Below are 69,597 nucleotides of genomic sequence, written 5' to 3'. Positions count from 1 at the left end.
GAAATGAAGGAGTGGAATGTTGGAATGTTATGCACGGCTAAGGATATAGGAAAGGTTTAAATGTCCTAAAACTAAAGGGAACAAGGTTCCAACACTTTGGTCTTCAATTAGGTCTTCAATTTCGTTCAACACTTTGGCTCCAAGCATAAGCTATCCATCCTTAGCCCAAAAGTGCTCCAAAAGTCTCCAAAATGCATCTTTTTGCTCCTTTAGCCCTTTGGACCTACAAACACACGAAAATAGCTTAAAATACTAAAATTACTAAAGAAACATAACGTAAATGCACGAGAACAAGCCATTTAAGTCGCATAAATATGCTCCTATCAAATTCCCCCACACTTAGCTTTTGCTAGTCCTCGAGCAAAACAAAACAAAAGAAACCAAAAACAAAACAAAACAAACAAAACACAACCTACACCTTCCAACAAACGTCTCAGGGATTTCCAATGCACATGACATGCTAAAAATCATCATTCCCATAGATTTTAGTCATCTTCACACTTAAGTACATTCTTAATCATAGTCACCACATACTAATTCACAATTAAGCATTTAAAACCATGTTTTGAATGTAGTAACATGCCTTAGAGAATTCCCTCAATTCCTTACTAGATGTACTCTCGTTTTTCACACAGATTTTCTGACTACACACCCTACACTAGTTATATGTGAGAGATTGATGTAAACATGAAAGACTAGTATCTCACATATGTTATAACAAAGAAAGCATTTTCTGGATTTACGATAATGGCACGAATATTATCTCATGAATGGAATGCTACTACTTAGAATGAGAACCAGTGATTCCATAAGCTCATATTAATTCCAAACTCCACATTATTGAACACATAACGATCAAGATAGAAGCATAAGGGTTGAAACGGGGCTAAAGGTGTTTGGCTAACAATGAAAGGTGAAGGAAAAACAAACATTCTTAAAGCAATAGTGAGCAAAGTATTGAATTAGGCACTTAGAATTCCCCTTTGAATGAAAACTCAACTTTTGAACAAAGAGGGAGAACAAGCTCTCTTTTTTTCTGTCTTTCTTCCTTTTCTTTTCTGTTTTTCTTTTTTTTTTTCATATGTTTTTTCACAATTTTTTTCTTTTCTTTTGACTCTCAAAACATACATATAAACGTAAGAACAAACTTTTACTCCCCCACACTCATTTTCTTGCATAATGTAACTCAAAAGGAATTCATTTAAGTCATGCTCACTATACTTCAAGAACAAGGGTATAGGAAAGTCCTACTCTAGGCTAGTTAAGGGGTGATGTGGTTAGCAAAGAAAATAGGCTAAACGAGGCTCAACGGGGTTAAAACTAATATATACGAAATATGGGAAGTAAGGCTATTTGGCTATGGTGGCAACTACACAACTTCATCTTGATATATGTTATGCAATTCAACGTCATGCTTTGAATGAAACGGATATAAGTTCTAGCATTTAGTTCTATCATGATACAATTGCATTCTAAGTAGCAACCAAGCAAGGAATAATGAGATCATGCAACAACTTTAGAAAACAAAGAATCACAGAATATAACTCTCCAAAGAAGGTAATGGCTCGAGTCTCACAGGGTTGTAGCGTTTGTTTGAGTTCCTTCCTTCAAGCATGTTACAAAAACGAATTTTTCTTTTATGATTGCATGTGAAGTCATACATTATAACCATAACCAAGCATATACCAAGAGTAGATCAAACTTTTCTCTATGTTTATAACTCTTTTTAACCGTCATGCAATTACAAACCAAATCCTTATCATTGTGTTGGAAGGTACCCTAAGACACAAACACACAAAAACAACTCAAAACACTCTTTTTAGGCTTTTCAAAACATGTTTTTCAAATTTTTATGTGATTTTCGGAGTTATAAAACAACAAATACTAAAACACTCTAAAACAACTTAAAAACACCTTAAAACAGCAAGGAACAACAATTGAAGTTATGGGTGATAAAATCCCACGAATTTGCATTAACAACATTAGTTACCAATACCCCCGCACTTAAATCAAACATTGTCCTCAATGTTTTAAGCATAGATTCACACAAAGCATAAGTAAACACACAAAAAGCACTAAAACATACTAAACATGGCAGAATGTAACTAACAAAGAGAAGAGTTTAGGGACGCAAATCTGGTTATGGAGTGTAAATTCCCTCTTCTCCTTGGTGATTGCATGGGTTGATCTTGATGATTCCACAGGCTCATTCTTGAACTAGTTTCCTCCCATCGTTGATTTTCCTTTGCGCTACTCTTGAACTGGGCAGCATGATTCTTTTGTTCTCCCCCGAAGGTCTGAGCTTACCCCTGCTATCTGTTTCTTTGTTCAATCTTTGCAGGAGTGGTCCCTTCTCTGGAAGTGTATCAACCGTTGAAGATGACTACTCGAGAGCAACGCTAGGTAAACAACCAGGAATAAAGTCCAGGCAGTCGGATCTAGATCGGAAGACTGACTCCAAGTGCCGGCTGATTGCTTCTTTCACTTTGCCATGCGAGTAAGAACAAGGACAAAGAAAAGGACAGGGAAAGAGCATGATATGAGATACTTTTACTTTTGACCTTGATGATATGAGATACCTTTGCTTTTGAAGAAGCGGTGAATGAATCAGCACATGCTTCAATCCGCCGTTTCCTCCTGGGTCATCTGTACTCCAGGCATCTGGTATCATCTTTGGGGAAGAAGAAAAAAATGAGTGATTCGAAAGGCTTTGCTGGGAGTGCGCCCTCAGAGGTGAGGAAGAGTTGGGCATTTTCTTCAGGTCTGCCTTGCCATAAAAGATGAAGGTCGATATATATAGAGATAATAGCAAGTGGTGGTACTGTTCTTTTACCCTTGTCGATAAACGTTTTGATCCCGCAAATCCGGCTTTTTGAAATAGTGGCGCCTCTTCGATTTCTGAACGACGCCCCTTCGCTTTCTGAACGACACGTAGTAGTGCGGATGCGGCTCTTTTGACAAAGCTGCACGCGTTTTCTGAAAAGCAGAGAAAGCGTCGCCGAACTTTGCGCTTGTCGGCTAAAGATGTGTAGTTGCGATGATGGCCTCCACGTGTTTTCGACTTTGTCAGATATCTTTTGACAAAGTTGAACGCGTTTTCTGAAAAGCCGCGAACGCGTCGTCGAACTTCACGCAGGAAAATCCAGATTTTTGAATCGGTGGTCGCGACGCCTTGGCTTTTTATAGAGGTATCGATCACCCCAACATACACACTCTGAAGAATTCCCATTCTTGAAAATCTACTCCGGCCCTTTGAGAATTAACTCCATCCACCCCTTCTCTCTGAACACCTTTGAAAAATGACTAACTCATCGAACCTTTGCTTAGATTTGAGTCTCAGCAGCGATCCGGTTACGCCCCGTCAAGGTAATGTATGGCGCCCTTCTTTTTTATCTTCTAACGGTCCTCTTACAGGTGAAGACTCCATGATGACGGATGCAACAACAGCTACGATAGTAGCTAGAAACCTCCTCACTCCTAAGGATAGTAAGCTGCTTTCAGGACGGTCCGATGAGTTGGCCGTTCAAGAGTCCCTCGCTCTCAGCGTTCAGTGTGCAGGCTCTGTGTCCAACATGGGCCAACGCCTACTTGCTCGCTCCCGTCAGGTTGAATCGTTGATGGCAGAGGTGGAAAGTCTCAAGCAAGAGATCAAGCAGCTGAAGTATGAGAATAGAAGTTTGCACGTGCTTGCAAACAACTATTCGACGGGCATGAAGAGGAAGCTTGATGAGCTGCAAGAGTCTGAAGGTCGGATTCAAAGTGACCGTCAAAGGTTTTCGTCTTTCCTCAAGAGTCACCTTTTTCCTGGGTCTTCCAGCGTTTGGCCAAGTATTGAGGCCTCGAATGCTCTATCTTCGATGCCTCCAGCTCCGATGCCTTCCGCTCCGATGCCTTCCGCCCCGATGACTTCCGCTCCGATGCCTTCCGTCCCGATGACTTCCGCTCCGAGAGTTTTGCCACGTAGTGGGTCTTCACGTAATCAACCTTTGTGAAGGCTACATCTGCTTTATTATTATTATTATTATTATTATTATTATTATTTATTTATTTTTTTTTTTTTTTTAAGAAGCCCACGACATGAAATTTATCTTTGAATGGAAGGTGATACTTGAAATGCTCCGGTAATAGTTTAAATTCAAGATTGGGTGCCTGAATCATCAACAACATGTTAGTATAAAAGAAAATTGAAATTGGAGGAGGTGGCTTACTTATGTGCTCCAATAAGAACTCAAGGATAAACACATCTTCTTTGAATTTTTCAGGAACTTTGCCCTTGGAATTCATGAACCTGCAAGGAATAGGGATATTTGTTGGAACGGGGTTAGAAATAATGTAATTTGGAACAACCTTACCTGAATTAGATGGCGTAGGAGCAATAGGTGCCTCCGGCAAAGGTGTTTCCTCTTCCTCAATTTGCAATCTTTCATCTTCCTTGTGATTTGATTTTGATGATTGAGGGTCCGTTCCAACCTCCTTGCCACTTCTCAAGATGATTTCCTTGGCAGTTTCAAATCCTCCCTTCGGATTTGCAATGGTTGAACTAGGGAGTTCGCCTTGGTCTCGAAACTGTCCTACGAACTCCGCGATCTGCCCAATTTGCTTTTCCAAATGGTCCAACCTTTTGTCTTGATTTTGTCTCTCTTTGTTTTGAGGTTGGATTTCATTGCTTTGGGCAGGTTGTGGTGGCTGCATAGGCGTTGAATAGAACTCCTCATATGGTGGCTGCCAATATCCTTCTTGTTGAGCCTCATGGTCTTGATTTTGTAAGCCCTGCACCAAACAAATTAATTCATTAAGCTTTTGATTATAATCTATTGACGAACTTAAATTTGGTTGGGCATATTGAATATGAGGTTGTGGTGGCTGCATAGGCGTTGAATAGAACTCCTCATATGGCTGCCAATATCCTTCTTCTTGAACATGTTGAGGTTCCCACCACATAGAGTTTGAATGATCACTCCAATCTGAACTGTAAGTATTGGAAAACACGTTATTCCTTGATTGAAGATCAAATATATCAACGCTTTGCATTTGAGACCTTTCCATGAGCTGTGACAAAAGAGAAGCATTATCAAGTGCCATGTTGTGCTTCTCTAGTACTTGATTTCAACAAACAAAACACAAATCAAAAACTAAAATTAAAATACATAACAGAAACTAAAACTAAAACTAATAAGAAAACGAAAATAACAATCCAAAGGATTAGCAAAGTGGTGATGATAAGTAATGATATGTGGGAGTGTGGCTGAAATGAAGGAGTGGAATGTTGGAATGTTATGCACGGCTAAGGATACAGGAAAGGTTTAAATGTCCTAAAACTAAAGGGAACAAGGTTCCAACACTTTGGTCTTCAATTAGGTCTTCAATTTCGTTCAACACTTTGGCTCCAAGCATAAGCTATCCATCCTTAGCCCAAAAGTGCTCCAAAAGTCTCCAAAATGCATCTTTTTGCTCATTTAGCCCTTTGGACCTACAAACACACGAAAATAGCTTAAAGTACTAAAATTACTAAAGAAACATAACGTAAATGCACGAGAATAAGCCATTTAAGTCGCATGAATATGCTCCTATCAGGGGTGGATTGTGACATCCCACATCGCCCAGGGGAGTGATCCTTAAATGTATATTCCCATCCCTACCTAGCACGAGGCAGTGGATTGTGACGTCCCACATCGCCCAGGGGAGTGATCCTTAAATGTATATTCTCATCCCTACCTAGCACGAGGCCTTTTGGAAGCTCATTGGCTTCGGGTTTCGTAGGAACTCTGAAGTTAAGCGAGAAGAGGACTAGAGCAATCCCATGATGGGTGACCCACTGAGAAGTTGCTCGTGAGTTCCCAAAAACAAAACAGTGAGGGAATGGTAAGCCCAAAGCGGACAATATCGTGCTACGGTGGTGGAGCGGGGCCGGGAAGTGATCCGTCCCGGGGCGGGATGTGACATAAAACCTCTAATCTGAAAAATGATAAAGGTTGTGACATAGAAAAAAAGAGGGGGTATCGTTAGGGAGGAGGTTGGAGAATTGGGAGGAGAATAATTTTTCTTTTAATTTTTTATTTTGTTTCACTTTTAAATATTTTAAATCAAATAAATAATTTTATAAATAAGTTTATAAAAATTAATTAATTTTTTTTTTACAGAAATTAGATGAAAATGTCCTTAATTGGCTTACAGAGATAAACACAAGAACCAAATTGGCCAAATTGAAAAAACAAGGACTAAATTGACCCAATGACTAAAACACAGGGACCATTCTAACATTTAAGTCTATTTCTTATTGGTGACATATTATTTAGCTTATTTTTCTACTTGCAAATAATATATTTTATTGTAGAATTTTATAATTGGGATCATTCACTTTCATATTCTTTATTTGAAGATTACTCCCACAAAAGATCATTCGAATTGGAAATGATTTATCATTATAATGTATCAAATAATCATAGGCATTAACACATTAAAAACAAATCGTTCCTTTATTTGATACATTTGAATGACAACACGATCTTCGTTTCAAATGATTCTTTTGTAAGAATGGTCTTCAAACGAAGATTAAGAAATTAAATGGTTTCAATTATGAATTTTTTATGGTCAAAATAAGTTATTTATAAGTGGGAGAATGAGCTCATCTTTCCAAGGGGCAATGTCAGTATTATTCTTTCGGTATACAGAATACAAGGTGGTACATGGCATGTCATAGTACAAGTGGAGGGATATTAAAAAATATATTTACTCTCTGCTTATATTATAACACGTGATATACCAACTTGTATTATGGATATATAGAAAATATCTCCTCATAATATTACACACAATGCATATTATTTCATATATTACACTGCATTAATTTTCTTGTGTACATAAAAATTGTTTCCTTGTCGAACTATTTTTAATTTAAGGGTAATGCTAGAGAGACTAAATTTACAAATTAAATTATGTGTCATCAATAGGAATAAGCACATTTATCAACGTTTAAGTAATAAACCAATCATTAACTTCCATATCTTTTAGTTTCCAAAATTTTCCCTACAAATTTAATTTTCCTAACATTATCTTTAATTTAAACATTAAAATAGACATGCATAAGTTGTTAAATTGGGAATCTCAACCATTTATCCGCATGTTTAATTCCTATCTATTTTTTTTCTTTCCAAATAGCAATGATGGGAGAGAAAGAGGATTGAATTCATGACCACGTGTATAAGGATGAACTGTTATACCAACCAAGCTAAATATTGGGACATATAAAATCGAATTTAGTGGACCACGTATATGAATGCTCCTAATTAATTTGGGTATAAGTGAAATATCTTAGGTTCGATTATTGCTAAAAATGAATTTGAACTACTTTGTTGTTAGCCTATTGTGTTAAGCACATTCATTCTCCTTAATACAGATAATATTATTTTTTTAAAATAAAAATCATGTTCATAGTCTAATTGTTCATTAGTCTTTAATAAGCTATAGTGGGCATTTAGGATTTTCCTCTTTTAATCAGGACATGGCTTGGGATTTAGTCAGACACTCAACTAACATTACATTTTAAATTCTTTTAGCCATCATACCACATCACACTTTTCCATGGATACAGATTTAAAGTGTCCTTTGTATCATGATTTTTCTTTACTTTTAATTAGAGCTTTGATCTCCACCGATAATTTTCTTGTCATATAATGCCCACAATTGAATCATGATGCAAATGCTATTGGCTTGTAAAACACTTTAGTGTTGGTTTGAAAGTGATTTTAAAATAACTTATAATATTTGACATAACAAGTTAAAGTTACTTTAAATTGAGAAGAACATTTGAAGTACTTTCTAAAAGAACCGATTGTATGCTTCATTCAAAAAGCAGTTAAAGTGTTTTTTTTTTTGTTTTTTGTTTTTTTTTTTTTTGTTAAATTAGTTAAAGTGTCTTTACATGAAGCATTTGTTTTTTTTTTCCCCCTTAAAAATCTTGATGTAGACTAAATAGAAGTGCTTTTAAAGAGAAAATTGTAGCAATGGTTTCTCAATTTTAATTCAATTGGAGCAATGGTCCCTCAACTTATCAAAATGTACAGCTATGGTCTTTTTCGTCAACTTCATTAAAACTTCTGTCAAAATGAGTCACGTGCAATGCATGTGAGGCTGAATCAAGAGGCAAATATGAGAAACTAAATGAGAAAATTGTATAAATGGTCCCTCAACTTTAATCAAATAAGAGAAATGGTCTTTTAACTTTAACCTAATTGGAGCAACGGTCCCCCAACTTTAATCCGATTGTAACAATGATTCTTCTTATTTTACTCGTTTTTAAGAAAAGTTCTAACGGGATTGACGAAAATGACCATAACTGCACATTTTGTGGAGTTAAGGGACCAATGGTCATAAGTTTTTAGTTGAGGGATCATTACCCCAATTGGGTTAAAGTTGTGAGACCATTTAAAAAAATCAAGAACATCAAAAGTGTCTGGAGAATAAGGGATGGTTTGGGATTCTAGTGCTTTTTAAAAAAGCAGCTTTTTAAAAAAATCAGGAACATCAAATGTGTTTGGTAAAACAAAAAAGTGATTTTAAAAAAAATAAAAAACTATTGCCAATTAGAAAAGCAGAAGCATGGTGTATACCATGCTTATAAAAAAGTGCTTTGTTTTCAAATCATAGTAATCAATGCTCATTTAATGAAATTTTCAAATGACAAATATACCTTCACATATTTTACAAAATTACAATCATTACCCCTACAGTATTTTCTTTGACAATTATTATATCACATTATATACCATATTCTTTTTAGTCATTTAACATATTTACTGCAATTTATATAAAACTTTACCAAACACTCGGATATTATTTTTTTGTTTTTTGTTAAAAGCACTATTATAAAAAAAAGTTTACCAAACACTCAACAACTTCTCACAGCCTAGTAGAAACAGTTTTTCTAAAAAGTATAACAATACCAGTGACACACTCCGACCGAGATCAGGGCATGCTGGCTGTCACGTGGAAGTGACGTAACCATGTGCACAGTGCGGAAGCTAAGAATAATAATAAAAGTACGAATAAATAAAAACCAAGCTATACACAAGGTAAATAACATACACGTGCAAGCGTAAGTGTGAAAAACAAAGTTCAGAGCACGGAAGACCTAGTGCAATCCGGGAGAAACAAACACTGAATAAACACACCCAAAGGTGGTCCTACACTGGTGATAATCTGTCAGATATGCCGAATCCCTCGAGAGCCACCAACAGAGCAAACCAAACTAGAACTTGGAGGGGCGCAAAACAGAAAGTGTGAGTCGGCAAAAACAAAGCTTTTCAAAATCATTTCAATATTAAAAGTATTAACCCCTCGCAGTAAAACCTGTATAGTTTCCTAGAAAATAGAGTATGCACATATATATAAAACATGCTCAGAATTATGCCATGTCGAATGCCTCTAAACAAATGCAAGTACTCAGGTAATGTCAAATCAATGCCATATAATCTGTCAGCCGAAGTCACCTAACGTGACCTATACGGCTGAATCTAGAGCTCAAATCCCCAACTCACTAACTATACCTGCACACAAGTCGGAACCACCTAAAGTGGTCTGTACGACAAGATTGGGTGTAAATAAATATGCTCAAGTGCTACGATCACGTGAAAACTGGGAGAATAATCGCGGGTCACCTACGAGTTGGAACCACCTAAAGTGGTATATATGACAAGACTGTGCACCTAACATGGATCCAAGATGAGCGTGTGGTGCGAGAGGTGAACATCACGTGAAGGACTGTGCCCTACTCTGGGCGGGAGCACTAACATTGGAGGTGCAGGTTATGAGCTCTCTATGCATCTCAAATCACTATTAAATATAAACATAAACCATAAATTACCTGGTACTTACCAGTGCGTCCGCAACACCAACCATAAGTATATATACAACTAATAATGCATAAGTAAACGGGCAAACATAATGCATGACATATAAAACATATAAACGCTTCATTTCACTTTATGGGAAAAACACAAGTATATAGGTATATACGGAAAACCAAAAGCCCACTCAATGGTATGTAGAAGGGTCGTAACCCCCTTGCCTCGAGTGATTGCGCTCGTCCTCGGGATAGGTCTTACCTATATGCGAAACAACTATACAAACGTTAATTTTAAAGCACATAACCAACCTTACGAAATAACTTCTCATACAATGCTCAAATGGGGTGTACGAATACACCAACGTGATCTACTCAACCTCACGAACATCCCTATATTTTTAAAATAATTTTCTGAACCGCACGCGTCCTCACGCGCTGCCCACGCGCAGGCACGTGCCTGGCACACTGACGGCGTCAGTTAACGCCGTCAGGAATATTCCATTAAGTTTGACAGATTCCATTAACGCCGTTAGGAATATTTTGTCCAAACTAACGAAATATTTCGTCATCTTTTCCGGCCAAACTCCGGCGTCGTCGCCGTCGTCGGAAAACCGAGAAAATTTCCAAACTTCATAACTCACTCATTTTTCACCCAAATTTCATGAAATTGGTACCAAAATGAAGCTTACAACAAGAGGAACAAATCCTTACCACTTTCAAGCACTAAAACCAACGGAATCTCGCCGGGAAAATTCCACCAAATTTGGCCAAACCTGCAACTCACGATCCCGACGTCCAAAACCTTCAAACGAACCACCCCGAGCCTCCTAAGGACCTCACCAAGCTTCCTACTAACTTGAAATTCCCAAAAACACATGAATTTACGTGTGCATGAACAGTACCCCGAATTGAGTATCTCGGGTTCGACGTGAAAACGATGGTTCCCTTACCTGAAATGGGTATGGTGGTCCAAAAATAGCCAGCCAAATTCCAAAAATGACTACACAACGAAACAAACATACTAGGGGCAAAACCATCATTTCACCCTTACCGTACGAAAATCCGAGAAAGGCTGTCACAACCTACCCACCTTAAAAAAATTTCGTCTCAAAATTCATAAAAACTACTAGCAATCAAAGAACAACCGAGGATACAAATCTCTCATCCGATCTTCAGTTTCCCAAGTAGCCTCCTCCACGGTATGATTCATCCACAAAACTTTCACCAAATTCACTATCTTGTTCCTCAAAACCTTTTCCTTCCAATCCAGAATTGTCACTGGTTCTTCATCATAAGTCAAATCCAGATTAATTTCCAAGGGTTGAGGAGGTATCACATGAGACGGATTCGCAACATAATGTCGAAGCATAGACACGTGAAAAACGTTATGTACTTTAGCTAGCTCAGAAGGCAACTTCAGCCTGTAAGCCATCTCACCAACTTGTTTAGTGATCATGTACGGTCCGATATACCTGGGACTCATCTTACCTTTCTTTCCAAACCGTACAACGCCTCTCCACAATGAAAGCTTCAGAAACACCCAATCGCCAACCTCATACACTCTGTCAGTAGCATACCGATCCGCTAAGCTCTTTTGTCGATCCTAGGCCGCTTTCAGGTTAGACTTGATTACCTGAACATTTTGAGTAGTCTCCTCAACAATCTCCGGGCCCACCAAAACTCTTTCTCCGACCTCTGACCAACACAAGGGTGTGTGACAAGATCTACCATACAACACCTCAAATGATGCCATGCCGATACTCGAATGAAAGCTGTTGTTGTAGGCAAATTCCATTAAATCCAACCGCTGGTGCCAAGCATCGCCAAACTGCAACATCGAAGATCTCAACATATCCTCCAACGTTTGAATAGTTCTCTTTGATTGTTCGTCTGTCTGAGGATGATATGCCGTACTATAACTCTCGTACCCAAAGCTTCCTGAAAAACCACCCAAAATTTAGAAGTAAATTTGGGGTCACGATCCGAAACAATACTCACAGGAACACCATGTTACTTCATAATCTTCGAACTGAACAACTCCGCTAATCGGCCCAAAGAATACTTCTCCCTCACTGGAATGAAATGTGCTGACTTAGTAAGCTGATTAACAATCACCCAGATGCTGTCAAAACCATTATGCGTACGCGGAAGCTTGTACATAAAATCCATAGTAATGTTTTCCTATTTCCACTCTGGAACAGGAAGCGGCTGCAACAACCTAAAAGGCTTCTTCCTTTCAGCTTTAACTTGCTGGCAAACAGCACACCTACTAACATACTCAGCTATCTCCCTCTTCATACCCGGCCAATAATAAAATGGTCGAATGGTATGATACATTTTAGTAGCACCTGGATGCATAGCATAAGCCGAGATATGTGCTTCATCGAGAATTGCTTTCTTTAAATCCAAATTATTAGGCACAAACATCCTACCTTCCTACATAAGCATGCCATTCGATTCACGAACTCTGAGGTCTTTCCTTCTCCCTTGATCTCGAGCTTGGATTATTTCTTGAGTTTCTTCATCAGCTACCTGAGCTTCAAGCACACGATCAACTAAAATTGGCCTAACTTGAAAATTAGCAAGTAAAGCCACCTCTCGATCTTCTGCCTCTAGCCTCACTCCTGTGGATCTTAAGTCTGCCAGAAGAGGAACACGACTAGCATACAATGCATTAATACGGCCCTGAGACTTCCTGCTAAGTGCATCAGCTACCACATTTGCATGACCAGGGTGATAATCAGTCGTGCAATCATAATCACTAAGCAGTTCCAACCACCTCCGCTGACGAAGATTACGATCCCTCTGCGTGAAAAGATACTGAAGACTCTTATGATCTGTAAAGATCTTGCATTTCTCTCTATAAAGATAATGTCTCCACAACTTCAACGCAAAGATGATGGCCACTAACTCCAAATCATGTGTAGGGTAATTCAACTCATGAGGTTTCAATTGTCGTGAAGCATAAGCAATTACCCTACCATGCTGCATCAACACGCATCCCAGACCATTCAAGGAAGCATCACTATAGACCTCGAAATCACCACTATCGTATGGGAGTGCCAAAACAGGTGCATGAGTGAGACAATACTTCAACTGCTGGAAACTCTGCTCACACTTATCATCCCACTCAAATTTAACATCTTTCCTCGTTAACCTCGTCAGTGGTAAAGCAATCATAGAAAAATCCTTAACAAACCATCGATAATACCCTGCTAAACCAAGGAAACTTCTCACCTCAGTGACGGTTCGCGGTTGCTCCCACATCTCCACAGCTGCCACCTTATGAGGATCCACCAAGATACCTTGAGCTGAAATGACGTGCCCCAAAAATGCTACTTAATCTAACCAGAACTGGCACTTGCTAAACTTAGCATACATTTGGTGTTCCTTCAACCTTTTCAACACCAAAGTAAGATGTCGAACATGCTCCAATTTAGACTTAGAGTATACCAGAATATCGTCAATGAAGACAATAACAAATCTATCTAAATATGGCTGGAATACTTGGTTCATTAAATCCATAAAAGCAGTTGGTGCATTCATCAATCCAAAAGGCATAACCAGAAACTCGTAATGACCATAATGAGTCCTGAAAGCAATCTTAGGGACATCCTCCCTACTAATCTTCACCTGATAGTATCCAAACCTCAAGTCAATCTTGGAGAATATACAAGCGCCTCGAAGCTGATCAAACAAATCATCAATACGTGGTAATGGATAACGGTTCTTAATCGTTACCCGATTCAATTGCCAGTAATCAATACATAGCCTCAAGGTCTAGAAGAACTAGAACTGGTTCCACCCCACTTAAAGCTCTAGGTCTTACGAGGTCCAAGAGATGCCTAACCCTTGCCCTTGTCATCTTTCCTCTAGTTACCATCTTTTTCTTCCTCATCACTCTCACTGGGCATGTTCTCGGAATCCTCAATCCTCAATAGAATCTCATAGAACTCCTGGTAGGTGTCACAAGGGGTATTGGTCGTCATCGAACACCACTTCTTCTTAGTACACAAATGAAAACGACGGAGCATCTTTGCCAGATTGCCAGCAACATCCGAATGATAACGGGGACAAGTCAGTAAACCTCCGATAGTACTCGTTCACCGTCAACTCCCCCTGCCTCAACTCAGTGAATTCCTGCTTTTTGCGGTCTATATACTCAGGAGGCATAAACCTTCTCCTGAACAGCTCTTTGAACATCTTCCAATCAGTCATTTCCTCTGGGGACAAACGACGAACCTCTTGCTCCCACCAAGATGTCGAATCCTTACCCAAAAACCAAGATGTCGTCTCAACCCACTTCTTAACAAGGAGATTCCCTTGATTATGCAGAACACAAAAGGTCTTCTCAATATGTTCTAACCACTGCTCCGCTCCCTCAAAACCCTCGTGGCCCTCGAACTTATCGAGCTTCAGATTGTACATAGACTCCAGAGGAGTCTTCTAGGGAGGGCGGAGCGCCGACTAAATAGCAGTGGCTATAGCTTCCCCCAGCTGAGCTACATAGGGGAAACTAGGCTTAGCAGACTGACGTGGATCCTTACGAGGTGGCATAATTCTGACAGAAGACACCAAAACAATTAGAATACTTATAAAAGTACAGGACTACCAAACCTAGGCTCTGATACCAAACTGACACACCCCAACCGAGATCAGGGCATGCTGGCTGTCACATGGAAGTGACGTAACCATGTGCACAGTGCGGAAGCTAAGAATAATAATAAAAGTACGAATAAATAAAAACCAAGCTATACACAAGGTAAATAACATACACGTGCAAGCGTAAGTGTGAAAAACAAAGTTCAGAGCACGGAAGACCTAGTGCAGTCCGGGAGAAACAAACACTAAATAAACACACCCAAAGGTGGTTCTACATTGGTGATAATCTGTCAGATATGCCGAATCCCTCGAGAGCCACCAACAGAGCTAACCAAACTAGAACCTGGAGGGGCGCAAAACAGAAAGTGTGAGTCGGCAAAAACAAAGCTTTTCAAAATCATTTCAATATTAAAAGTACTAACCCCTTGTCGTAAAACCTGTATAGTTTCCCAGAAAATAGAGTATGCACATATATATAAAACATGCTCAGAAATATGCCATGTTGAATGCCTTTAAACAAAATGCAAGTACTCAGGTAATGTCAAATCAATGCTATATAATCTGTCAGCCGAAGTCACCTAACGTGACCTATACGGCTGAATCTAGAGCTCAAATCCCCAACTCACTTAATATACCTGCACACAAGTCGGAACCACCTAAGGTGGTCTGTACGACAAGACTGGTGTAAATAAATACGCTCAAGTGCTACGATCACGTGAAGACTGGGCGAATAATCGCGGGTCACCTACGAGTCGGAACCACCTAAAGTGGTCTGTACGACAGGATTGTGCACTTAACTTGGATCCAAGATGAGCGTGTGGTGCGGGAGGTGAACATCACGTGAAGGACTATGCCCTACTTTGGGCGGGAGCACTAACATTGGGGGTGCAGGTTATGAGCTCTCTATGCATCTCAAATCACTACTAAACATAAACATAAACCATAACTTACCTGGCACTTACCTATGCATCCGCAAAACCAATCATAAGTATATATGCAACTAATGATGCATAAGTAAACGGGCAAACATAATGCATGGCATATAAAACATATAAACGCTTCATTTCACTTTATGGGAAAAACACAAGTATATAGGTATATACGGAAAACCGAAAGCCCACTCACTGGTATGTAGAAGGGTCGTAACCCCTTTGCCTCGAGTGACTACGCTTGTCCTCGGGATAGGTCTCACCTATATGCGAAACAACTATAAAAACGTTAATTTTAAAACACATAACCAACATTACGAAATAAATTCTCATACAATGCTCAAATGGGGTGTATGAATACACCAACGTGATCTACTCAACCTCACGAACATCCCCATATTTTTAAAATAATTTTCTGACACCGCACGCGCCCCCATGCACCGGCCAAGGCACCACCACACGCGCTGCCCACGCGCAGGCACGTGCCTGGCACACTGACGGCGTCAATTAACGCCGTCAGGAATATTCTATTAAGTCTGACAGATTCCGTTAATGCCGTTAGGAATATTCCGGCCAAACTCCGGCGTCGTCGTCGTTGTCGGAAAACCGGGAAAATTTTCAAACTTCATAACTCACTCATTTTTCACCCAAATTTCACGAAATTGGTACCAAAATGAAGCTTACAACAAGAGGAACAAATCCTTACCACTTTCAAGCACTAAAACCAACAGAATCTCTTCAGGAAAACTCCACCAAATCCGACCAAACCTGCAACTCACGATCCCGACGTCCAAAACCTTCAAATGAACCACCCTGAGCCTCCTAAGGACCTCACTAAGCTTCCTACAAACTTGAAATTCCCAAAAACACATGAATTTACGTGTGCATGAACAGTACCCCGAATTGAGTATCTTGGGTTCGACGTGAAAACGATGGTTCCCTTACCTTAAATGGGTATGGTTGAACTCCTAAGAACCTCACGAGCACAAATATGTAATTTGATTCCTCAATCCATAATGTTTCCGATGGTTTTGGTGTTGTCCGTACGAAGAAGATAGGAAAGGGAGAGAGAGAGAAGGACTCGGGATAGGAAGAAGATGGGGATGAAAGTGTGTGGGTGCGTGTGTGGTCCAAAAACAGCTAGCCAAATTCCAAAAACGACCACACAACGAAACAAACATACTAGGGGCAAAACTGTCATTTCACCCCTACGATACGAAAAATCCTGGACGCGCTGTCACAACCAAGGTAGCCCTACGTGTATTTTAAAGAAGCATTTCCATTTGTATTCCTCTCCTCACATAATAATATAACATTATTAATTGAAAACAATAAGATGATATCACTCTGATTAATTATGAAATCCTTCACTAACGTGTGAATTTTCCAATTTTTAATGCTCCCAACGTAAAAGAGTTTGCAGGCAAATACAATTAGTAATGTGGAATGAAACATGTGAGTTTATATGACACATCAAATACTCACTCCAAAAGTAGCTTTCTATACTCCTCCGTTAACCACAAGCTATTTTGCGTGGTAAGTAAACGATTTCCATACTCTTGTTTCTTTACTTTTTGGATTTATTCAGTTTCATGACCAAAATAAATATGCGTGTTTAAGAAGAAAAAAAAAAACGTCTGATAAACATTTCCCTAGTTATAGAATACATTACATTTTGCAGTCTTTTGGTTTTGTTTAGTTACAGCGTAATGTTGTGGTCCATTTATTTTGAAAATTGGTAGACATAACTTTCAGATCACGCCAGTTACTTTTATTGTCCAATTGTGTTCCCTTCTGCTTGTAAATCGGAGCCAGCGCTACTTCTCTTAAAAGAGTATCCCCTTAATTGTTTTGTGCATAGAATCTCTTATGTGGCGGGTTGTGAAGTGATAAAATTTCTAGTTGTTAGGATTCAAGGTTTTTTTAGCTTTGGAGTATTGGTTGTGTTCATTTGTTGCTTCTCATACTCGTCACACCCCCAAATTTGCCAATATGAAAGATTGACCAAGTTGGCCTTGGTTTTTTTTCTTTTGATACTTTTTTTTTTTTTTTTGTCAAGGGAAATTTTATTACAAAAACCATACTTTACAACAAAGGCCCAACATACACTTTGAATACAACCAAAAAAGGCCTAAAAACTAAAGGAAAAAAGAAAAAAAGCCCAACAATAGAAAGGTTCAAAAACTACACAGCTTCCGCTAGAAGCTTCCACCACTATCTCCACCCTCTGAAACAGGTCTAACGGCCGATTCCCCTCCTCTGTCCAGTAACGCCTCTACAGATGTCACCTTCAACCACAAGTTGGTACAAGAGCACAACCATAAACAAGGGATAATCGGCAGCCAAGTGAGCAAAGCCGACTATCAGAATGAAGTTCGTGGATACCCACGAACGACTCTGTCGAAATCGACATATTACAAGGAGAAAGTGGTGTTGTACCACCCGAGTTGGATAACAAGCCTGTTAAAGAAATGGGAATGTCCAAAGGCAACATAAAGCTCACATGAACTCATTAAATATTCCCACTGTTTCAGATGCCTCTGGGAATGTCAAGTTTGAAAAAGCTACACAAGGAGGGCAGCTCCAATAGAGGAGTAAGAAGGAGATAAAGAGGGCTAATAATAAGATGGATGGAGAAGGAGATCATATACCGTATACCCTCCATCCAAGAAAGTATAGAATCTTAAGGAGAGCTCAAGAAAATGTAGTAATGATGCCTACACCATGTTGGAGGCCAGAACCTCTTTGTTTTGGGACTCCCTTGAGAGGGGGATACCCCCACCTCTGCTGGAAGATACACCTTATCAAATGCTAAGACAATTACTCAACTTTGACATAATAGTAGAGGAAGAGGTGTCCAAGTTAATATTGCCAAAACATGCATAGGCATGGATGAATGAGTTTGTATGTCAAATTGAAGGAAAGAAATGAGAAGTACCTGGACCCAGCAACTTCCACGTAAACATGACTTATGTTCTATCCACCATGTTTTGCGCTGACCTGGATCAACCTACCACATTGAAGGGTGATTACTTGGTAACAGAACCAATGATGGCACTTGTTAGTGTTGAAGAAGTTGGGAAAAGAGAGTCAGGCATGACAAGTTTGCCTGAACCTACAATGAGAGGGCCCGAAAGGATATATTAAGATAGAATGGTCTTCAGCAGCTCAAGTTTAGCCCTAGCCAACCATCTCAAACCTATATATGTGATTGTTGATTTGGATGGAGTACCCTTGAAAAGGGTATTAATTGATGGTAGCGCTGTGGTCAACGTCCTTCCATTTAAACAAATGAAGAAATTGGGTAGAAGTGATGAAGATCTTATTCCCATAAACCTGACAGTCTCCAGTTTCTCTAGAGCCATTACCATAACACATGGGATATTACCCTTAATAGTTGACTTGGGGTCCAAGCAAGTTATGTTAGCTTTCTTTGTGGTGAATAATAGTTCTACTTATGGAGAATTACTTGGTAGAGATTGGTTACGCCAAAGTCTGTCTGTGTCATCCACTCTACACCAACAAGTTGCTGTTTACCATGAGTCCAAAGGCGAAGAACCAAGATTTTGGGAGATGGTGGAGGCCGAGTCACGGCCATTTCTCCCCACAACCAATGTCGTAAAGGCAAACTTCTACAACCCCAGTGTTGGGATTTTGCAGTGCCTAGGAGCTGATGAGAACGGCCGCCCGACTAAGGTGACGGCCTAAAAGCTTCTAAAACAAGGATTGTCTCTCACTAGGGAGGAATGGGACAGACCTCACATTGTCCCAGCCCACCAACACTAATGATGAAAGACCAAGGGAGAAAGGACCAAGTAGTTGCAGTCAGATCCTTAATCAAAAGACTGTTGGTGTATGAAATAGAGAGAGAGAGAGAGAGAGAGAGAGAGAGAGAGAGAGAGAGAGAGAGAGAGAAAAGAAGAAGTGAGGGATAGTTTAACAAAAGAATAAGCAAAGTGGGAAAAGAGGTTTAAGCATCCATAACAGAAAAGAAGAAAAGATTTGTGGAGATGAGATAGAAGCAGCCATACACATGGCTGCATGTATATATGACTTGGACTGGCCAGATGATGTGCCCGAGGGCCCAGAATCAGTTCAATTTTTGTGCACCGAGCCTGACAAGCCAGCACCAGAGGTACAAGACCCCTTAGAAACCATTAATTTGGGAGTTGGGGAGGATCTGAGGCCTATACAACTCAGTGGCTTGTTGGAAGCTGAAGGTCGGGCAAAGATAGTGAGCCTTTTGCATGAGTTTAAAGATTGTTTTGCTTGGCATTACACTAAAATGCCAGGTTTAGTTTCCACCTGAGTAGAACATAGAATGCCTATTAAGGAGGGATATAAACCTATGAAGCAAGCTCCTAGAAGAATGTCGAAGGAGATAGAAGAAAAGGTCAAAGAAGAAATTGAGAGGCTAGTAAAGGCTAGATTTATTAGGCCAGCCAAGTATGTCGAGTAGTTAGCCAACAATGTACCCATATTAAAAGCTGTAATTAATGCAATTCGGTGTTGTGTTGATTATAGAAACATTAATGAAGCCACGCCTAAGGATGAATACCTCATGCATATGGCTAACCTATCCATAGATGTAGTTGCAAAACACAAAGTTCTATCTTTCATGGATGGGAATGCTATTTATAGTTAGATAAAAATGGTTAAAAAAGATATTCATAAAACAACCTTTAGGTGCCCAGGACATATATGAGCATATGAATATGTAGTCATGCCATTCGAGCTCAAAAATGCTGGTGCAACATATTAATGGGCGATGAATGTTATTTTTCACAATTTAATCAATCATAGCATGGAGGTTTACATTGATGACATTGTGGTCAAGTTTAAAACTGAAAAGCAACACTAGAATACCTCAGACAAGCCTTAGCCAGGATGGGGACCCATAAGTTGAAAATGAATCATAAGAAATGTGCTTTTAGAGTAAGATCAGGCAACTTTTTAGGATTCCTTGCTAGAAAGCCTTTGACAAAGTAAAGGCTTACTTGGCCTCTCCATCAATGTTCATGCCACCTCAGAGAGGGAAACCTTTAAAGCTTTATATTTCTACCTCTGAAAAGTCAATGGGAAGCCTACTAGCTTAGAACAATGAAGGGGGAAAGAACAAGCAATATACTATACTACCTCAGTAGAATCCTTACTAAGGTAGAAACAAGATATACCCTAGTGGAGAAGCTATGTTTAGCCTTATTTTTCACTGCTTGCAAGCTAAGGCATTACAAGTTGCCTTGCCACATCCATATCATTGCCTGAACTGATGTGATCAAGTACATGCTATCCAAACCAATGTTAACTGGGAGAATTGGGAAGTGGATCTTTGCACTTTAAGAGTTCAGTTTCCAATATGTGCTTCAAAGGGCAGTAAAGAGGCAAGCAGTTGCAGACTTCCTACCCGAACATTAAGGGCCCGAAGAAGAGCTTATCAACATCCCAGGAACTTTAGAAGCAGCTAATCTTTAGATCCCACCAAGTAAGGATCATTCGGGTAAGAAGGAATGGATTCAGCAAGAGGTAAAGAGAATAACCAGCCTCTAGATCACTCTTTGGAGGTTTTATTTTGATGGATCTTGTACTCAACATGTTGCTGGGGTTAGAATTGTCATCATTGATCCCAAGGGTGTTCAACACTGTTATTCATTCCTGCTAGATTATCAAGATACTACCAACAATCGGGTAGAGTATGAAGCACTGCTAATTGGCTTGGAAATCTTAGGGCAACTGAAGTCGAGGATTTGGTGGTTCAGAGTTAGTGATCAATCAGCTGAATGGAAATTACAAGTATAGACACATCACCATGGCTGGTTATTATTTGGCAGCTACTCAATTGTTGAGTTATTGAGGTACTGAGATTTTAGTCAATCATGCTGCCAGAGAATCAAATTCAATTGCCAATGAGATGGCACAAATTGCTTCTGGAGCACTAATCTAAGAAAGAAGGTTTGAAGTGGATGTAGAGGTACAACAAAGAAACCTCCCTTATATCTTTGAAAGAAGGTTCAACCTAGATATAATGACTAAAGAACCTGAGATAGAAGACTGCAGAACATCCATCATCCAGTACTTGAATGATCTTTATTTCCCCACAAATAAGAAGCTTAGGTAACAAGCAACTAAGTTTGTCATGTGGGACAAAACTTTGCGAAGAAAGACTCCAGATGGACTTCTATTCAAATGCTTGAGCCTAGAAGAGTCAATAAGAGTAATGGATGAAGTATATGAAGGCATTTATGGGGTACATCAAGCTAGAACTAAGATAAGGTGATTGCTAAGAAGATATGGCTTATGCCCGAGGTTGTGAAGAATGCCAAAGACATGGACTTATCCAACATGTGCCCTCAATACCCTAGAATCCAATAGCGAAACCTTGGCCTTTTAGAGGGTGGGCAATGGATTTCCCTGGGCAAATTTACCCAGCTTCTAGCAAAGGGCACACCTTCATAATTCTGGCAACAGACTATTTCACCAAATAGGTAAAAGCTTCAGCTGTAATAACCATCACATTAGTTGCTGCCAAAAAATTCATTGAAACCAAGATCTTACACAGATATGGGGTGCCCAAGATAATTGTTACAAATCGCGGGCCATCTTTTATCTCGAAAGAAATACAGGAATTTGCAAACAAGTTCAAGATAAAGATGATCCGGTCAAGTCCTTATTATCCCCGATCAAATGGTCAAGTAGAAGCCAACAACAAGATCTTGGTAAATATTATTAAGAGAATGGTGGCAGATAGTCTAGAAAAATGGCATGAGAAGTTGGGAGAGACTTTTTGGGTTTACAGAACCTCCAAGAGGGTAGGAACTAGAACTACTCCTTATGCCTTAACCTTCGAGCAAGATATTGTGTTTCCTATGGAAATCAATGTTAGTTCTATTAGGCTCAAAAACCAGTCTAGACTACACAGCGAGGAATACATTCAAGCTATGTGTTAAGGGGTTGAAGATTTGGATGTATCTCGAACTGAAGCCTTAAACAAGATTCAAGAAGGGAGGAGAGTTGTTGCCCGAGCTTATAATAAGAAAGTAAAGTTAAAAACTTTCAAGGAAAGAGAGTTAGTATGGAAGGCAATTCTACCCTTAGGAGCTCAAGTTAGAGGTTTTGGGAAATGGAGCCCTACTTGGGAAGGTCCTTTCATTATCAACCAAGTGTTAGATAAAGGTATTACTTGGTAGATTGAGAAAGAAATTTGCAAAGGCATCCAGTCAATGCTAAGTTTTTTTAAAAGATATCGCCTAACTCTATGGGATATTAAAGACTGCTATATTGAAGAGGTTTAAACCTTTTGAGGAAAGCTAAAGTGAGTTCATGCATTTACCACAGTTAAGCTTCAAAGAACAAAAAGACAAGTTGATATGAAGAAGGAAGTTATTTCATTTCATCAAGAATGGAAATTACAAAATTTTAGCTCAATAACTTTACATCTCTTGCCAGAGCAGCTATTCTAGAATGATATGTTTACATGATTATAAAAATCTTGCCAGGTTCCTTTAAGTGCATGTTAGTGTTAGGTAGTTAGGCTTTAAAGTCTTCAACTTCCTGGTTCACCTTTTTCACTTCTTCTATTTTCTTGTAAAGTTAACTTGCTAGGGTCATCTTCTCAGCCTTCAAAGTAGAAAGCTGATCCTCCAACTTTTGAATTTCAGACTCTACCACCACAATCCTATCTTCCATGGTTGATCCCTCCTTTACCAGTTGTTGAAGTGTGGCTGAAGTCCAAGTGTGTTTTTCTTTATAACACTTCACTCTGTTGGATGCCTGCTCTGCCCGTTGATGTTGATCCTCAGCGCTCGCAGGTTCTCAAAAAAATTAAGAAAGGACTCGTACTGGACCTTCTACATTAACTGAGCCTTGTAGAGCTCAATCAAAGCCTTCTCAGCATCTTAGAGAGCCTTGAGGCTGAAGAAAGCTGTGAAATCTCTCCTCATCCAATCCCTAAAGACTTGGCGCGCATTTTGGAGAAGTTGGGGTTCGGAGACCTTAACTTAGTCCTGATTTGCTCGAGCTCTCTAACAAGCTCGAGCAAAGAGGCTGTTGCAAGAATGGATGCTAGAGGTGGGGGCATTACCCCAACACCTTCAGAGGCAATAGCGGAAGAAGCAGCTTCAGATGGAATCGAGGGAGATTCTTGTTTTAAACTAAACTAGTTTAATGTAAGGGTAACAATTCTTGTTTAAACTCGTCTCATTAAATATTGTAAACTTAAATGATGAGTCCAAGGAATATGTAATTAGGAGAATGTGATCTGAATAAGCTAGATTCATGAAACCATTCTCTTTCAATGTGATCTAAATAATTTAGATTCATGAGACCATTCTCTTTCTTAGACATATCCTAAACGTTCCTGGTCATAGGATTGCCAATTGGGCATTGACCATCCAGATAGATCAAGACATGTTGACTTTCATCCCTGCTCGACGGGTGGGTCTTACAGTCATGCTCCCTTCTACCTTTGCACTCAAGGGCAATATGTCTTATTTCTCAAGAAAGTGGCTAGTCTCAAGTCATTGGTGCGAATGACACCAAGACAAGTATGTAGGTACTTAATAGAGACTGAGTCCACTGACACAATCAACGATGAGCTCTCATACTCATGTGACATGAAAACTCATGGTTGGGATAATGCAAAGTAGTCATTTAACTTGAGACATCATAGTTGTCTTGTGGTTAGGTCCTTAGTCTTTGTATGAATGAGATTTAGGAAGTCGTTCCAAATAACATTCAAGGTAATCATATTAACAAGAGAATCGCATTGGATAGTAGACATGAATAAATTATCAACCAAACAATGTAATAAAGGACTATTGAATTAGAGAAAGACCATATTGCAATGTAATCTCAAACTAAATAAGTTCTCCAACCTCTTCTGATGAGCTTAGGTAGCCATGATTGAAGGATCCAACGAAGATGAGTATGGATAATTAGATAGTTTAATTCCTTATGTTTATATTAGTTTTTAATATGTTAATTAATCAAACGAATAACTTCGTTTTAGATCTCAAGTTAGTTTTGGGCCCCGCGGTCCAAATGGGCATTGAATGGTCAAGCCCATTAGACTAAGTTGTATGAGAACTTAAACACAAAAAAGCACAAGGCCCTCTAACTCAAGGAGGCCAACCATAGAGAAGAATGGGTACGAATTAGTCTTACTACAACTTATGTCACTCACTTGTAAGGGGCTATATAAGTGACTTTATGTTGGAAATATGCCCTAAAATATAGGAGGCTGGCCACACCATGGGAGTTTTAGCTACCAATCTTTGCTCCCATGGTCACTCATCTGCTTCCTCAACCATCCTTGGTATCGAAACTTATAGGCCCTCTCCTTTGGAGGCTTTTGGATTCTCCACTTCTCCACCAAAATTCAAGAACACATGGGGCCAAGAAGCAAGTTTCCTCCATCCATATCCATGGAGCCAAGGAGCAAGAAAGCAAAGGAAATGAGGCCCTCACATGGGTGAATTTCTTTTGCTAAGCAAAGAGGTGCTTCAAAGGTATAAAAGTTTCTCAACTCTCCTTATGTTTAGAGGTGACTCCTGGTTCACCACCACTACTAGGTTTTGAATTTCATAATTTAAGTTTTGTTTTAAAGTGCATATAAGCATGCTTCCACCATTTAATTGTTAAATGCATGCATTATGTTGCTTAAGGAACTTAGTTTCTCAAATAATTTCCTCCACTTTATAACCTCACACTTCATTAGGGTTTCAAAGAGGCAAAGAGAGAAAACACAAAGCTCTCTCTACCCTCTAAGAGGCCTGCCACCATGGGAGGAAATAGCCAATAATCTCTTCCTCCCATGTCACACATCTTCTTCCCTCAACCATGCTAGGTGTCGGAACTTGGAGACCCTCTTCTTTGGGGCTTTTGGAGAACCCATTCCTCCATCCAAATCCAAGAAGACATGGAGCCAAGAAAAGTTCATCCTTCCATATCCCTAGTGCCAAAGACAAGGAGGCAAAGGAAAGAAGACCCTCTCATGTGTGAATACCTTTGCTAATCAAAGAGGTGCTTCAAAGGTATAAAGTTTCTCAACTTTCTTTGTGTTTAGAGTTGAGTTTTAGTTAACCACCACCACTAGGCTTTGCATTGTATAGTTTAAGTTTTGTTTTAGAGTGCATACAAGCATTCTTCCCCCATTTTAATTGTTAATGCATGTATTATGTTTGTAACATCCCGTCCCGAAACTAACGAAACGTACATTGAAATTACAATTTTACCCCTAATCTATTCGTTTACGTGTATATTTGTGTTGTGTGGGTGGTGGGACCACACACAATCATACATTTTTTTCTTTCTTTCCGGGATTCCCTCCCTCATTCCCTCACTCTGTCTCTTCTCTCTTCTCTCAGTCTTCTCTCTCTCTCTCTTCCTCCCCGAGCCATTTTCTTCTTCTTCTTCATACAAACACACGGACCATATATACAACCCAACTCAAACCTGCACCAATCAAGAAACTAAGACCACCATCGTGTTCGTGGAGCTGAGAGGAGTTCAAAGGTGCCATTTTCAGGTAAGGAAAACACCATTTTCACGTCGATATCACGAGGTCCGATTTGAACACTGTTCATGCAAACCTAAACTAGCTTGTTTTTGGAATTTCTAAGCTTGTAGTTGTGCTTGTGAGGTCCCAAGGAGCCTCGGAGTAGTTCGTTGGGTGAATTTGGACGTCGGGAAGGCTAGGTTCGAAGTTGGCCGAACTTTGAAGTCGTGGACAGGTTTGATCTAGCAACTTTTAGGCCTTAAAACTAGTCTAACGTGATTCTACTAGTCCTAAGCTTCATTTTGGTATAAAGAACGTGAAAAATGGTTGAAAAACGAAGGAGAAAACAAAGTTAGAATTTTACCCAGTTTTCCGGCGCCGTCGCCGGCGCCGGCGTCTCGCCGGAGAAGAAAGGAGAATATTCCGTTAAGTCTAACGGAATATTCCTAACGGCAGTGACAGAATCCGGTTAGATTTGACGGAATATTCCGTCAGTTAACGGAATATTCCTGACGGCGTCAACTGACGCCGTCAGTGTGCAGTGCACGTGGGCCGCGCGTGGGGGCGCGTAGGGCCGTGCCTTGGCCGGCGCGTGGGGGCGCGTGCGTGGTCCAAAAATTTTTCTAAAAATATGTGTGTGATCCTGAGGTTGTGTAGGTCACGTTGGTATATTCATATGTCCAATTTGAGCAATGTATGAGAAGTTATTACGAGAAGTTGCTTAGGTGCTTTTAAATTAATGTTTTCGTAACTTTGTCGCGTATAGGTGATTCGTTTTCCGAGGACGAGCGTACGCACTCGAGGCAGGGGGGCTACGACCCTTCTAATTATCAGTGAGTGGGCTTTTGTTTTCCGTATATACCTATATACCTCTAAATTCCCAGAAATAGAATAGAAAAGGTTATATGTTTTATGCCATGCATCATTTGAATATTGTTTACGTATCATCACGTGCATTGGTAATTGGCATACATATATATAAATGTGTATTTGGTGCTGTGGACGCACAGGTAAGTGCCAGGTAAGCGGTATTCATGTGGTTATGCATTCCTGTTTATTATGCAATCGTAGTTTGAGATGCTTAGAGAGCTCATAATCTGCACCCCCGGTGTTAGTGCTCCCGCCCAGAGAGGGGCAGAGTCCTTCACGTGTATGTTCACCAGCACCACACGCTCGCCTTGGATCCAAGTTAGGTGCAAGCCTTGTCGTGCAGACCACATTAGGTGGTTCCGACTCGTAGGTGACCCGCGATTATTCGCATAGTCTTCACGTGATCGTAGCACTAGAGCGTATATATATTACACCCAGTCTTGTCGTACAAACCACGTTAGGTGGCTCCGACTTGTGTGCAGATTCAGATGTTGAGTTGAGATTGGAGCTCTATAGGCAGCGGTACATGTCACGTTAGGTGACTCCCGGCTGCCAGATTACATGTTATTGATGTGGTTATGCTGAGCATTTATATTTGATTATGAGATTCTGTTGTGGCATATTCTCAAGCATGAATGGCATATTGTGAGCATGAATGGCATATTGTGAGCATGAATGGCATATGGTGAAGCATGATTGACATATCTATACATACGTAAATATGTTCATTTTCTGGGAAGTATACAGGTTTTACGGCGAGGGGTTAGAATGTATTTTGCTAAAGAGTTTTCAAAGAACTTTGTTTTTGCCCACTCACGCTTTTGTTTTTGCGCCCCTCCAGATTCTAGTGGTCTAGAAGGTTCGGTGGTTTATCCCAGAGGGCGTCCCGGCAATTTCTGACAGACATCCACCATTGTAGGGTCACCTTCGGGTGTACATATGTCGTATCTTTCCTTTTGGACTGTTGTAGACTTGCTCTGAATTGTGTCTCACATACACTAGTACTTTGTATGTTATTAGGTTTTAATTATTCGTACTTTTATATTACCTTCTTAATAGCTTCCGCACGCGCACATGGTTACGTCACCTTTGCGTGACGGCCAGCACGCCCTGATCTCGGTTGGGGTGTGTCAGCTTGGTATCAGAGCCTAGGTTTGGCAGTCCTGTGTCTTTGTGAGTATTCTAATAGTTGGTGTCTTCTGTCAGAATCATGCCGCCTCGTCGGGAACCACGTCGCTCAGATGAGTCTAGTTTCCCTGATCTTACTCAGTTGGGGGAAGTGATTGCTACAGCCCTTCAAACAGTGATGCGCCCTCCCCAGAGGACTCCTCTGGAGACTATGTATAACTTGAAGTTGGATAAGTTTAAAGGTAACGAGGGTCACGAAGGCGCAGAACGTTGGTTGGAACACCTAGAGAAGACTTTCCGGGTGTTACATAACCAGGGGAACCTTCCTATGGAAAGGTGGGTTGAGACAACCTCTTGGTTTCTGGAGATGGAGTCTGCAGCTTGGTGGGAACAAGAACTTCGGAGGTTGACTCCAGCTCAGAGGACCGATTGGAATGTTTTCAAGGACGTGTTTCAAAGGAGATTTGTACCCCCTGAGTATATCGACCGTAAGAAACAGGAATTCACTGAATTGAAACAGCGAAAGATGACGGCTAACGAGTACTATCGTAAGTTCACTGATTTGTCTCGTTACTATCCTGATGTCGCTGGTAATCCGGCGGAGATGCTTCGTCGTTTTCGCTTGGGCACTAGAAAGAGATGGCGTTCTATGGCCACTACTACTCACTGTGAGTCCTACCAGGAGTTCTATGAGATACTGTTGAGGGTAGAGGACTCAGAGAATATGTCGAGTGACAGTGATGAAAAGAAAGATGACAAAGGGAAAAGTCAAGTGTCGCTTGGGCCTCGCCAAACTCAGAACTTCAAAAGGGGTGGTGCCAGTTCGAGTTCGTCTAGTGGTGGTTTCAGTGCCTCTGGACAAGGACGTGGAGGTAGGTTTTATGGAGGTGCTCGAGGCCAGAGACAAGGTGATGGTGGTCGAAACCGAGTTCCATTTTGCCGTAGATGTAATAACCGACATTTCGGCGAATGCAGGCGTGGCAGCGGTGTTTGTTTCACTTGTGGACAGATGGGACATATAGCTGTGAATTGTCCCCAGGGTCAGCAGCAGAAGCCGCAGCAGACCTTTATGCCGCCACCTGCACCGATTCGACAAATCCAAGGTCCGAGTAATTATGGTCAAGCCGGTAGAGGTGGTGCCTATCACTATCAGGGTGATGCTGTTCCCTATGCCCCGGGACCGTATCAGTACCCCCAGGACCCGTATTCACAAGGTGGTTATCCCCCGTATCCCAGCAACTACATGCCGTATCCTCCAGCTCCAGTTGGTGGTTCTCAGTGGTACCAAGGAGGACAGTATCAACAGGGTGAGAATGCTACTAGTAGTGCAGGGTCTTCGAGACAGATGGGTCAGCCCAGTCAGGGGCGTGGAGCTCAAGGTCGCGGTGTTCAAGCGAGCAGAGGTCGCGGTGGACGACAGCAGGGCCAGGGGCGTATTCACAATATTTCCCTGCAGGATGCTCAGAACAATCCGGACTTAATTATGGGTACGTTAAACATTCTTGGTTATTTTGCTAGAGTCTTAATTGATTGTGGAGCTACACATTCCGTTATTTCTCATACATTTACTCAAGTAACGCAACCTTGCCCCACACCTCTAGGGTACGATTTAGAGTTCGCTATGCCTAGAGGAGAGAGATGTGTTGTAGATTGTGTGTACCCAGGATGTCCAGTGATAGTAGAGGGTGTAGTTATGCCCGCGGATCTTATTCCGTTAGATATTGTCGATTTTGATGTGATTTTGGGCACGGATTGGTTGCACTTCTATCGTGCCAACATTGATTGTTACGGGAAAGTAGTTACTTTTCACCGTCCTGGATTACCTGAGGTTACTTTTGTGGGTGAGCAGAGTGGAGTAAGACATGGTGTTATTTCAGCTTTGCGAGCAAAGAAGTTGTTGACTAAAGGTTGTCAGGGGTATCTAGCTCATGTGGTGCTAGAGGAGGCCGTTCCTAGCAGAATTGAGGATGTGAGAGTGGTTAGACACTTCCCTGATGTTTTTCCTGAAGATTTACCTGGTTTACCCCCAAATCGAGATGTGGAGTTCAATGTTGAGTTACTTCCAGGTACTAATCCTATTTCTTTAACTCCTTATCGTATGGCTCCTGCTGAGTTAAGGGAATTGAAAGTTCAGTTACAGGAATTAGTGGATAAGGGATTCATCCAGCCTAGTACTTCACCTTGGGGCGCTCCAGTGTTGTTTGTGAAAAAGAAAGATGGAACTTTGAGGCTGTGTATCGACTACAGACAATTGAATCGGGTGACGATTAAAAACCGTTATCCATTGCCTCGTATCGACGATTTGTTTGATCAGCTGAGAGGTGCTTGTGTATTTTCTAAGATAGACTTGAGGTCTGGGTACTATCAGCTGAAGATTAGTAGGGATGATGTTCCTAAGACGGCGTTCAGGACTCGTTACGGTCATTACGAGTTTCTGGTTATGCCATTTGGGTTGACTAATGCACCAGCAGCTTTTATGGATTTAATGAACCGGGTATTCCAGCCTTACCTGGATAGATTTGTCATTGTCTTCATTGACGATATTCTGGTGTATTCTAAGTCCAAAGCGGAACATGTTCGACATCTTACTTTGGTGTTGAAAAGGTTGAGAGAACACCAATTGTATGCTAAGTTTAGCAAGTGCCAGTTCTGGTTAGATCAAGTCGCGTTTTTGGGGCACATCATTTCTGCTCAAGGTATTCTTGTTGATCCTCAAAAGGTTGCAGCTGTGGAGAGTTGGGAGCAACCACGAACCGTCACTGAGGTGAGAAGTTTCATTGGTTTGGCGGGATATTATCGGAGATTCGTTAAGGATTTTTCGGTGATTGCCTTGCCACTGACGAGGTTAACAAGGAAAGATGTTAAGTTTGAGTGGAATGATAAGTGTGAGCAGAGTTTCCAGCAGTTGAAGCATTGTCTTACTAATGCACCTGTTTTGGCACTCCCGGACGATAGTGGTGATTTCGAGGTTTATAGCGATGCTTCCTTGAATGGTCTGGGATGTGTATTGATGCAGCATGGTAGGGTGATTGCTTATGCTTCGCGGCAGTTGAAAACCCATGAGATGAATTACCCTACACATGATTTGGAATTGGCTGCTATCATCTTTGCGTTGAAGTTGTGGAGACATTATCTTTACGGAGAGAAGTGTAGGATCTTCACAGATCACAAGAGTCTTCAGTATCTCTTCACCCAGAAGGAACTTAATCTTCGTCAACGGAGGTGGTTGGAGTTGCTCAGCGATTATGATTGCACGATTGACTATCACCCAGGTCGTGCGAACGTAGTAGCCGATGCACTTAGCAGGAAATCACATGGCCGTATCAATGCGTTGTACGCTAGTCGTATTCCTCTTTTGGTTGACTTTCGTGCTACAGGAGTAAGGTTAGAAGCAGAAGATCGAGAAGTGGCATTGCTTGCTAATTTTCAAGTTAGGCCAATCTTGGTTGATCGGGTGCTTGAAGCTCAGGTAGCTGATGAACAGATTCAAGAACTAATTCGAGCTCGAGATCAAGGAAGGAGGCGAGATCTCAGAGTTCGTGATTCTGATGGCATGTTGATGTTAGAGGGTAGAATGTTCGTGCCTAGTAATGTGGAGTTGAAGAAGGAAATCCTCGATGAAGCACATATCTCGGCCTATGCCATGCACCCAGGAGCAACTAAAATGTATCATACTATTCGACCATTTTACTATTGGCCGGGTATGAAAAGGGAGATAGCTGAGTATGTGAGCAGTTGTGCTGTTTGTCAGCAGGTTAAAGCAGAAAGAAAGAAGCCGTTTGGATTGTTACAGCCGCTTCCCGTTCCAGAGTGGAAATGGGAAAATATCACTATGGATTTTGTGTACAAGTTGCCGCGTACACACAATGGCTTTGATGGCATTTGGGTGATCGTTGATCGGCTCACTAAGTCGGCACATTTCATTCCAGTAAGAGAGAAGTATTCTTTGAGCCGGTTAGCAGAATTGTTTATCTCAAAGGTTGTGAAATACCATGGTGTCCCTGTAAGTATTGTCTCAGATCGTGATCCACGATTCACATCGAAGTTTTGGGTAGCTTTTCAAGAAGCTTTGGGTACGAGACTACTTTACAGTACGGCATATCATCCACAGACAGACGGACAGTCCGAGAGAACTATTCAGACATTGGAAGATATGTTACGAGCATCAGTGTTACAGTTCAGTGATGCTTGGCACCAGCGGTTAGACTTGATGGAATTTGCTTACAACAACAGTTTCCATTCGAGCATTGGCATGGCGCCATTTGAAGCTTTGTATGGTAGATCTTGTCGCACTCCGTTATGTTGGTCGGAGGTTGGCGAAAGAGTTTTAGTAGGTCCGGAGATTGTCGAGGAGACTACTCAAAATGTTCAGGTAATTAGGTCTAACCTGAAAGCAGCTCAAGACAGGCAGAAAAGTTTAGCAGATCGGCATGCTACGGACAGAACGTATGAGGTCGGAGATTGGGTATTTCTGAAGCTTTCACCATGGAGAGGTGTTGTGCGGTTTGGAAAGAAGGGGAAGTTGAGTCCCAGGTATATCGGACCGTACCTAGTCACAGAAAGAGTTGGTGAGGTAGCTTACAGGTTAGAGTTGCCTCCGGAGTTGGCTAAAGTGCATAACGTTTTTCACGTGTCTATGCTCCGACACTATGTTGCCGATCCATTGCATGTGATCCCTCCTCAACCGTTAGAGATAAATCCAGATTTGACGTACGACGAGGAACCGTTAACGATCTTAGATTGGAAAGAAAAGGTTCTGAGGAACAAGACGGTGAATTTGGTGAAAGTTTTGTGGAGGAGTCACTCGGTTGAAGAAGCTACATGGGAGACAGAAGAACGAATGAGGGATTTGTATCCTAGATTATTCTTTGACTATTAGGGGTGTATTGAGGTTGTTTTGAATTTCGGGACGAAATTCTATTAAGGTGGGTAGGTTGTAACATCCCGTCCCGAAACTAACGAAACGTACATTGAAATTACAATTTTACCCCTAATCTATTCGTTTACGTGTATATTTGTGTTGTGTGGGTGGTGGGACCACACACAATCATACATTTTTTTCTTTCTTTCCGGGATTCCCTCCCTCATTCCCTCACTCTGTCTCTTCTCTCTTCTCTCAGTCTTCTCTCTCTCTCTCTTCCTCCCCGAGCCATTTTCTTCTTCTTCTTCATACAAACACACGGACCATATATACAACCCAACTCAAACCTGCACCAATCAAGAAACTAAGACCACCATCGTGTTCGTGGAGCTGAGAGGAGTTCAAAGGTGCCATTTTCAGGTAAGGAAAACACCATTTTCACGTCGATATCACGAGGTCCGATTTGAACACTGTTCATGCAAACCTAAACTAGCTTGTTTTTGGAATTTCTAAGCTTGTAGTTGTGCTTGTGAGGTCCCAAGGAGCCTCGGAGTAGTTCGTTGGGTGAATTTGGACGTCGGGAAGGCTAGGTTCGAAGTTGGCCGAACTTTGAAGTCGTGGACAGGTTTGATCTAGCAACTTTTAGGCCTTAAAACTAGTCTAACGTGATTCTACTAGTCCTAAGCTTCATTTTGGTATAAAGAACGTGAAAAATGGTTGAAAAACGAAGGAGAAAACAAAGTTAGAATTTTACCCAGTTTTCCGGCGCCGTCGCCGGCGCCGGCGTCTCGCCGGAGAAGAAAGGAGAATATTCCGTTAAGTCTAACGGAATATTCCTAACGGCAGTGACAGAATCCGGTTAGATTTGACGGAATATTCCGTCAGTTAACGGAATATTCCTGACGGCGTCAACTGACGCCGTCAGTGTGCAGTGCACGTGGGCCGCGCGTGGGGGCGCGTAGGGCCGTGCCTTGGCCGGCGCGTGGGGGCGCGTGCGTGGTCCAAAAATTTTTCTAAAAATATGTGTGTGATCCTGAGGTTGTGTAGGTCACGTTGGTATATTCATATGTCCAATTTGAGCAATGTATGAGAAGTTATTACGAGAAGTTGCTTAGGTGCTTTTAAATTAATGTTTTCGTAACTTTGTCGCGTATAGGTGATTCGTTTTCCGAGGACGAGCGTACGCACTCGAGGCAGGGGGGCTACGACCCTTCTAATTATCAGTGAGTGGGCTTTTGTTTTCCGTATATACCTATATACCTCTAAATTCCCAGAAATAGAATAGAAAAGGTTATATGTTTTATGCCATGCATCATTTGAATATTGTTTACGTATCATCACGTGCATTGGTAATTGGCATACATATATATAAATGTGTATTTGGTGCTGTGGACGCACAGGTAAGTGCCAGGTAAGCGGTATTCATGTGGTTATGCATTCCTGTTTATTATGCAATCGTAGTTTGAGATGCTTAGAGAGCTCATAATCTGCACCCCCGGTGTTAGTGCTCCCGCCCAGAGAGGGGCAGAGTCCTTCACGTGTATGTTCACCAGCACCACACGCTCGCCTTGGATCCAAGTTAGGTGCAAGCCTTGTCGTGCAGACCACATTAGGTGGTTCCGACTCGTAGGTGACCCGCGATTATTCGCATAGTCTTCACGTGATCGTAGCACTAGAGCGTATATATATTACACCCAGTCTTGTCGTACAAACCACGTTAGGTGGCTCCGACTTGTGTGCAGATTCAGATGTTGAGTTGAGATTGGAGCTCTATAGGCAGCGGTACATGTCACGTTAGGTGACTCCCGGCTGCCAGATTACATGTTATTGATGTGGTTATGCTGAGCATTTATATTTGATTATGAGATTCTGTTGTGGCATATTCTCAAGCATGAATGGCATATTGTGAGCATGAATGGCATATTGTGAGCATGAATGGCATATGGTGAAGCATGATTGACATATCTATACATACGTAAATATGTTCATTTTCTGGGAAGTATACAGGTTTTACGGCGAGGGGTTAGAATGTATTTTGCTAAAGAGTTTTCAAAGAACTTTGTTTTTGCCCACTCACGCTTTTGTTTTTGCGCCCCTCCAGATTCTAGTGGTCTAGAAGGTTCGGTGGTTTATCCCAGAGGGCGTCCCGGCAATTTCTGACAGACATCCACCATTGTAGGGTCACCTTCGGGTGTACATATGTCGTATCTTTCCTTTTGGACTGTTGTAGACTTGCTCTGAATTGTGTCTCACATACACTAGTACTTTGTATGTTATTAGGTTTTAATTATTCGTACTTTTATATTACCTTCTTAATAGCTTCCGCACGCGCACATGGTTACGTCACCTTTGCGTGACGGCCAGCACGCCCTGATCTCGGTCGGGGTGTGTCAATGTTGCTCAGTAAACTTAGTTTGTCAAATATTTTCCTTCAAGTTAGATGTCAAAAATGATTTTTTCATGGGTTTCTCCAAGAAAATATTTATATGTTTTAGCCTCCAGGTTTTGTGGGTCCTACTTGCTCTAATTTTGTTTGCCGCATTCTCTTTTATTTTCTTAAGCAGGCTCCCCAGACATGGTTCCTCAGGCATGGTTTCTCAAAGTGACACAAAGTGGCATAGCCAATTTTAAAGTTGTGACTTGAAATTACATGGTATGATGATGAGATCAATTATCATGGACTTTATGATTTTGTTGAACTATCTCAATTATACCATATAAGGATTAAAATGGTCTCGAATGTTGAAGACTTGTAAAAGTTTTTCTATATTATAAAAAACTACTTTCATAGACCTTATAAAAGTATACGTCACAAAATCTCAAATGTACCAAAACTCTGGCAACTGTTGAGTATTTTTTTCAAGAAAGGAACATTAGAGTAGAAACATCGAGAAGCGTTCATTCACTCAACATGTAAAATGAAGTGATAATAATCCATTAAACAAACGGAACTTCATCTTAAATGAAACACCAGTCTTATGAATTTATTGTATGTATGGTACAACAATGGTCTCGATATTGAAGTGGCAATATGTAGAAATATACATATCACATGTATAAAGTACACATGCATAAATATATAAATGTATAAATTGACGTTTTATAAATGGATAAAGTACACATACAAACTATAAGGTCGTTAGTAGTAATTCATTGCGATGTAATGGGGCGAAGCTCAACCATGGAATCAAGGTCTCATTGAAGTATTCAAACACAAAATAGAGACAACATTATACGTTTAGAAACATGTATCGGTCAAACTCTTTAAGATAAAAGGGTCCATACATGACTGAATAACCTACAAACTTAAGTTCACTCAATTTGCATCTATTAGGTGCACAAACCGATTGATTTCAATGCAGGTGCGAGATTGTTGGAAGTATGCCTTGAAATTCAATCTTGATATAAAATCTTTCATAATAATACAAAATGTTAGTCAAATTCAATCTAACCATATGGTCAAAATCACTAGTTAGGACTGTTGACCCCACCATGAAGAGGAGGTGTTGATGCGACATGTAACTTGATGTCTTTAAGCAAATCTTTTAAACGTTTTCAGCTATAAATCAAGTGTCTGCGGCATTAATTTACAAAGAAGTCTACATTAAAAAAAAAATTGAAATGTCATATAAACTTGTTGACCCTAATCCTCGCGCCTCTTCAACAGTCATATAACTTTATATGAACCTCAGAGGGCGTATTTATAATGATTCATAGAGATTCCTTGAGAGGATTAATTTCCTCGTAAAACTAGGAGAATCCTAGAGGAATATTTAGGATTAAATTCACTTTCCTAAGACTATGATTACTTGTGGCAACCTAACCAATCCCATTTGATCCAAAATTTCTCAAATCCTAAGGATTCCTTCCTAATTAGAGTTTAACTAGGTTTTCCGTACCTGAGCGACAAGTAATTATACTTAAACGAATTGGCCCGTTATCACCTAAAGCCTCTTGAACCATCTAGAGTATGCCCGAAAAGCAATTAATGGGGCAACACATAATTGGTTATTGTGGCAACCCAAAATCGAGTCATCAACAACAAAGGGTAAGTGAGAACATCCGTCAATCAAGTGCATGACCCAATAGCAGATTAGGAAGCTTTGTATTGATTAGGATGAGTCCAAGGAATAACTTAATAAGTAGGGACGAGACTCCAATGATGTTCCAATCTTGAGATACGTACCTTACGGATTTTAAGTCCTAAATTATGTTCCTAGCCATAAGTCCTAAATTATGATCAAAATGACTATCGAACGTCCGCAAAGGCCGGTTTATGTCGTATTCAGTAGTGAATCTCAAACTAAGCATGTAGAGACATGGAACAAACATAAAGGTGCTCATCTATGAGATCGAGTTCACTGAATATTGACTAACCATAGAAGTGTACAAATAAAAGTTTACCTTGTCAATCATACCACACTTCTGAGTTATGAATGCAACTAGTTCTTAGATTCGAGGTGTCAATAGTTATCTTGTGTTTATGAATGTGATCTTTTGTCTCACATCAAAGCTCTAAAAACAATAGCGGATTCCTAAAATGTGAGGTTCGGGATAATGTACACCAACATAGAGATATGTGAATGCACAACGAAGAAACTGTCACCTCTAGGTAATCATGAAGATTGATATTACAATAGCCTCTTAACGATCTATCTCCAGAAGTCTTTGGCCAAAGCAACGTATTGGAGATACATCAGGGCTATCATATTTATGTTTAGAGTTTGACAAAAGTTCCATGCTCTAAAATATATGATTGGAATATAGTACTCAGAAGAACCGAATTGCATTGTAACTATAACTAAGGTTCTAAATATGTGTTATATGAATTCAAGCATATTCTGACTAATCTGGATAGCCGAAAACTATTGCTAGCTGTTAATGTTCAGTTTTGGATATTCTTACAAGGTTGAAATATAATAGTTTCTAATTATGTAAAATTAGATTAATTAGATTAATCAAATTATGTGAACTTTAATAAAATAAGGCAACCTAGTTCGAAAAGAGAGACCGAATTTATTAAATAAATAAAATATGAGTGAATTGGGCTAAAGCCCGGTGGTAAAGGGGGTGTGTGGCAAACCCAAATGAAGTGTCTCCTAGGGCATGCGGCACATGTGTGGTGGAGGATTAAATTGTAATCCTACTGGCTTACAGAATTGTTCTACATATAAGCATAAAGTGTCTTTAGATCAAGTGTGGATTTTACATATTGTGAAATAAAAAAAATTTAGAGAGAAGGGAATTCAAGTTTTCCAATTTGGAGAAATCGAAAATAAAACATCACACAACCCCACCCTTGCCGCCTCACCTATTGGAGGAGAAGAACCTAGCGGTTCGTTGTCTTCCTGCTTCACCAGCCAGAGATTTATTCGTGTGGATGCTCGTAGAGGGCTAACACTTGGGAGCCTTAACAATGAATTCATCCTCATATGAAATCTAAGGGTTGGAATTCTAAACTTAATTTGAGGTTTTGCATGTGTTCTTAAAATTGTTTTGCATGAACACAAGCATGTTGACTAACCTACATTACATGGATTAATTTAATAAGATTAAACATAATCCAATGTTCCGCTAACCATGCATGTAAATTGGATTATATACAGTTATGTCACATTATCGTGTTTTCGTACACGTGTACTAGCGTAGTCCACAACCTGACAAATTTATGGGCATGGTCGGTTGAGTTATGCCATCTCTTCCTACACATGCGGAACAACCAAGTCTACCTCAAACCAGCTCGCATGCCATGTGTCAGACCCATAGTCTGAAATATCGATAATATTGACGAAATATTGAGGATATTTCGGTTTTTTCGAATCACGGATATTTCAGAACATATCCATGTACATATCGTACAAATATCGACAATATCGACGATAATATCAGAAAATATCGATGTCAATAATTTCGCTCACACTTCAGTAATATTTTGTCAAAATATTGGTGTAATATCGCTAAAATATCGAAAATATCGATGTAAAGGAAGGAAAAAAAAAAGGAAAAAGAAGAAAAAAAGGGAAAAAAGGGAGGAAAAAAAACACAAAGGGGATTTGAACCCCTCCCATTTCACTCCTCCAACACCTTAACCACGATATATCACTTATGTTTTAGTAACAGTATGCTAAAATATTTATATTTATATGAGTGGCATGTTAACAATTACATGCAAAACTATTTTGGGGATTTATCATTTGATGAATACTCTTCACAATAAACTTACTCTACACATAGAGATGATGAAGATAGTGAAAATTTTGAACCTCATAGGAACTTTATGTGGTACTAAATCACTCATGTATCTTACCATGCAATGTATAAAGTGTAAAATATTGTAGTAAATCATTATATATAAATGATTATGGTGTGTTTAATCTTTTTTTCATTAATTACTACATATTTTCCACAATCACAGTGTTTGCCAACTCGCTATATAATCAACTTAAAATCCATCATATAATGCATTTCCTTCTAATTTTTTTTGATAAACTAATAGATAATTGACTAAATAAACATTCTCCAAAGTTTCAATAAAAATTTTCAAGTTTTTCTTACAATTTCCATGGTTTTTATTCAATTTTTATCGATATTGATAATATCCTGATACTTCCATCGAAATTTCCATGTTTTTGGACTACCGATATTTCCGATATCATCGATATTTTATACCATGGTCAGACCTTCTGTAAATTGAGGTCTTACAAAACTTACACACATTTTAATTTGTTATATGTCCAAATCGCAAAGAAGGCCCTAATCCTGTTCAAAATCAGTTACACAAAGTATTTAAATTTTATTAAGAGAACTTCAATGATTTTACAAAAGATGGTAGCACTTAGGTCAGTTGATACCAAAAATATAATTTGATACCACTTGTCTGATCAATGACCAAAGATTATTAAAAGTCTAAATTAACCCTAAATACAAGTCATGCAATTAAAGTGCAAAGTACAATTTATATGAAAGTTATCAGAGCTACAAATTAAGAATTTCAAGATTCAGATGATTGTGGGGAACGAATTTCACACAAGCGTAGAACTACTATTGTGTACATGTAACCAAGAAAGACAAGACAAGTGAAACCTTGTCACATCGGTGTGGTGTGAACCAAAGGCTCTTCATGCCTGAATTAGACTTAATTGTAGGAAGAATATCAAGCTATAGTCCACAAGTATTTTGGCTAAGGAATAATTACCTTTTCATGGAAATGATCATGCTTTTATATAGGGGCATGCAAGGGTTTGAAGATGATTCATTAGGTCTGGCGTGGCACTACCTAAATGGTTGGATTGAACACCACGTAGTCCCGCCCATTTCGCCAACAACAATTGACATGGGAAACGTGATGAAGGGCACCAGTGAAGAGTTTCATTTAGGGATGGTTCTTAACAGCATCAGTGATTGTGAGCTATGTCTACGTCATGATTATAGGGATGACTATCCCTTGAAGATTCTACTGGATCTTACCTTATATAGCCTTTCTAGGTCTAATCTCATTTGTGAGTCCAACCGGGCTCACAAGATCCTTTTTGGGCCTTGCATGGCCAATTGAGCCCAGCTATTCTATTGAGTGGGTGTGGTCCGACACATCATTTTATGTGAGTCGATCACGTGTGACATGGAGAACACATTGACCTTGCACCTCTGCCAGACTTAATTTATGGGGAGACGTCCCCTCCTTCATTAATTCTTAACCCTTGCAAAAGTTAAGTGTTGGTGAAATTTTAGGAGTAACTTGACTCTGCTTTAGTACACGTGGCGTCCTTTCTAGTGCTGGCAAAATTTGTTTACCACATTGACAATTTGCTTAAAATTCTAGTGTAGATGAAAAATAAAAAATGGTACCAATGAAGGTTGGTCAGAGTGGATGCAGAAGCAAGTGGTCTCGGTTTTAATCCCTTGTGGATGTAGAAAACTTTCTTGGAAGATGTCCCCGCATATGCGCCCAACGGTACCTTGAAGGATTAGTCATGGGCTTTGCCTGGGGACACCTTGGGAAACCCAAATTAAAAATAAATAAATAAATAAATAAAAACGGCCTATAAATTATATGACATTTCAAAAAAAATTACTAAAATAAAAGTACTTATAAAGGCCCTATTCCTTAAGACCTCAACTTTGTTCATCATTGTTTAGTCAAAGCTACATTATCTTCATGACTGATTGTAGTTGTTCCTTGTAGATAAGTAACAAGTTTCCCTACATCATCTTCATGATTGATTGTAGTTGTTCCTTGTAGATAAGTAACAAGTTTTCCCTGGCCTCCAAGCTCCAGTCTGGAATCACGCCAATTTCTCTTTTTTTTTTTTCTTTTTTTTTTTTCCTTTTTTTTTTTCTTTTTTTTTTTGGTACATCAATATATTTTTACACTAGAGAGAGAAGGGAATTCGGCTAAGTCACACAATGAGTAACCTAATTTAGTATCGAATTCGCCATTCACATGATTCAAATCTAAGACCAAGTACAGAAAAATAGCACCAGACCGTAGTATTGAGTTGTACGACACACCAATTTAAAGAGAAACTTTGAAGGTATATGTTTTCAAAGTTTAAGAGAAACTTTTAAGGCTCAATTGTCTCCCTTAGTAGAATACTTTGTGTTACATAAACTTCTGCCCAAAGAGAGGTGAGGTGATTTCCGGTCGAACTCGGACTGAGTTAGGTTGAGTTCTAGTTTTTATGACCAAGAAAGCTCGACTTTGCCGGGCCTTCAAATGCATCAACTTTAATCTTTATGAATTAATTCTGTTCCATTGTCCTCTCCAAATTCAATGACATTCTTAAATTAACAATTCAACATCCCCGTAAATCTTATTTCCCCGTGAAATGAAGCGAAGTAGAAAGGAAAAATAAAGGCTGTTTATCGGTCATTACCATCACCACCACTCATCCGTAAAGGTGGTTCACAACTCTTCAGCCTCCCCACGCCACTCCCCCCCAACTAAGAGCATTTTTACCATTCCTTGTGCTATATTCTGTCTATTCACAACCAAATGATCACCCGTTTTACTCATCACTGGATGTGCTGTTTCCACTGCCGGCAACCCAGTACTGTTTAACGACGACCAATATCTTCTCGGGAACGAGGGGCCCATCCTCATGATCCATAATTTTGGCATCCCATCTTATGCCCCCGACAATCTTCCTAACCTTGTTAAGGACATCAACTTCATCCCTGAAGATGACTGTCCCTTCTGGCCGCAAAATGCGATCCATCTCCAAAAGGATGTCTTCCAGTTTGCACCTGCTTAATCCATTTGATAAATGATCAGCACACAAGTGATTGTTAAATGCTTCATGAAACAATGTGGAACCTTAAATGGAACCCTATCCAAAATTAGCTGTTAAATTACAAGAGAATTGGAACATTGGCTCGATTGGAGCTTTCACCATAACTAAAAATCCGTGAGTATTGGTCCTCCTGGGTAAAAATATTCAAATTTCTATCCAAAACTAGCCCCTTAGCACACGTCTAAGCGTGTGCTAATTGGCTTTTTATTTATTATGTTTATGTATTAGTATTTTTTCTTGTCAAATATTAGTATTAATTTTATCAAGTAACCACCCAAGTAGTTTACTATTTTACCCTTATTAATTAAAATGATGTAGTTTACTATTTTACCCTTATTAATTAAATTGTTTTGTTTTGAAATTCTTAATTAGGGAGGGGCATTTTTTGCCATTTTGAATGTTTCCCCTTTTTTACCTTCTCACTTTATATATATACTAGCCTCTTTGCACGCACTAACGTGCGTGCGAGAGGCATTTTTGCATCACGGGCGCTACGCGCCCCTAAATGTGTATTGTGTTAGTTTTGTTCCATTGTGGTTGTCAATGTATATGCTTTAGAAAGTATGATACCAAGTTTGGAGGTGAGGGATTGTACACTAACCAATCCACCTTTTTTTTTTTTTTTTTTTTGTTTTTGTTTTTGCTTGCTAATTATTATGGTGTCTTTTTTAACCATTTCACTCTCATATAAAAAATAAAAAAAATATGCTTAATTATTTAATGTTGTATAGAAAATATGAAATGATCAATATATTTTGTAACATGATGATTAGTGGCTGTATTAAAAGGGTGCACAATAACATTTTTTTTATTATGGTGGACAAAAAGGTATTATGGGCAATATTTGGCGTCATTCGAGCAGGTTGGCAGATCATTTGTTCAATGGTTGTGTGAATGGGATAGTTGATGCGGTTAGAGGAGTGAGTACATAATTATGGGTGTGCCATTTTGGGTTGGGACTGAGATGTTCAACATTAGAGCATGAGCCAGGCTACGTAGTTCCAATTGCTTGAGTTGAAGAAAGGTTGATGAGATAATGGTGTTACCGTACAATCATCCCATCATTCCAAAGTGATAATGGTGTTATCGCATGCCATATTGTCATATTGCCACATTTGTTGAATAATTTAGAAGCATATATTCCATCCAATTTGCACATATGTGAGTAATCTCTCATACATTTTTTACTATTTTTTCTTTAAAACAACAACGAAGATAAAATGGGAAAACATATACTATTTATAAATAAAAAAATATGAAAATATGACATGTAATTTGATTTCTAAATACATATTGACAACCCTTAATGTCCTTAAATCAAAATGTTTCAAATTCATAAGTTTTCAATCAAAGTTAGAGGCTAGGTAGGGATGAACTCCTAATATATGAAGCAAAGCAAAATATGGACAACATGTACATATGTGAACATAGCGCCTACGTGTGAAACCAAAGCCATGCTTGCCACCCACTTGCTTGCACTTGATGCTTTAGATTTTCATGGTTAATCTGCAAGCAATGATGATAAAATAAGAAGTCTAACTATAATGCACAATCCCAACTATAAAGATTGTAAGCAACTTAACCTAAATACCTTTAAGTTTGACAATTTTCTCATGGCAATACTTTTACTCCAGTTACTTGTAGAATACTGAAAGATAAATATATTTGTCAAGTTTGAGGTAACAAATTGTAACCATATTTACAAAATTAAATAATAAGAAATATTACCTTAATCTTGTACTTCAACCTTTGTACTTTGAGACGGGTGTGATGCTTATAAAACTGACAAAAAATGCAATTTTATTTATATTTGAAAATTGAATGCAATTTGAATTTATAGTATATTTTTGTATGAAAATAAGAGAAGACTTACCGTATTTAGAAATGTTGTTTGGCCACTGTTAATCTTTTTTCTGCACCCATAAATTGTTTTATTTTATTTTATAATTTGAGATAATTAATTTGTAGAATGATATAGAGAATGCCAGTAAAAATAAATAGGTAAGAAATGGTGTTGTACCTAATTTGTTGGACTTTATTCCAAATACGTATGATCTGAGGAGTTGTTGAAGGTTTTAATTCTTCCACAGCCTTTTTCATGCGCCACCTATGTATTGAAGGTATATATAATGTTAGATTTCTTGTAACAAATTTGTATATAATTTAGGATACATACTGCTCATGCTTCTTCTTTTTCCACTCTTTGAGAATCAGTTGGCTTAGATCAGTAGTTTTTACTCCGACAGATATCTCCCAACCAGGTGTAAAAATAGAGACACGTCTGTTTGAGATATTATCAATAGGTTCCTTCTTCATTTTTTGTGGGTATTCTTGTAAATATCCTAAGAATGAAAACAAATAATTTTTAAAATTACCATAGCACACGTATAGCACATTAAGATAATCAAAAGTGAAACTCATAATCTGACCGAAATTTTAAAAAACACACAATGAAGATTTCAAAGGAAGAAGTTAAAGGAACCCATATGAAGCTAAACCTGGATATTCAAACATATTATGCTTACATGAAAATGTGTAAAATGAGTACAACCATGCAGGAAAAAAAGTGAAAAAAAGAACACCTAGATTAATTTCCTTTTTACGCCTGGGAAGAGGGAATGGGAGAAGAATGGCAAAGCAAAAAAGCGAAAAAATTGAAATAAAGAAGAATGATGACTCGGGTGTTGCTTAATACCCGTTTTATCCTACGTTGGAGTGTGAGAGTCTGTAAAACCAAGCAACAACTGTTGATAGCAGTACGGGTGTTAAGCAACACCCGAGTCATCATTCTTCTTTATTTCAATTTTTTCGCTTTTTTGCTTTGCCATTCTTCTCCCACTCCCTCTCCCCAGGCGTAAAAAGGAAATTAATCTAGGTGTTCTTTTTTTCACTTTTTTTCCTGCATGGTTGTACTCATTTTACACATTTTCATGTAAGCATAATATGTAATTGTTTGAATATCCAGGTTTAGCTTCATATGGGTTCCTTTAACTTCTTCCTTTGAAATCTTCATTGTGTGTTTTTTAAAATTTCGGTCAGATTATGAGTTTCACTTTTGATTATCTTAATGTGCTATACATGTGCTATGGTAATTTTAAAAATTATTTGTTTTCATTCTTAGGATATTTACAAGAATACCCACAAAAAATGAAGAAGGAACCTACTGATAATATCTCAAACAGACGTGTCTCTATTTTTACACCTGGTTGGGAGATATCTGTCGGAGTAAAAACTACTGATCTAAGCCAACTGATTCTCAAAGAGTGGAAAAAGAAGAAGCATGAGCAGTATGTATCCTAAATTATATACAAATTTGTTACAAGAAATCTAACATTATATATACCTTCAATACATAGGTGGCGCATGAAAAAGGCTGTGGAAGAATTAAAACCTTCAACAACTCCTCAAATCATACGTATTTGGAATAAAGTCCAACAAATTAGGTACAACACCATTTCTTACCTATTTATTTTTACTGGCATTCTCTATATCATTCTACAAATTAATTATCTCAAATTATAAAATAAAATAAAACAATTTATGGGTGCAGAAAAAAGATTAACAGTGGCCAAACAACATTTCTAAATACGGTAAGTCTTCTCTTATTTTCATACAAAAATATACTATAAATTCAAATTGCATTCAATTTTCAAATATAAATAAAATTGCATTTTTTGTCAGTTTTACAAGCATCACACCCGTCTCAAAGTACAAAGGTTGAAGTACAAGATTAAGGTAATATTTCTTATTATTTAATTTTGTAAATATGGTTACAATTTGTTACCTCAAACTTGACAAATATATTTATCTTTCAGTATTCTACAAGTAACTGGAGTAAAAGTATTGCCATGAGAAAATTGTCAAACTTAAAGGTATTTAGGTTAAGTTGCTTACAATCTTTATAGTTGGGATTGTGCATTATAGTTAGACTTCTTATTTTATCATCATTGCTTGCAGATTAATCATGAAAATCTAAAATATCAAGTGCAAGCAAGTGGGTGGCAAGCATAGCTTTGGTTTCACACGTAGGCGCTATGTTCACATATGTACATGTTGTCCATATTTTGCTTTGCTTCATATATTAGGAGTTCATCCCTACCTAGCCTCTAACTTTGATTGAAAACTTATGAATCTGAAACATTTTGATTTAAGGACATTAAGGGTTGTCAATATGTATTTAGAAATCAAATTACATGTCATATTTTCATATTTTTTTATTTATAAATAGTATATGTTTTCCCATTTTATCTTCGTTGTTGTTTTAAAGAAAAAATAGTAAAAAATGTATGAGAGATTACTCACATATGTGCAAATTGGATGGAATATACGCTCCTAAATTATTCAACAAATGTGGCAATATGACAATATGGCATGCGATAACACCATTATCACTTTGGAATGATGGGATGATTGTACGGTAACACCATTATCTCATCAACCTTTCTTCAACTCAAGCAATTGAAACTACGTAGCCTGGCTCATGCTCTAATGTTGAACATCTCAGTCCCAACCCAAAATGGCACACCCATAATTATGTACTCACTCCTCTAACCGCATCAACTATCCCATTCACACAACCATTGAACAAATGATCTGCCAACCTGCTCGAATGACGCCAAATATTGCCCATAATACCTTTTTGTCCACCATAATAAAAAAAAATGTTGTTGTGCACCCTTTTAATACAGCCACTAATCATCATGTTACAAAATATATTGATCATTTCATATTTTCTATACAACATTAAATAATTAAGCATATTTTTTTATTTTTTATATGAGAGTGAAATGGTTAAAAAAGACACCATAATAATTAGCAAGCAAAAACAAAAAAAAAAAAAAAAAAAAAAGGTGGATTGGTTAGTGTACAATCCCTCACCTCCAAACTTGGTATCATACTTTCTAAAGCATATACGTTGACAACCACAATGGAACAAAACTAACACAATACACATTTAGGGGCACGTAGCGCCTGTGATGCAAAAATGTCTTTCGCGTGCAGAGAGGCTAGTGTGTGTGTGTGTATATATATATATATATATATATATATAGATAAAAGGTTGTAAATGGAAAATAAGGGACAGAAGTTCTTAAGGAGGAGTTACCGGAAAAGCACCATTGAACCACTATGAGACCAGTTCCAAGGACTAATACTTACGGATTTTCAATTCAGGGACTGAAGTTCAAGACCAATTATCTCAATTTAGAATAAAACAGAAAAGAGTGACTGTATTACTGTAAGTTAGAGAAAATTGGTAAACTACATTACTTTTGTTATTAATATTAGATTAGATTTATGCATGAAAAAACTTTCTGTCATTAAGGAAGCCCGTAATTGCTTAACTTGGTATATTTTCACTTTATCACTAAAAATCCACCATTGTTCAAACAGTCCTACAGAAAATTACTTAAAGAGTTCTTGGATTTAGTGAATCAAAGATTGTTCCATCTTAATGTTCACCAAACAATACACATTTGTACAAATGAGGTCTAAAATATGAAGGTTTTAGAAATCTTAACAACAAGAAATTGCATCTCATGATTTAATTGCTATCTCATAAAATAATCTAATGGTGTGAACACTAAGTATGATATAGGCACACAGATACACAGGAAGAAGATGATGAGGCTTACTCGTTCTTGTACAAGCTGAAAACACCGCTAGCATGAATAAGGTCATATGACCTTGGGTACGTAGAAAAGCCTTCACACCTGAAACAAGTTTCTTTTTTTGGTCATGACATGGACTAGTAACTAGAAAATATGTATATGCTACCTAGATCTCAGCACTGTCGAGGAAAAACTGAAAGTCTTCATAGGAAAAGCATACAGGTTAATGAGTCCTGAAGGACACTCATACACTTCGGTAAACACTGATGTGCTTGTGTTTGTGTTTGTGTGTGTGTGTTTGTGTTTGTGTGTGTGTGTGTGTGTGAGAGAGAGAGAGAGAGAGGACATACCAGTCATGATATATGCCGATTAGACCTCTCTCATAAATAACACCTAAAGTATTCTTAGCAATTGTAGGCACAACATTCACAACCCACAATTTTCGTGATTCAAGGGCTGCTGCAAATCCTCCAAGGCCTGCATTCATATCCATCACATTCCAATATCTTGTAGTGCCAATCAATCTGTTGATTCTTTTGTAAACATTTACATGCTTTTTCCAAAGTTTATTGTCCTCTTGGTAAGATTCAGTTGTAAACCCCACAACTAAACCGTTAGCTATTCGAGGAGGGACTGCATAAAGCCTTGCAGGAAACTTCAACTCCCCTACTGCTACTTCATTTGCGTTGGTTACCTCAGGAGAAGGGGTTACACATGTGTCCATTTTCTTGTACCTGGAACAGACCACATAAAAGTAACAATTAGGATGGCTGTAACAAAGTAAAAAAGAGAAAAATGTTCACTTTAACAAATGGAATGTTAAGTTATACAATCATTCCGCTTATATCAATGAATTTTGGCTAACAGTCTACTACTGAACAAGCAGACCAAACAATGCAAACATGTGTAGCAGCAGAGCACCCGTACATAGGATTTGGGAATGTGGGATATGCAGCATGCCAATTCAACTACTTCTGCTTGTAAAACTTGTGTTATATTTAGCATTTTCCTAAATAAGTAAACCAAATTGCTGGACAAAAGTTACCCAATATCATACAACTTGAGATTTTCAAAAATGTTTTTCTTGCGCTATCCTGTCATCTGCTGCAAAGGCATGGGGCTCTTTCCCCTAACTGATTCTGTACCACTTCAGGAAGATCGACCAAACCTCAAATTTAGTGGGAGGTTGACTTATCGATGACTATAGATTATGTATATACATGAATAGGGAAGATTTAAAACAACTAAACAAGGTTAAAAAAATGGGTTATGAAATACCAAAGTTAAATCACGAGCAACCATAGTGCCTGGAGACACACCAGACATCATCAGTATCCTCTGTCTGGCATACATCGACAGACTTTCACCTGCAGGATTTTGTATTAACTTTTTTTTTCCAGATAGCCATATCTCCTTTCTCAGACTTTTTCTCCCAGCAAAGACTTTCAGCTAGTGCTTCAATCTGTTTTTGCTCTGCCTGCACGTCCTCCTTAGACCGCTTCCATGTTTTGTAGTAGGTCTTCCAATTAATTGGAGGTCCAGACAATATCCAGTATCCACCATTAGTACAGAACCACAACCAAACGAAAAAACTGACTCTCTGTGAACATGTACACTATTATAGATCACTGCTCATGCACATAAATCATCTAGTCACAAGTATATAGGCACTGATTGAATGTGCATTTGCAGTCAGTATATGCATAGTGCTTTTCTAAATGACAGGTTGGTCGGAAGTGAAAGGTTCTTCAATATTCTCTGGAGGGTGAAAAGCTAATGCTCTCGTCAGTCTTGGATTGACTGAAGGAAGGTAAAAAGCTCAAACTGAATCCAATTGATAGAATCGCAGAGTGGAAAAATTAATGTAGACATGCATATGCAATAATAAAAGCACAAAAATAGTTTAGAAAACAAACATACTCCACAACCGGTATCCAATGCTGTCCTGACAGAGCCATCTGCAATCGGAATAACTGATGCAAGTTCATCAATATATGCATCTGCGCCCTGGGGGAACATTGTTCCTCCACCTGGAAATTTGAAAACATTTCCCTGAAATTGCACCCAGTTCTGTACAGCTTTCTCAACTGTGAGGCTTTTATAAGGTACATTGGCATAGTGGACATAGTCACGGCCTTTAGGCCAGGGGAATGGAGTCACATACCCTTCCCGTGCTGGAATAAGACAACGCAATTTTTCCTCTTCTGGTGGACAATGTCTTTCCCTGTATATCATATTTTTCCCTAGGGAATTTCATTGCTCCGTCTTGTTCTTGACAAGGGGTATAATCAGCATATTTCACATCACAAGGTTTGAAATCTTTGGCTTTAGGTTCAGAAGGTTCAACTATCTCCACGACATTGTGATGAGTTTCAAAGTTCAAATCAGAGTTCAACTCAGCAAAGACATTGCAATCTTTCTGCTTGGTAACTTGAAATGCTATCTTATCTCCTTTTCCAAAACCGCTCTTTTGCCATGCTCCAAGAAGGTAGAAGAAACAACAAAGAGAAATCACAACAAATATAGATAATGTGCTTCTTGTTCTGTTTCCTGAAGAATTATGCTTGGGGCCCATGATATTCTTGCAATAACTCCCTCAAACCTGCACAATTAATAGAAAATTGGGAGGCAGGTATTTGAAGTAAATGATCAATGGTTGACAAGTTGAAGCCAAGCACTACCAAAATGTAATGAAGGGCAAATTCATGAACAGAATTAAGTAGGTAGCTATTTATCGAAGAATCTAATACGCATGCATATTAAAATTTTAATAAAAATAACTCGACTATTTGTTCCGAAGTAAGTACCGTTAATTTTCTCTAGCTAAAGTTGTAGTCAATATGCATCAGACTTTCAATTCGAAAGGCTTTTGGTATAAATGGCCTACACAACGATAACTTGTTGCTCATTCTACATTTAGCCAATCTTGAAAATACAAATTCCAAGTGTATACATAGATGTGTGTGTGTGTGTGTGTATCTTCACATACGAACCAAGAAGTAGTAAATTAACATAAAACATCCTGGATGATAGTATAAAAAATCCAGATGGCACCACTGTACAAAGTTTGAGACACGAGAAAGACGATGGATTCCCAAATACGGTACGTTTCTAAGGGCAACTATGCATACATTGTTATGGTTAACTAGTTAAGGACTTGCAGAAATCAGCAGTAGCTAGATTTGCAGAAAAGAGTGTGAGTTTGCATTTTGCAATCACAATATGATTAAATGGAGTAACGAATAAGTGGGATCAAACCCATACATTTTCCACCAGTTAATTTAAACTTAAAGGCATTGCTGTTTCAAAGTATGTCATAGGATTAAATTCCCATCAGTAAACAAATTCTATCATCATCATTAAACCTATTGCCTCAAATGGAGCTCACCTTTTGGATCTTTAAATTTTGAATCCTTTTCACCTAAAGGAAAACTTTGGATCTTACTCAAAAAAGACAACAACTTTGGATATGAATGCAAGAAGAACAAACAACGAAATTTAAATCTGAAAACTTTTAAGCCAAAAACAGATACACTGTTTTTCCAGAGACCCCCAGAAAAAGTAAGTGCAAGCACATATCAAATTGGTTACCTGAAAATTGGTGAGAAAGCTGTGTGAGAGCTGCAGAGAGATGAGTTCTCAAATGGGTTTATTGTATTTGAACTTCTCTCTCGCTCTGCATCCCCCACAGTGGTAGTGAATGCTAGTGAGTAGTGAGAGAATCTGCCGAAGCTAGAGAGAGAGAGAGAGAGAGAGAGAGAGAGAGAGAGTGGGAGAGAATTTTGGAGGAGATTATATATAATTAGGAAGAAGAGGAAGAAGAGGAGAGGTGGTGGCAAATCAGTGGCATTCTATTCGAGTACAAATTTGATGACTTTGGTCTTCAACTCCTGGTGGAAATGGAATTACCTGTTGAGTTATCCGCCGACACAGAGGAGTAATTCACTACTCTCAGGAGCACGCGCTGTTACTTAATCTTTTCCCCTTTATAAAAATAAAAATAAAAATAAAAATAAAAATAAAATAAAAAAAGGACAACTGATAAAGATAGATCTAATTTTCAGTGTGTAGTGAATAGTAACTGTGCATTTCCACTCTTAAACTAAAAAGCTAAATAATTCGTATTAAATATTAGTATTTTTTATTTTATAAAATAATAAAAATAACTTATATTTTTATTTTTAGATAATAATTAAAGATTAGTTGAAAGTATTGAAAATATTGAAATGTAGGATAAACTGGAAAAACATGGTTAGATATTTATAGAAAAAAAATATATAATTTTTATTTTTTAATTAGTTTTTAATAATTTTTATAATTTTAATAATTTAAATTGTGGCTAACTATAGTGATGACATGAACCTTGCATCACATAGGTAGGTCGTTGAACCAAACGATTATTGTTTGACTTCTCCATTAGGCTTGCCTTAAACTCTGATTTTTATCTTATGCTTGTGTTTTCTACTTTATTTGGAAGTCATTCTTGAAAGACACAAAAAACCAATATGATGTTGTACCCAAGCTAGGCTAAATAGTATATTTTGTGTTTTTCATTATTTATTCTTTTAAAACAACATACCAAAAGCATTTTACAATGGTTTTGGTTCCATAAAATGAACAACAGTTTTTCAAGACGTTACCAAACAAACTCTAATTTTCTTTTATACAAGCAATTTCGAAGAGGAGTATTCAAATGCAGAAACCAATGTAACCCAAGATTTTAAGAGACAACAAAAGTGAATTTCTACAACACAAGAGCCATATGGCTCGTTTGGTGGGTTGGATGTGATGAGCCTTAGGGATTGGGTTAGCAGAGATTGGTTACGTTTAATAAGACATGACTTGTAAACCTGTATAAAGATTTAGATAACCCACTCTATTGTAGACTCATAATCCACCCCTTAAAAAACAAACGAAATACCAATATGATGTTGTTCCCAAGCTAGGCTAAATATTGTATTTTGTTTTTTCATTATTTATCCTTTTAAAAGAACATAGCAGAAGCATTTTACAATTGTTTTGTATCCATAAAATGGTCGTTACCAAACAAGCTCTTGTTTTCTTCTATTCAAGTAATTTTGAAGAGGAGTATTCAGATGCACAATCTAATGTAACCCAAGATTTAAAAGACTGCAAAGTGAATTTCTACAAACACTAGAGTCTCTAAAGGCTCATTTGATGAGTTGGATGTGATTGGGTCTTAGAGATAGGATTGAATTAGTAGATATTGGTTACACTTTGCAAGACAAGATTTGTAACTTGTATATATGGATAGATTAGATAACCCACTCTATTGTAGGGATGAGTTCAAAAAACCAAAAACCAAAAAATCGAACCAAACGCCAAACCAAAACCTAAAAAAAGCCAAACCGAAAAAAATCAAACCAAACCGAAATGTTTTGGTTTGGTTTCAGTTTTAGTAGTTCAAAAACCAAACCAAACCGAATTAAATATAATTACTTTTATTTATGTTGGATATTTATTTTTTAAGCCCAATTTCAAATCAATCGTTAATATAGTTTTAGTCCCAAATATGTTGAAAATTTCAAGACGAATAGAAATCCTAGGACCAACTTGGTGGTTGTGGTGTTAACACAAATCCAATCCAATCCAACCCAACAAGCTACTAGAGACAGGCAGAGACAGAGAAGAAGAGGGATTGAGAGCTCAGAGACTAAATCAGAGGTATTTTAGAATACCTCATTTTGCTGAAAGATTCCATATGCATGTTTCCTTGGTGGATCATCATCATCACAGCCACCATCTCAATGTACACCCGCATCTTCCTTGTGAATTTTCAAATTAAAAAATATGTATTTTAAATTTTTATGAAAGAAGAAGGAAAAAAAAAGAAAAAAACCGAACTAAGCCAAAATTAAACGAACCAAAGAAAAACCGAAATTTCGGTTCAATTTCAGTTTCGCCAAAGTTTATCATCATCATTAAACCTATTGAAACAGAATTCATCTTGTCTAGTCATGTCCTTCCACATTTTGACACAACTATACTATACTCAAGTCCATTTTAACTAATCACAACTTATCCCAATTGGGCCACCAGAGAGATCCTAAGGGTCTCGTTTGGTGGGTTGGATGAAATAGGACTTTGGAAGTATCTTTGAATTGGCAGAGATTGATTACAGTTGATAAGACATAACTTGTATCATGTGTATAAAAATAGGTTAGATAACTCATCTGCCTACCAAACATGCCCTAAATGTAAAGTGAGTCCTACCTAGCCAGCCATTATGAACAACATTCTACAAGAAGAAGTAGGTGCCTCATCAAAACTGCTCTCATCTTTTGGTGCTTTGTATTTCCTAATTCAAGGTTTGCCACTTCTTTTTCTAAATTGTTTTGGAATATATTTTCTCTTCCTGTATGTTCTTGAAGGTTTTATACTAAAGTTCTTATGTTGTTTGTGTGATTTGTATGACTTATATTTCTTTTTGTATATTTTCTTATGCTTATTTTTCTCATGACAACCATACTGCTGTAGTAAATCTATATTTTTACAACTCATATAAAATTATTTCCTAATTTGTTTCTTAGCTTTTATTTGACTATACTCTTGTCTAAGTATATCATATATATGTTGAATTTTAGGTCCTATTGCAATATCATTTTTCTTTGGATGTTTTTGTAATTCATTCCAAATCTTTTCACCTATTGGTCATTTTATTTTTGTCATATAAGTATCTAATAAATTAATATCACTAATTCTACTTGTTCTTCCTAAATATTTAAAGAAATTTGTAGTATACTCAACCATATAATGTAAATCACAATTTGTAATTGTTCTAAATTTCTAATTGCTCTTATTTGTTCTTGTTCGCTTCTGCCATCTAACCTATTATGATCTAAAAGTTCTTGTTTAATCAAAGTAACAAAATGTGTTTTAGCTACCTGATGCTATTCTAGATTTTGAACATTCCATGCTTTAAAATAATAAAAAACTAAACCATCTAAAGTATGCTCAAAGTAGTCTAACATATTTTGTGAATTACTAAAATCTAACATTAATGTTGCATATATGCAATCTTTCTTCTATCTCTCAATCGTTCTTTCCCAATTTTGTGGATCTACATTATCTAAATTTAATATATGGGAATTGTTATTGACACTCCAAAAATCTCATTCTACACTCCAAACTTTCTATATTTGGAAAGAAAAATACACTTGTGAGGAGTGTAGAATGAGATTTTTGGAGTGCCAATAACACTTCCCTAATATATTTCCTGCTATATTAATTTATTCTAGTCCTTTCAAATATGAAATCCTATTTTTTTCTAGGTGGCTTTATCATAGTTTCTTCAACAAAATCTACTCTTGGTTGTTCATGATATTGTTCATTTGTTTGTCTCAAAAATTGTTGATCAGTTCTACCTACATATCTTGGATTTTGATTTTCTACTCCTGACGTATTCCTTTCTTCTGCTGGATTACATTCTGCTTTGAACTCTAATAAATTATTATATTCTTTTGATCCTAAAATATGTTCTACTCCTATCTCTAAGATTATTTTTTTCACCTCTTCATCTGAAATTCTATGTAGTCCTAAATCATATGTCTTATATTTTTTTAAATATTGTTCTTCATCTAAATAATCAATATATCTATAAACAACAATATGATCAAAATTTTGGTCAACTAAATTAATATCTAAATTATTAAAAGCCATATGAATACTCTCATTTTCGATCTCACTCTCATCCTCTTCTATATTTTCTTGTGCTTCCTCTTCATTTGGGTTAATATCTTCTGCTCTAACTACTTCTTTTCCTTTTCTTTTAAAGAGTTCCATTTTCTATTATCAAAAGGATTTATCTTATGTCTTCTAATATTATTATTTGCACTTAAAGTTAAATTTTCTAATTTTTCTAGCAAAGATGGTGGATGTGACATCCCACATCACCCAGGGGAGTGATCCTTAAATGTACATTCCTATCCCTACCTAGCATGAGGCCTTTTGGGAGCTCACTAGCTTCGGGTTCCGTTGGAACTCCGAAGTTAAGCGAGTGTCGCGCGAGAGCAATCCCATGATGGGTGGCCCACTGGGAAGTTGCTTGTGAGTTCCCAAAAACAAAACCGTGAGGGAATGGTATGCCCAAAGCGGACAATATCGTGCTACGGTGGTGAAGCGGGCCCGGGAAGTGGTTCCGCCCGGGCCGGGATGTGACAATTGGTATCAAAGCCTAACCCTGGTCACATGTGTGCCGACGAGGACGTCGGGCCCCTAAGGGGGGTGGATTGTGACATCCCACATCGCCCAGGGGAGTGATCCTTAAATGTATATTCCTATCCCTACCTAGCACGAGGCCTTTTAGGAGCTCATTGGCTTCGGGTTCCGTTGGAACTCCGAAGTTAAGCGAGTGTCGCGCGAGAGCAATCCCATGATGGGTGACCCACTGGAAAGTTGCTCGTGAGTTCCCAAAAACAAAACTGTGAGGGAATGGTAAGCCCAAAGCGGACAATACCGTGCTACAGTGGTGAAGCGGGCCTGAGAAGTGATCTGCCCCGGGCCGGGATGTGACGGTGGAAGTGATGAAGATGCGTTATGTAAAACTTGGTTTATTTTTGCTATTTATTCTTCAACTTGGTCTAATTTTTCAGCCGAACTTAAAACTAAATGAATAATTAAATTATTTTGCCTAACGGGAATATTACTACTAGTTACTTGTGTTGAAAAATCTGTTAAACCTACTGATTCTTTATCTAACTTACTAATTTTTTTTCAAAGCTTGGATGTATTTTCTGCTAGTTCTAGAATTGGTTATTAAAATAATAATCTATCTATTTTATTATGCAACTTATCTACTTGTTCACTCAACTCTTTTTGCACTAGTTGAATTTTTTGAACTTCTAATTTTAATTATTCAACTATTTCTAATGATTTGAGTTCTACTTACTTAGGCTTACTATCTATGAGGTTAATAAGCTCTTTTATCTCTCTTTTGCTAGGAAACGTTTGAATATTTTTATTATTATCTTCTAACTGAGATGTAATATAATCTAAATTTTGTCTGATTGTTTTTATGGAATTTTTCTGAAAATGCTCTAACAACCGGTTTAACAAATGATTATGCTTATTATTTTCTAATTTTATATTTTCTGCTTGACTAATAATAAGATCTACAATACTGTTGGCTTGTGGATTTTCTTCACTATGCAAAATATGATTATGCTTTCTCAATGGAAAATAACAAACTAAACTATTTTGGTCTAAGGTTATTTTTCTTTCTTGTGGTTCACTAATTTCTAAATTAAAATAATCTATCATAAACTACAGTCTACCTTTTTCTAAAGTTACGGCTAACTGATCTTAGAAACTCTATTTCTTCTCCTAGTGTCTCTAAAGTTTGATTTGTTGCTCTTTTTGCTTCTAAAATTTTATGTTGTACTTCTGTGTTATTATATTTATTAATAAATGAAGGATGTTCAAGATAACCAAGATAAAACTTCTGCTTCTTCAAGGTCATGCTAATTCTTTTGGATATATATGCTAATCTTCTCTGTATGCTAGTTATAGTTGGGTTATCTTCACTTTATGTTATTTATAGTTGGGTTCCTAGACACCCAATAAATGTCTGGTAGTTATGGTTAACAAGGTCTACAAAGGCAATGATATATGTTGTTCATACAAAATTAGACAAATGTGATATCAGTTGTGTTAATGACTTCCGTCCTCAAGGTACTTTACTATTATAATTATACTATTAAAATGTTAAACTTGGTTCTGATACCAAATTCGTACAGCAAACCCGGTTAAATAGTTGGATGACCATTATAACAACTAGACATAAAACCTTGCACATGGAACTCGACATGTTTCAGCATGACGACCACTCACAATGCAGGTATAAGGCCTTAACGGCTGAACTCAGAGGTACGAAGAACTCAGAGGCACCTTGGTTAGTGTCCAGTTTTTGTATGGTAAGCATTCAACTATAACAGAGTGCTCGAACAAAGCATGATCGTCAGTTTAACAGGTAATAATATAACTACAATAGTGTTTCTCTATTTTAGACTAGAATTCTATTTAAACAAACACACTAAAGAAAGAAAAGAATACTTACTTAAGACTTGGAGATTACTTGAATATATATACTTGAACTTTTATTGATATATAGAATGTTTACAAAGAAGCGTTTACAAAGGATGCTAGGAAGGTTTCGGATGCTTTAGTGTATGAGGATTAAAGTATGGTGTGTCTGGTTTTGAGGGGTTTAGATGTTGAGGTGTTTTCCGTGTGTTGTTTTCGTGTGTTCTGCATGGGAGGAAAAACTCCTTTACATAAAAAACCTAATTCCTAAAAGACAAAATAACTTTTCAACTATTTATAATTTTTTTGAATAGTGACAGTACATTGTTGCTGAAAGCTGTTAGCATTGTTTCTGAAAGCTGTTTGACTTGTCTTTGCTTTAATGAAGGTCATGTGAATCCATGTTGGCTTGGCTACTGCAATGTTTGCCACCTTCTCTTTTGCATTCAAATGTTATATGAAAGTGACAATCATTCTTTCTCTTCTTTTGGACGTATTCTTTAATGAAGACCACGTGAACTTTGCTGAATACTGGGCTATTTTTGCATAGATATTTGAAGGGTAGCATTGGCATTTTTGAAAACTTTTGTCCTGACGATTAAAAGGAAACTTTTTTGGATGTTTCCATTCGTTTTCCCTTAAAACAACATACCAAAAGCATTTTAGAATTGTTTTGTATCAATAAAATGAACAATAGTTTTGCAAGACGATACCAAACACTCTTATTTTCTTCTATACAAAGCAATTTTGAAGAGGAGTGTCTAAATGCAGAACCTAATGTAACCCAATATTTTAGAAGACTACAAAAGTGAATTTCTACCGGCTATAAGGGCTCATTTGGTGGGTTGGAAGAAATGGGCTTTGGGATTAGATTGTCAAAGATTAATTACGTCTTGTAGGACAGAATTTGTAATTGTATATATGCAGAAGTTAGATAACTCACTATTTTGTTGATTTATAACTCATCTTATCCAATCATGTCCTTTCACATTTTGACACAACAAATAACATATTACATTTAATTCCATTTTAATTACTCACAACTTATCCCAACAGGCCAACCAAATAGGTCTTAAAGGCCTCGTTGGTGGGTTGGGTGAGATTGGACCTTAGAGATATGTTTGTGTTGGCGATTTATAGACAAAATTTGTAACTCGTGTATAAAAATAGGCTATCTAACCTCCTAATGTGAATCTATAACTTATCTTGTTCAACCATATTCATTCATATTTTGACACAACAAACAAGAAGCTGAACTCATTACAACGTGTCCCAACCTACCAAACATGCCCTAAATGTAGGGTGAGTCCTACCCAGCCATTAAGAACAACATTTTACAACGAGTAGTTAACAAAAATTAAAAACAAAACTTGAAAATCAGAATGCAAAATGTAAATAATTGGGTTGTTTAAACTAAATTGTCCATCCATGACCACAATCCAAAGCCAAAAACTTGAAATTGTCTACAACAAAACCTCAACTGAAATTCTGATCATATCATTCATAGCTGAAAATTACTCTACTGAGTATGAACATACAATGATTAACTGCTCACACACACAGAGACACTACGGTGAGTGCTTAGAAGACCACTCGAAACTGCGGCGCGTCTGAGCCACTAGCTGGGAGGATCTCCCAGCGGCAGGGCTCCAGGTCTTCGGAGACCGGACAGTACCCGGCGAGAGTGACCTTATCGGCCGAAGCCGCGACTGATCCGAACTCGAAGACAGTGATGTTGGCAGCGGCGGGGGGTCGAGGCACCTCAACGGCGCCGTTCATGCCGGGAGCAGGCTCGGCCGGTTTCGGATCCGGGCTGGTCTTGGTTTGGGGTTTAGACTCATCCCCTTTCCACCACGAGAGCAGACCCATCGCTCCCCCTTGGACTTTGACGCTGCTGCTCGTCTTGTTGTGAATCGTGAGGTAAAATGGAGTTTCTGATGCCTTGCTTGGGAACGTTGGCGGCATATCCATCCACATAGGTAGGTTTTGTAAGAACAAGGGGAATATTATTGGGCTTGAAAATGCATGAAATTACGGAAATGCCATTGGCCATTTAAGGACTGGTTTGGTATTTCCATGCTTGAAAAAAAATGCTGCTGTGCAGCGAGAATAAGCTGAAAATTACTTTACGTTTTCAGCTTTTTTCACAAAACAATGTGAAAATAAGCTATTTTAAGTATTTACCAAATATCATTTTAAGCTCAATTTTTTTATTTTTTATTTTATTTTTTTTATACCTACTTTTTTATAAAAGCAAAATTAGAGAGTTTGTTGATACTGCAGGTGCAGGTAAGCATTTGATTGTAATCCGATTTTGTGCATTTCTCTACATATTAGAATTGCATGGAATCATTGTTATAAACTGATATGGATTCAGTAATTTGTGAAAACTAATGAATTGGGTTTTGTTCTATCTAGATAGTTATTATTTTTGGGTAAATTTGATGTTAGTTTCAATCAGGATTAACAAACCATGAATGAAGACCAACGTTCACTCCTCCTTAGCTCCTCATCTCGCTTCCCGCCTCCACAAGGTCCACATTTCTCTCTCTCGCATTTTTCCTTTCCTCTCAACGGAATTCGGTTTCTGGTTTGTTAATTTTGAGATGTTGACACCAGGTGTGAAACTATCGTATGGAATGGCTGGCAGAGCTGACGCCTCAATGCTCCAATCCACAGTTTACAGGGTGGGAATTTTGGCTGCTCTAAGGGCCCTCAAGACCCAATCAGTGATCGGCCTGATGATCACAGCATCTCACAACAAAGTATCTGATAATGGAGTCAAAGTTGCTGACCCGAGTGGTGGAATGCTTTCTCAAGACTGGGAGCCATTCGCAAATACCTTCGCCAATGCTACTGATCCCCAACAGCTTGTTCATGTTTGTTTTTCTTTTTCTATATAGCCTTTCTGTGTGTGCGCGCTCACTCCTTTATTTTCTTCTTGTGAATTTGTGTACAAGGCTGATTGAATTCTTGAACAGTTGATAGCTGAGTTTGTTGAAAATGAAAAAATCACACTCGATGGAGCAAAATTCGTGGAGATATTGTTGGCAAGAGATACAAGACCCAGTGGAGAATCTCTGGTTGAGGCTGCTAAACATGTATCTTCTCTTTTACCATTGCTTACCATGCAGTTTCTAAGTTGTTTTACGCTCCTCATTTCCTAGCATTTGTTCCTTTAAAGGGAATCGGTTCAATTATTGGAGCGGTTGCCCATGATTGGGAATTTTAACTACTCCAAAACTACACTGGATGGTTCGTGCTAGAAATAAGGGTTTGAAAGTATCAGGCAACGATTACTTCACACAGCTTTCAAGCTCGTTTAGGTTAGTTGGAGCTAGAGTTTTGTGTAATGAGTTAGTTTGATCTTTAAAAAAATTCATTGTTGTTTGAATGCCTTCATTAAGTGTTTTGTGTGGCTGGTTATGTTAGGTCCCACATCGTCAAGGGGAGTGGATCTTGTAAGCCTTATATGTATATTCTCATCTCTACCTAGCACGAGGCCTTTTGGGAGCTCATTGGCTTCGGGTTCCGTAGGAACTCTGAAGTTAAGCGAGTTCGCGCAAGAGCAGTCCTAGGATGGGTGATCCACTGGGAAGTTCTCGTGTGAGTTCCCAGAAACAAAACCGTGAGGGCGTAGTCGGGGCCTAAAGCGGACAATATCGTGCTACGGTGGAGTCGAGCTTGAGATGTGGTGGGGGCCCGGGCCGGGATGTGATAATTTGGTATCAGAGCCAATCCTTGGCCGAAGGTGTGCCGACGAGGACATTGGGCCCCTAAGGGGGTGGATTGTTACATCCCACATCGCCAAGGGGAGTGGATCATGTAAGCCTTATATGTATATTCCCATCTCTACCTAGCACGAGGCCTTTTGGGAGCTCACTGGCTTCGGGTTCCGTAGGAACTCTGAAGTTAAGTGAGTTCGCACAAGAGCAATCCCAGGATGGGTGACCCATTGGGAAGTTCTCGTGTGAGTTCCCATAAACAAACCCATGAGGGCGTGGTCGGGGCCCAAAACGGACAATAACGTGCTACGGTGGAGTCGAGCCCGGGATGTGGTGGGGCCTGGACCGGGATGTGACAGGTTAGGTGCTTGGTAGATTTGATTCCTAGTGGAACTCATCCCAGTGATGTGGATGACAAGTTGGTTGTGGATGGGGCAAATGGTGTTGGTGGAGAAAAACTTGAACTTTTGAAGACGATGTTGACTGGTTTGGTTATTGAGATTTGGAACTCCGGAAAAGAAGGAGCTGGTGTACCGAATGAAGGAGTTGGTGCTGATTATGTGCAGAAAGAGAAGGTCGTTCCTTGTAGTTTTCGTTCACAGGATGTTGGGATAAGGTCAGTTATCCGTGGATTGTGAAATGAATTTTGATTATCAGTTACTTAAGTAACTTGCTTGAAATGCTTGCATCTTAGAGATATTGCTGGAGAATGACTGATGATTGCATTATCCTGACAAATTCTGTTGTGTACATATGGATGCAAGTACATATACTACGTTAATGAGATTATGGGATAGATGGGAGAAACCCTGAATTTTGGTGGCTTGTTGATTTGTTATTATTATCGTATGCTTTATTGCAACACGTTGGAAAACATTAGTAAAGTTTGTCGTACTAGCATACTACTATTGGAAAACTTGAATTTCGATCTGATTTAACAACTTGTTAGATTGCTTACAATGGATGCATATTTTCATTGATGCAAACGTTTGTTGGCTACGATACAAGTTTGGTTTTCTTTTAAATATTTTTTACCCCAAAAGTAGTTTGGTACCAAAGGATGCCAGTGTGCAATATCCAACCATCGTTTCGGGGTTTCAAACTACTTAAATTTTCTATTTGGTCAATTAGTAATGCTTGACTACTGATCTAAAGTGTTACATTAGATGTCAGAGGCAAGGACTAACTGTATGGATGGTTCTAGCTTTTCAGGTGTGCTAGTTTGGATGGTGATGCTGATCGGCTTGTATATTTTATTGTGCCATCTGGAAGTAGTAATAAGATTGAACTCGACAATGGGGACAAGATTTTATCTTTGTTTGCTATATTCATCAAGGAGCAGCTAAGTATCTTGAGTAAGGAAATAGATGTTAATGGAAATAATGATTATCAATGTCGCCTTGGTATTGTACAAACAGCTTATGCAAATGGAGCATCCATGGATTATCTCAAACAGTTAGGCCTAGAAGTCACTTGTACTCCTACAGGAGTGAAATACCTTCATGAGAAAGCTGCTGAGTATGATATCGGGATTTACTTTGAAGCAAATGGTCATGGCACCATCTTGTTCTCAGAACATTACTTACGCTGGTTAGAGACCAGGACTACCGAGCTTTCAGATGTAGCTAATGGTTAAAGCAATCTTTATCCACTACATTAGTGCTGACATGGTTGTCCATTACCTATCTAAATGAAGAACATGATCGTTTCTTTTCAGGTTTAGAACAACATAAGGCAGCTTTGAGAATCTTGGCTGTTAGTGAATTAATTAACCAGGCTGTTGGGGACGCATTGAGCGAGGTACTTTTGGTTGAGGCCATTCTAAAACATATGGGATGGTCGATACAGAGGTGGAATGAGTTTTATCAGGATCTACCCAGTAGGCAGCTTAAGGCAAGTTTCCTTGGTCATCTGTCTATCTTATGGACAATTTATTGTCTTTATGGTTGTTTTCTTTTTGGGCTTTCATGTTATCTGTTTTAAAAATTAATTGAGTTTCCTCCATATTCTTGTTGGACGCAACGTGCCCAGAAACTAATTCTTCTGCTTCACAATTATCAGGTCAAGGTTATGGACAGAACTGCTGTTGTTACAGAAAATGCAGAAACTGTGGCTGTGACAACCCCTGGCATTCAAGAAGCCATTGATGCTGGTAAGTATATTTCTCCTTTTATTTTGCATACAGTTCAATCCTTTGCTTTGCACGATATCCGTGTTGATTATTGGTCAGCACCGTTAAGTTGATTAGCAGTATTTGTTTGTTGCACAAGAAAATTTGCCATTTTTCCTAATTTTACTGGTATATACAATTTACAAACAAATTTTTGAGGATTTTCCCTGTTGATTGCAGTTAAATACCCTAGAGGCCGATGTTTTATACGACCATCAGGAACAGAAGATGTTATACGCGTATATGCAGAGGCATCCACACAGAATGCAGCAGACAGCTTGGCAAACTCTGTAGCAGAACTAGTAGACCGGTTTCTTGGGTTTGGAAGCTCCTAGTGATCAACTTCCTTTTTCAAACCAAAACTGACCGAATTATTATATTGATGAGGATTTATGTTGACTTACAGATTTTTTGTTATTCTTGTTGTCACTACGGTGGATTGAACGCGTAAATGTAGAGAACGGTGTCTTCCCTAGCTTGTATGATTCTTAGACATGTAATATAAGGCGCAGACTAAAATCCAGAAGTGCGAAAACATTGAATGTGTCCTATAATTTGTTTTCTTTTTACATTGTTTCTTACTGATGCATGTTCCCAGTTCACAAGTCGCAAAAATTGGTTGTTGATATGTGTAGATTCTTGTTCTTCAGTTTTGCCTACGATTTGTTTCATCTTTATTAGCAAACTTGAGAGTTCTTGTTCACTATACATGCACAATAATCTCCCGGAAAAAAAGTTTGTCCTGTCAACTAAGGAAATGCATTAGCAAAATGTATGAAAACAAATAGTTTGTAACTTGTAACACAAGACATTCTCAATTTATATTTCACTAATAATGTGCCTCAACAAATTCAAGAATCCGCAAGCACCACGAACACAATGTTTTTGAATCTGGGTAAATTACTTGTCTATAAAACTAGAGTCGCAGCAGAAGTAGCCATGCAGTATGATGAAAGGAGAGTGTTGCATTTAGCCGCGACACTCCCAGAAGAAAAATAAAACATGGTAAATGTCCATCCAGCATCTGCTTGAACGATATTCTCACACGCCTCTGCGAAATATAAAATCACAAATCAACACACACAGAAGAGGTAAATAAAGAAAAATACTTCAGGAAAGGCGTCATAGAAGATAGAATTCACATACAGTACAAGATAAATTCAAGGAAGAAACAAGTGTAAAAATTAAAACTATAAAACCTTCCTTGTCTGCATTACAAAAAACTTAGAAATCTAGCGAAACACTATAACCTGCTTCCCAATTAAAATTATACGGCTCTGGTTTATTTTTCTTACCAACCAAACAGAAAGTTCAGAATATAATGACACAACACTTTCCCCTTTCCCCACCATTGGTAAAGGTAAAACCAAACAGATGGTTCGGTAATGTTTCTGTTAGACCCTGTTCAAACCTTAACTCATATTTTTTTTTTTGATGGAAAAATAAAACTTCATTAAAGAGGGAAGCCCCTCACACAGCCGGAGCCATTACAATCAAATAACAGGGCTATGTTTGCTTCGACAGGAAGACAAACATCCTATATACAAAGATTATTCGTTTTCAGCCCAATAGACGCCATAGTGTCTGCAACAAAATTCGCCCCCCTAAAAACATGCCCCCACTTGATATCCTGGAAGAAAGAGGCACACCACCTGATATCTTCAATGATAGACCTCAAATTTCACAGCGTATCGCAAGCACCACGAACAGCATCAATGATAAGTTTTGTGTCACCCTCCACACACACATGCGTCAGGTTTCTCCTCCTAGCCCAGATTAATGTCTGACGCAGAGCCATGGGCTCAACAACATTGATGGCAGAAGACCCCAACCTCATAGCACCAGTGAGAATAGGTTTACTGCTCCAGTTCCTGATAATGAAACCTTCCGCCGCCAAGGGGTTTGACACTGAACCATCGAAATTTATTTTTAACATATGGGTACGATGGATGGTTCCATTTGATCACATTATCATCACTTGTTACCTGCACATTTTCCCAGCTCTTCACATTATCCTTGAAATACTCATTAACCATAGCCATAGCTCGGATAAAAGCTTTGGTATGGACATGCTTTTCATTCCTGCAAATGCATCCATTTCTACCATTCCAAATTTGCCAGCAAATAGAAATAGCTTTGCTTAAATTGCTTACAACATTCGAATTTTTGTGAGAGAGGTTCACAAGCCAATCATTTATCTTGAGGTTGATATCAAAATTTGATAAAGACATATCAGTGGCACAACTCTAAACCTGCTTAGCATACTGGCAGTGGAGGAACAGATGATCAATATCTTCCTCTTGGCTGTTGCACATGGGACACTGAGTATTTATATTAGGAATGAACTTGCTTAGCTTCCTTCTCGTTTGAAGTTTACCTTTGATGAGACTCCATGCAAATAACTTTAGTTTGGGAGGCAAGACTTGCTTCCACACTCTATTTATAAGGTTTTGAAACGAGGAATGGCCAAGATCCTACATTTGAAGCCAAGTTGCAGATTTTATAAAGAACTTACTATTATTAGACAACTTCATCCTTGGAAGAATGAATAGGAAGAGGAATATTACATATTTTATTTGCTGTATAGGTGTCTATTACTTGATTTAACCTATTGGTATCCCAGTGCCCGTCAACAATAAAATCAGCAACCTTGATCCCCCTATTGAATTTGATGTCTTTGATTTTCTAGGATGAGATGAAAGAGACGGTGAGGAAAAACCGAGTTGTGAGTCCAGAACATGATGTCCTTGCCATCACCCACCACCCACCTCATACCCTTACTGATAATGTCTCTGGACCCTTGGATTCCTTTCAAGGCAAACGAGTGGTTTTGCTTAGTTTTGGTCTCTAGAAACCCATCATATCTAAGGTATTTTCTTTTGGCTATATTACCCCACCATTATCCTTATCAAAAAGCACTTTCCAACCTAATTTAGCAAGACAAGCCTTATTGAAACGGTCTAGGTTCCTGATACCTAAGCCACCCGCACTCTTTGGTCTACAAATTTCCTTCCAACTCGCAGGATTACATTTATGACTATTGCCCCAAAAAAACTGTCTACAATCCCTGTTTAATTTGCTTATTAACTTATAAGGGCATTTAAAACAAGACATAATATGATTAGCCATACCTAAAAGGTTTGATTGGACAAGAGTGAGTCTTCCTGCCTTTGAAAGGGTGTTGGCCTTCCAACCAGCAAGTTTTTGTTTGAATCTCCTGATTAGCTCGTTCCCATTTAAAGGGTCATTCCAAAACACAATGTTGTGTATATCGAGATATTTTCCAATGGTGGGCTTATGCTGGCTTTGAAGAATGTTAACAATTTCACTTTGTAGCTAGTTAGTTGTATTAGAGGAAAAGTATAAAGAAGACTTGCTGAAGTTTATTTGTTGACCCGAAGCACTTGCAAAACAATTTAGAACTTCTAAAACCTTCTTGGCACCTCTTGGAGATGCTATGGCAAAGATAAGGCAGTCTTTTGCAAAAACAAGATTAGAGACTTTGTAGCCAAATAGGGAAGTGAGCAGGCCAATATGGGATTTTGAGGTATACGCTAACACATTCAACTTCCTAATCAAGGGTTCTATGCAAATGATGAAAATATAGGGGGATAATGGGTCCCCTTGCCTGATACCTTTACTTGCATTGAAATAGCCATGAGACTCACCATTAATGTTAATGGAAAAAGAAGTTGAAGATATACATTCCATAACTAGGTTAATCCATTTAGTACAAAACCCAAACCTTTCCAACACACATTTAATATAGTCCCAGTTTAAGAGATCATATGCTTTCTCCAAATCTAGCTTGATAGCTAGCTCCCCGATTTTACCTTTTTTTCCTGTTAAAAGTTGAGCACAATTCATGAGCAATAAGGATATTATCTTGTATTGACCTACCTGGAGCAAAGGCACATTGGTTGGGCAAAATACACTCCTTCAGAAGGGGCCTTAACCTGGTGATCATTACTTTCGTTATAATCTTGTAGCTAACATTACAGAGGCTGATTGGGCGATAATTATTGATTGTTTATGGATTCTCCACTTTTGGGATTAGGGCAATGTTGGTAGACCTGGCAATTTCTTACACGACCCGACACGTAAACGACACGAAAATAACGTGTTTCGGGTCAACACGATAACTAATCGAGCCATTATCGAGTCACACAATAATAACCCATTAATAATGGGTCCTTAACAGGTTTACACGAGAGTGACAAACAGATAACTTGTTTCGACACGATAAGAAAATAGTTATTTTGATGATTTTAATTTTTTAAACTACTAAACAAACTTAATATAAAATACAATAGATATAATGAATAGGTATATATTGTTTATTAATTATTATTCTATATAAATTTTAAAATTAAATTTTTATTTATTTATTTATTTTTATAGTATATTAGAGACAAAGATTGAGATTAAAAATCATAAAACACATTAAAAATAAAAATATCAAGTAATTTAAAAATACCAAACACATTAAACAAATTATAATAATTAATTTACATGTGCGAAAAATATGAAAAAATATGCCAACGCTCGTAGTCGCATCCTCTACACTTTGAGGATGGGTATATGATTGTTTGAATTTTTTAAAACCATACAAACTCTCATGAATGGTATTTTTAAGGGAGTTCAAAATAAACAAAATTCATAATCATTAATGTGTAAGGCTGAAAGATGTGAAAGCATAATAAACGTTCATAATTACATCATCAATGCTTAGACGTGGTTACCTGGTCGTTTAAAATTTTAAAACCCTCCAAATCTCATGAACAATGTTTTTTATTTGAGTGAAAAATTAGTAAACTTAATAATAATTATTGTAGAAGTGTGAAAAATGTAGTCACTCGAAGCTTTACAACTTTCATGAAGGGGTCAACTTCAAAATTTAGTATGTGTACACGAATTTAGTATTATGTTTTACATTTTTTTTGGGTCAAATTATGTTTTTCAGTTTCATTTTTATTAATTTAAAATATATTTTTCTTAATGGGGTAACGGGTCGGGTCATATTACATGATAATATTAACGGGTTGATTTCGGGTCGGCTCACATTACTCGTTTACTTTAACGGGTATTACACGACACGACCCATTAAGTTATCGAGTATGACATGAAAATGACACAAACACAAGAAATACGACACGAATGCCAGGTCTCAATGTTGGTATGGTTGATTAACTTTAGGCTTGTGTTATTTACAAAAAAGTCTTTCACCATATTGCACACTGAAGGCCCTACCTCCTCCCAGCATTCCTGTAAGAAACTCGCATGGATAACATCTGGCCCTGGGGCTTTAAGAGCTTCAATGCTTTTAACAGCATTCCAAATCTCGTTACTTGAAGGAGCCTTCTTTAACATGGTATTATGATCAAGTTGTTGTGCTCAACATTGGGAGGGGTTGGATCGATTGGTGAATCTCATTTTGAATTCCTGCATAAAAACTTGCTCCAGGGCCTCACCTTTATACCACCAAATGCCATTGCCATCTCTGATTTTATTAATTTCGTTTTGCTTTCTTCTGATTGTAGCACAAAGTTGGAAAAATCTTGTATTTTTATCACCATGCTTTAAGACTTTGTTTTTTGCGCCCACATCACTTCCTCCTCCTTAAGAACTTGAGCAAGCCTTTCATTAATTTGAGCCTTTAGGTGAACTTTTTCATTGAAATTGTTTAAAGAGTTAGCATTATAGTTGAAAGATATAAGTTTCTTCTGGACACAGTTCAGCTCCTTCAAAATTTTATCTTTTTTCTCCCTAATTGACCTAAATACTGCACGATTCCAATGTTTAACAAGAAACGCGAAAGTACCTAAGCAACCCCTAAAATGATCAAGAGGGGGAAGTCCCTCACTGCATTTCCAAGCCCCCTTAACAATCTGTTTAAACTCAGGGTGAAGATTCCACATGGCTTCAAATTTGAAGCACTTTCTCCTTCGACTAACTTGAGAACCAACAGTGTCAATAAACACAGGACTGTGGTTAGACCCCAAGATAGGACAGTTGTGAAGAATGTAACTTGGTGCA

The 69,597-nt window shown here is 38.3% G+C and overlaps 2 protein-coding genes, 1 long non-coding RNA gene and 3 pseudogenes across 5 annotated transcripts; 1 reads left to right on the top strand and 5 right to left on the bottom strand.

Annotated features, from left to right (window-relative positions):
- Nucleotides 1–22,899: 22,899 nt before the first annotated feature.
- LOC148690207 (uncharacterized) lies at nucleotides 22,900–23,449 on the bottom strand (annotated as a pseudogene).
- A 17,939-nt stretch (nucleotides 23,450–41,388) lies between these two features.
- LOC137731754 (putative methyltransferase PMT14) lies at nucleotides 41,389–48,359 on the bottom strand. The gene is made up of 3 exons (XM_088688072.1): nucleotides 47,976–48,359; nucleotides 47,650–47,727; nucleotides 41,389–41,969 (listed from the first exon to the last, which is right to left on the bottom strand). Exons 1-3 carry the CDS (start codon nucleotides 48,347–48,349, stop codon nucleotides 41,732–41,734), a joined length of 690 nt encoding a protein of 229 aa, XP_088544198.1. The 5' UTR covers nucleotides 48,350–48,359; the 3' UTR covers nucleotides 41,389–41,731.
- Nucleotides 43,906–44,523, bottom strand: LOC148690206 (uncharacterized). The gene is made up of 3 exons (XR_015957934.1): nucleotides 44,193–44,523; nucleotides 44,037–44,123; nucleotides 43,906–43,929 (listed from the first exon to the last, which is right to left on the bottom strand). It is a non-coding gene; the product is annotated as an uncharacterized LOC148690206 (long non-coding RNA).
- Nucleotides 48,360–48,903: 544 nt separating the features above from the next.
- Nucleotides 48,904–51,565, bottom strand: LOC148690205 (putative methyltransferase PMT14 pseudogene; annotated as a pseudogene). Its single transcript, XR_015957933.1, has 2 exons — nucleotides 51,217–51,565; nucleotides 48,904–50,227 (listed from the first exon to the last, which is right to left on the bottom strand). The product of XR_015957933.1 is annotated as a putative methyltransferase PMT14 pseudogene (transcript).
- A 7,484-nt stretch (nucleotides 51,566–59,049) lies between these two features.
- LOC137732109 (uncharacterized) lies at nucleotides 59,050–59,652 on the bottom strand. Its single transcript, XM_068471401.2, has one exon. The coding sequence runs from the start codon at nucleotides 59,641–59,643 to the stop codon at nucleotides 59,248–59,250; it is 396 nt and encodes a 131-aa protein (XP_068327502.2). The 5' UTR covers nucleotides 59,644–59,652; the 3' UTR covers nucleotides 59,050–59,247.
- A 405-nt stretch (nucleotides 59,653–60,057) lies between these two features.
- On the top strand, nucleotides 60,058–64,098 carry LOC137732889 (phosphoacetylglucosamine mutase-like; annotated as a pseudogene). Its single transcript, XR_015957452.1, has 9 exons — nucleotides 60,058–60,200; nucleotides 60,286–60,545; nucleotides 60,648–60,767; nucleotides 60,851–60,992; nucleotides 61,756–62,007; nucleotides 62,604–63,022; nucleotides 63,109–63,284; nucleotides 63,453–63,543; nucleotides 63,742–64,098. The product of XR_015957452.1 is annotated as a phosphoacetylglucosamine mutase-like (transcript).
- The last annotated feature ends 5,499 nt before the right edge of the window (nucleotides 64,099–69,597 follow it).

The sequence above is a fragment of the Pyrus communis genome, chromosome 16, assembly GCF_041283825.1.
Source record: "Pyrus communis isolate YQ-2024b chromosome 16, ASM4128382v1, whole genome shotgun sequence".
NCBI lineage: Eukaryota > Viridiplantae > Streptophyta > Magnoliopsida > Rosales > Rosaceae > Pyrus > Pyrus communis.
Note: the sequence above shows the minus strand (reverse complement) of the source record. Positions and strands in the feature narration are given on the sequence as shown.

What these genes read in the sequence shown, in the direction of transcription:
- LOC137731754 (XM_088688072.1), bottom strand. Translation starts at nt 48,349, where the DNA reads ATGGACACATGTGTAACCCCTTCTCCTGAGGTAACCAACGCAAATGAA. An exon ending in ATCGGCATATATCATGACTG is followed by an intron (nt 47,728 to 47,975) that starts GTATGTCCTCTC and finishes AACTTGTTTCAG; the next exon opens with GTGTGAAGGCTTTTCTACGT. An exon ending in TTCAGCTTGTACAAGAACGA is followed by an intron (nt 41,970 to 47,649) that starts GTAAGCCTCATC and finishes TGGATTAAGCAG; the next exon opens with GTGCAAACTGGAAGACATCC.
- LOC137732109 (XM_068471401.2), bottom strand. Translation starts at nt 59,643, where the DNA reads ATGTGGATGGATATGCCGCCAACGTTCCCAAGCAAGGCATCAGAAACT.